Genomic DNA, 72,089 nt, shown 5'->3' with positions numbered 1-72,089 from the left:
GGCACCAAAACTGTTGAGAAATCAGTTTTACACCGGTTCTTTTTATTCCTCGAGCATCCAGAGATGGCACCGGACTCAGTAGTCATTTTCATAAAACTTTTATTCATCTTTATTCATCTTCATTTAAGCATGCACTTCTAGAAGGGAAGACGAGGCCGGTGTGTCCCTCTGCAAAAATCTTCACCCCTTTGTCTGTGAAACACATTTTTATAGAAGGACCCCATCAACCAACACCGAACAAAAACAAGCTCCAGCGAACCAAGTGAATTGTCCAAAACAAACACACAGGCTGGAGTTCAAGAACAAAACACAGTTCAGGGGGCCGACCGTGCACACGGCAGCGGCGGCGACGGGGAAACCGTTCAGGCGGCCGACCGCGCGGACAGCAACGTCGGGGACGGGGAAACAGTTCAGGCGGCCGACCGTGCGGACAGCAACGGCAGCGACGACACAAGTCTGGAGGCTGACCGTGCGGACAGCAACGGCGGCGACGACACAAGTCTGGAGGCCGGCCGCACGGAAAGTAGCGGCGGCGTTTGGGAGGTCGTCAATATCGGCGATGACACCCAACAAGCGGCCTGGCAGATGACCGCCGATGTCGAGGCGGCAGTTCGGGACCTGAAGGTGGTGTGGCCTTCGCAGCACCAGACGAGACGGCAGCAGAGGCCGGGCCAGACGAGGCGGATGCTGAAGCCGGGCCAGGTGAGGCAGAAGCGGATGCTGAAGCCGGGCCAGGCGACGCTGATGAAGCCGGGCCAGGCGACGACGATGAAGCCGGTCCAGGCGACGACGATGAAGCCGAGCCAGGCGACGAGGATGAAGCCGGTCCAGGCGAAGACGATGAAGCCGGTCCAGGCGAAGACGATGAAGCTGCAGGAGACGAGGATGATGAAGCTGCAGCAGACGAGGATGAAGCTGCTGTTGCAGCCAGCGAGGATGATGAGGCTGCAGCTGGCGGCTGGACGGGCTCCTCGGGCCCTCCAGCTGACGAGGCAGGAAGCTGGACGGGCTCCTCGGGCCCTCCAGCTGACGAGGCAGGAAGCTGGACGGGCTCCTCGGGCCCTCCGGCTGACGAGGCAGGAGGTTGGACGGGCTCCTCGGGCCCTCCAGCGGAGACAGGCGGCTGAATGGGCTCCTCGGGCCCTGCGGCTGACGAGGCAGGAGGCTGGACGGGCTCCTCGGGCCCTCCAGCGGAGACAGGCGGCTGAACGGGCCCCTCGGACCCTCCAGCGGAGACAGGAAAGTGCTGGCCGGGCTCTCCAGAACCCCCAGCGGAAATAGTCACTGAACCAGCGGGCACAGGGACCCCTGGCACACGCAGGGCTGAACCAGCAGGCACACTGGCCTCTGGAAAACACAGATCAGAGCCAGTAGGTGCACAGGCCTCTGGCAGGAACAGATCGGAACCAGCAGGCGCACGGGCCTCTGGCGAACACAAAGCAGACTGCGGCTGCACAGAGCATTGACTCAGCTCAGGCAGCGACAGCCGGATGCAGTCCTCAGCTGGCTTCAGCCAGCCTCCAGGGGTCCAGAGTCGGCTGGGGGCTGAAACCCAGCCTCTGGGGAGGCCCTGGAGTGCGTCACAGTCTCTGAACTGGCCAGCTGTTGAGGACTGATTACAACATTGTGTGGTGTGTCTCTCTGCTTGGAATGAACACATGAAAAATAGTTATTTTCGGGTTGGATGGACTCAACTTTTTGTACCGGAGGAGTTGGTGAAGATGATGGCTGAGCTGATAATAAGGCTGATGAGTCTCTTACCAACTGAGCTATTGACTGGGCTATGGACTGTAACATAGTGTCTACTAAGTCTGGCTGTGACTGTAACTGGGCTATGGGTAGTGAGGCTGAATGTGATGGAGGTGATGACTGAGCGACTAACTGAGCTAATGACTGCTGGGCAGCTAACCGAGCTACCGGCTGGGCAGCTGACTCAAAAAACACAGCCCCGGAATAAACAGTCACACGATCTGGCGAAACAGACAGAGTGTCTTTTCCATTCACCACAGCCGGCAACTCTGAAGTCCTAATATCCGGATGTGGGGTGACGCGCCAACGGCACCATCGTCGCTTCCTCCCGGGCAAAACCTCCGGCGGGCCGGGCAAAACCTCCAGCGGGCCGGGCAAAACCTTCACCGCCAGGCTGGGTTGGGAAGCGATAGCGGCTGGTGGGTGAAGGTGCAGTTCGTTGAGTATGAAATTCTGTGCGAGCGGGTGAAGAGAGTCCAGCAGCCAGGAGTGAGCAGAGATTAACTGCTGTAGCCTGGCTTCTACAGCGCGGTGAAACTCCTCTCCCTCACGTTCGAGCCACAGATTGACCAACCTTGAAACTGTCATGGTCTGGGTGGGTACCTGCAGGTCTCCAACAGCGGCCCCTCCTCCTTTAGGCGGAGTTCGGTTGCTCCTCCCTGGCTGACCACCTGTGAGCAATTATTCCAGCAGTATATCAGACCTGCGCTCTCAACCGTTCATCGCCTGAGTATCTGCTATCCCCATCTTAGTCAAGTGGAGCATCATAACTCTGTCCAGAATCCGTGTGATGACTTACTTGTTCTCCTTGTTCTCAGAGGTAGCACCTGGAGTGGAGGTCTTGTCTCCCTCACTCCCGCCTTCCTGGATCTGGGCCGCTTGCTGCTGATACGACGTGGCCTGCCTCCCCACGTCTCGACCGCTTCCGGGCCTTCCGCCCCACCTGTCCCCTCCACCTGGAACCAAGTAAGGCAACTCAATTCAACTGTGGAGGATCGTTGCTTGTCTGCTGAATCCCACTGACCGTGATCTCCTCTTATTCCAGTGCCCCGGCCCCTGCCTAGTCCTGTTTCCGCCTCCCCGCTGCCTCTGCTGTTCAGCCGTCTCCTAGAGGTGTCTAGGTCACCCTCCGTTATCTTAGATTATCCTACGCGCCACTAGTGTGGTGGCGTCGTTTTGTTTTTTGCTTGTGTTTGCCTGTGGGCGCAAAAAAATCCTTTGTTCCTTATCGTCTCGCTTCCGGGTTGGTTTCTGCACCTGTGTCCATCTCTGTTCCCTCGTGCTGCTGGGCCGTGACAGAAACACAGTCAATTAATTCCTCCCGAAACTCCTGGGAAGGTGCGGATGCTGCTGGGTCCATGTTTGGTCGGCTCGTACTGTCACGGCTGGCGGGTTGAGCCGTGTGGTGTGGAGGAAAAGGAGGACCCAAAATGCAGACAGCCGACGATATGAGTGAGGGTTTATTTACAGGTGACAGTGGCAGAACAGACAACGAATCATGAGACATAGTAACGGAAACCTAAACTGGGAAAACTAAAGAGCAACTAGAAATCCTCAAGACACGGGGTGAAAGGCAGAAAGACGCAGACTGACGGAGGATACCAAAAACGCAGAGATACACAGATGAACGCAGACGAGCCGACAACAAACACAGACCGACACCCACTATATATACACACATACACAAGGTAATCGGGTAATCGCACACAGGAGGGAAGAACAGCTGATCTGAATACACATGATGACTGGAGGACACAAGCTGAACACAATGACAACAGACACAGACCTTCAGAATAGAACAGGAAATCCAGAACACGAGCCTTCAAAGTAAAGCAGGAAACACACAGACTGATTTACAACACAACACGGGGACATGAACAGAGCACCAAGGACAGACACAGGTAGGGCTGAATATACACCAAACTTCAGGTTCAACCCTAAACTAGTACAAAATCAGAATAAACACAAGGCACAAAACTGAACTTCAAGGAAACACAAAACGCTGGGTCAAAATGACCCAGGACCATGACAGTTAGTGTGTTAAAAGCTTCAAGGCTGAAGGAAACAGAATGACTTGGGACATCTACATCTTTACATTGGCTGTTACTGGAAGTTCATTTTATTTAGGAATGTGTTCATTTGAGTTGGATGTTTTCATTGATCAGTATTAAGTGAACAAATGCATTTTAAAAAACAAAATCTCTCTCTTTCAAACAAACAGAAACAGAAACCCACACACTCTTTCACACAAACGCAAAAACACACAAACATAGAAAAACACATACTCAGAGATTAACTGTTGAATTTAAAAGCACCCTTATATGATATACCTGCATCCCAGAACTCTCCAGTGGCCAGGATCAGAAAGCAGCTCTCAGATGTGGCTACACTGCAATTTATCCTGTCTTCTCCTTAGAATCTGCATGGCTTGCCCTACAAACTGGAAAGGTCAGAGGTCCACATGCAAAAACAAACTTTCACACAAACACAAACATCCATCCATCCATCCATCCATCCATCCATCCATCCATCCATCCATCCATCCATCCATCTTCATCCGCTTTATCCGAGGCCGGGTCGCGGGGGCAGCAGCCTAAGCAGAGAGGCCCAGACCTCCCTCTCCCCAGCCACCTCCTCCAGCTTATCCGGGGGAACACCAAGGCGTTCCCAGGCCAGCCGAGAGATATAATCTCTCCAGCGTGTCCTGGGTCTGCCCCGGGGCCTCCTCCCGGTGGGACATGCCCGGAACACCTCACCCAGGAGGCCCCCAGGAGGCATCCTTGTCAGATGCCCGAACCACCTCAGCTGGCTCCTTTCGATGTGGAGCAGCAGCGGCTCTACTTTGAGCCCCTCCCAGATGGCCGAACTTCTCAACCTATCTCTAAGGGTGAGGCCAGCCACCCTTCGGAGGAAGCTCATTTCTGCCGCTTGTATCCGCGATCTCGTTCTTTCGGTCACTACCCACAGCTCGTGGTCATAGGTGAGGGTAGGGACGTAGATCGACCGGTAAATTGAGAGCTTCGCTTTTACACTCAGCTCCCTCTTCACCACGACGAACCGGTGCAGCGTCCGCATTACTGCAGCCCCAATCCGTCTGTCGATCTTCGGCTCCCTTCTCCCATCACTCGCGAACAAGACCCCGAGATACTTGAAGTCCTCCACTTGGGGCAGAAACTCATCCCCGACCCGGAGTGGGCACTCTACCCTTTTCCGGCTGAGAACCATGGCCTCAGATTTGGAGGTGCTGATCCTCATTCCCACTGCTTCACACTCGGTTGCGAACCGTTCCAGTGTGAGCTGGAGGCCCCCACCCGATGAAGCCAACAGAACCACATCTTCCGCAAAAATCAGAGATGAGATTCTGAGGCCACCAAAGTGAAATTATGAACAGAACCGGTGACAAAGGGCAGCCCTGGCGGAGCCCATCACCCACCGGGAACGAGTCCGACTTATTGCCAGCAATGCGAACCAAGCTCTTGCAACGGTTGTATAGGGATCGAATGGCCCGTAGCAATGGGCCAGACACCCCATACTCCATTGCAAGACCTCCCACAGGACACCCTGAGGGACACGGTCGAATGCCTTCTCCAAGTCCACAAAACACATGTAGACTGGTTGGGCAAAATCCCATGCACCCTCAAGTATCCTCGAGAGGATAAAGAGCTGGACCAGTGTTCCGCGACCAGGACGAAAACCGCATTGTTCCTCCTGTATCCGAGGTTCGACTAGCAGACGAACTCTCCTTTCCAGCACCCTGGCATAGACTTTCCCAGGGAGGCTGAGGAGTGTGATCCCCCTGTAGTTGGAACACACCCTCCGGTCCCCCCTCTTAAAGATGGGGACCACCACCCCGGTCTGCCAGTCCAGGGGTACTGCCCCTGATCTCCACGCAACATTGCAGAGGCGTGTCAACCAGGACAGCCCTACAACGTCCAGAGCCTTCAGGAACTCGGGGCGGACCTCATCAACACCAGGGGCTCTGCTACCAAGGAGCTGTTTAACTGCCTCAGTGACCTCGCCCCCAGAAATTGGTGGGTCATTCTCCTCATCCCCAGACTCTGCTTCCTCCTCGGAAGATGTGTCAGTGGGATTAAGGAGGTCCTCGAAGTATTCCTTCCACCGCCTGACAATTTTCTCAGTCGACGTCAGCAGCGCTCTGCCAGCACTATACACAGTGCAGGTAGAGCACTGATTTCCTCTCCTGAGACGTCTGACGGTTTGCCAGAATCTCTTTGAGGCAGTCCGAAAGTCTTTTTCCATGGCCTCTCCGAACTCCTCCCACACCCGAGTTTTTGCTTCAGCCACTGCCCGAGCCACATTCCACTTGGCCTGTCGATACCTGTCGGCTGCCTCCGGAGTCCCACAGGCTAACCAAGCCCGATAGGACTCCTTCAGCCTGGTGGCTCCCTTCACCTCTGGTGTCCACCATTTGGTTCGGGGATTACCACCACGACAGGCACCAACCACCTTGCGGCCGCAGCTCAATGCAGCAGCTTCGGCAATGGAGACGCTGAACATGGTCCATTCGGACTCAATGTCCCCAGCCTCCCTCGGAATGCTGTTGAAGCTCTGCCGGAGGTGTGCGTTGAAGACCTCGTGGACTGGGGCCTCTGCTAGACGTTCCCAGCACACCCTCACTACGCGTTTAGGTGCACCGGGTCTGTCCAGCGTCCTCCCCCGCCACCTGATCCAACTCACCACCAGGTGGTGATCAGTTGACGGCTCAGCCCCTCTCTTTACCCGACTGTCCAGAACATATGGTCGCAGGTCTGGTGATACGATTACAAAATTGATCATCGACCTACGGCGGAGAGCGTCCTGGTGCCACGTGCACTTATGGACACTCTTATGTTCGAACAAGTTGTTCGTTATGGCCAAACTATGATTTGCACATAAGTCCAATAACAAAACGCCGCTCGGGTTCAGATCAGGGAGGCCGTTCCTCCCAATCCCGCCCCTCCAGGTCTCGCTGTCGTTACCCACGTGAGCATTGAAGTCTCCCAGGATGTAACTGCTCCTGAAGGTTTTTCATGTTCGAAGTAGAATAAAGGGCCATGCTCCAACTGATGTTCAGCCAGTATTTTAATCTTCTTTTCACCAGCAAACACCGTGAAAAACTATGGTGAAATGATCAATGAAAAACACGGATATTACATCAGCAGAACAAAAATTACAACTCAAATAAAACATACACACAAAGTAAATGCACCAACATACCGTGTGCGCCTTTCTACTGAACATTCATGAGCAATTGTAGTCCATATTTTCTATATTTCCACCCTTTACACAGGCCAGCATTCTCTTTGTGGCTCGAGCCTCAGTCTCTGGTGACACGTGCTCTTAATTGAGCCTCACCCCAAAGCATGCGCACCACAAAGCGCCACACTCAGGCCCACCAGTAGGTGGCGACAACACAACATGAATCCAGATTAAACACCAAATTTTTCAACATTGCAATCACATAATAATTACATTTCAATGTGACAGCTACACAGGAGGACAACAGAGTCTCTAGGTGGAGCACCTTCCAGCCTGCAAGGAACTCAACTCCTAAAGATTAAAAGGCAATTTTTAAATTCAGAGGGCAAATAGACCATAACTGGGTTGTTCTTCTGACTAAAAATGCCATGGTCTTGGGTCCAGTGACCCAGTGTCCATTTTTATTTATTTTTTTTCTTCTTTTTTTTTTGAAGATTGACATTCCTTGGTTTTGTATGAGTTATAGTTGTTGTGTTTACGTTACTGTTCAGTCTCCTTTGGACTGTGTTTCTGGGTTAAAAGAATATTCTATGTTTAGGTTCTCTGAGTGGGTTATGTTAGGTCAATTGGTTCCTTGCTATTAGTGATTATGTTTTACTTCCCTCATTGTCTAGCTGTTTCTTGTGTTTTGTGAGTTTTGTCTGTTTCATTCCTCCACTCACAAGTGTTAAGGTTACTTGTCTTGAGTTCAGTCTCAGTGTTTTTGAGACCTGAATACTAAGTGCTTATACTGAGAACGTTTTTAGCATGATTTTACCTTACGTAGTGTATATCTTAATGCATTCTCAAAAATTCAGGTAAGTAAATCCCCAAAACTTGATTCTGTCCATCCGGATGTAGTGTTTTCAGTTGGAAAAACATTTCATCACTCATCCAAGTGACTTCTTCAGTCTCAACTGACTGCAGGTTTCCCCAACCTTATAAACAGTACATTTGCATAATGAATGAAACTAGGACCAATGAAGGAACAATGGGCTGGGAGGTCAGTCCCTTGAAACCATGATCTCATACAATGTTATCATTTGGCTGAACTGGCACCTCTGTCAACTGCTTTAAGGCCCCTAAAGACTGTCTGCACCGGAGATGCTAGCCATGAAGCTCATCTAAGCCTCTGTGGGACTGAGACCCAGGCCAGGTTGGATCCAGAGGCTGAGTTGGAGGACTCAGTTTGCTCTGGACTCCCTGAAGAGCCTCTTGCAGTTTCCATGGGGATCACTGGGCAGTTTGTGTAGCCTCTTCGAGTGTCTTCTGGGGGTTCAAGTGAACCACTCCAGCACTCCACAGCTTACAGTTTTTCTCAAATGCTAAAACACATTTCACAAACGTTTCCACCATGTTTCCCAATGTCTAAACACAACACCCTTCTCTAAAGCTACATAAACACAACCACACCTTCCTACTGCAAAACTCAAACTCCCACACCAAGAGAGCAGCTCGAAGCTGTCAAAACTGTAAACACTATACACAGCATTACACACTACAGCAAAACAATTGAAAACACAATGCACAATCTGTGAGAAGGTTCTTTGGTTCATAACTGCCAATGCATATTTTTATAAACTGTACAGTAACGGATCGTCATAGAACCCTGCAGAGGATTAGGAATTTAGATTTGTGAGTTTCACATGAAGACTATAAATCTATAAAAACATCCTGCATGTACGTACACTACTGTAACACAACTCAATGCAAAAACAGAATCTATCGCACACAACAGTACTCTCGGAAACATGATCAGGGTGTGAAGTCTTTTTTATTGTCTACACGGTCTTTTTACAGTATTACACACAGTCACTGTGCGGCATCATGTCGCCGAGCTGCATTGGGCCACATCACCTCATCCACATCACAGGCTATATTGTCCGTTGCTAGGCATTCCAGGGCGGGAAAGGCGCCCTGGAATGGCGAATCCATCCCTGGAAGGCCTCCACTGGGATGTCAGCACAGGCCAGCTCCATTGCCCGTACGAGGTTCTCTCTTGTGTATGGCTGTCTGTCATACACCTTCCATCTCCATGTGGCATTCTTTCAGCTCTAAAGAAAGACACATGTGTTGTCAATTGACCGATTTATATGTAAAACTACATGTAAGGTAACAGACCACTGTCACAGGCCTGTAGAACTGTAGTGTGACAAAGAAAGCAATAGCGTACTATACCTGTTGTGTTGTCTAAATGCCTTGATAATGGTGGCCACGGTGAACCTACTCAGGTTTGGATGTACTCTTCGTCCCGCTTCAGCCATTGTCATGCCATGGACAATGACATGATCAATTACTGTTGCTCGCATATCATCTGTTATGATGGTGCGAGGTTGTCTTCTTCTCCCACCTGGACCTTCTCCCCTCACTTGTTGGCCTCCTTCTCTTCCTCCTCTACTCCGAACTCCTCTTCTTCTTAGGCCTTCACCTCTTCCTCCTCTGATCTCAACCCCTCTTCCTCTTTGGCCTGCAGCTCTTCTCCTTCCGCACGCTCGTATGCCTTCATCCATTGCGATTGTTTGGCATCTTCACCAAACTATGCTTTTATAGGTGGGGTCACATCATTAGCAACAGGTGTCTTCGGTTTTGAGTCGTTGTGTGTAGTGACTGACGCCAGGTGTGTTCCCTGTGTTCAAAGATTGGTGACTGTGGCAAGCATTTTGCATCACATGGGCTTTCATTTGAGAATATGAGCAGAGTTGTTTTGCAACATGTGTTTTAGCAAGGAAAAATGTGTTTAGATTTATGAGTACAGAGGGTTGTGTTTTGTGAATTGTGTCTTCATGTGACATGTGTTTATGGTACTGGAATATGGTGGCTACATTTAGTAAATGTGTTTAGACTACTGGTCATTTGGGTTACAGGATTGGCTTTTGTGTTTTAACATTTGAGAAAAACTGTAACCCCCCCCGTTGGCCAGGAACCTCAGTGATGGCTCTTTGGCCAATGATGTTACGGCCTCTTCGCCTTCGTTCCTGGAGGTTGAAGCCAGCCTCATCCAGGAAGAGGTACTCATGGGGTCTGGCCATCGCGTCCAACTGCATTATCCTCTGTGAACATGGAAATGCGTACAGGTGTTTAGAACGGTCAATCAGGTAGCACAGTATTGTCCAGAAGTACTGTAGGCCACTAAGCAACACAGTATGTCCACTAACTGTACTGTGGACATGGATGTATACGTACTTGCACGTACTCGTAACGTTGTTCTATGTGTCGCGCAGAGTTGCGCTCAAAGGGAACCCTGTAGACCTGTTTCATCCTCATCTGTTGGCGCCAGAGAACACGGTCTATTGTGGACACGCTGACAGCATCAATGTTCTCAAAGTTGACATTATCTGCAATGACTTTGTCTCTGATCTCTCGGAGTCTAATGCAGTTGTTCTCATGGACCATATCTGCAATGAGGGTTTCTTGTGCCGCTGTGAATATGGCAACCCTCCCACCTCTATGTGGCATTCTTTCAGTTCTAAAGAAGGAAACATGTGTTGTCAATTGACCGATTTATATGTAAAACTACATGTAAAGTAACAGACCACTGTCACAGGCCTGTAGAACTGTAGTGTGACAAAGAAAGCAATAGCGTACTATACCTGTTGTGTTGTCTAAATGCCTTGATAATGGTGGCCACGGTGAACCTACTCAGGTTTGGATGTACTCTTCGTCCCGCTTCAGCCATTGTCATGCCATGGACAATGACATGATCAATTACTGTTGCTCGCATATCATCTGTTATGATGGTGCGAGGTTGTCTTCTTCTCCCACCTGGACCTTCTCCCCTCACTTGTTGGCCTCCTTCTCTTCCTCCTCTACTCCGAACTCCTCTTCTTCTTAGGCCTTCACCTCTTCCTCCTCTGATCTCAACCCCTCTTCCTCTTTGGCCTGCAGCTCTTCTCCTTCCGCACGCTCGAATGCCTTCATCCATTGTGATTGTTTGGCATCTTCACCAGACTATGCTTTTATAGGTGGGGTCACATCATTAGCAACACGTGTTTTCAATTTTGAGTTGTTGTGTGTAGTGACTGACGCCAGGTGTGTTCCCTGTGTTCACAGATTGGTGACTGTGGCAAGCATTTTGCATCACATGGGCTTTCATTTGAGAATATGAGCAGAGTTGTTTTGCCACATGTGTTTTAGCAAGGGAAAATGTGTTTAGATTTATGAGTACAGAGGGTTGTGTTTTGTGAATTGTGTCTTCATGTGACATGTGTTTATGGTACTGGAATATGGTGGCTACATTTTGTAAATGTGTTTAGACTACTGGTCATTTGGGTTACAGAATTGGCTTTTGTGTTTTAACATTTGAGAAAAACTGTAATGATTTAATCACTGAGCACAGCCTTGATTTTATGTTTTTAACTGAAACTTGGTTGGACCAAAGTAACAGTGGAGCTGTTCTCATCGAGACGACCCCTCCTAACTACAGTTTTATCAGTGAGGCCAGGGTGAGCAGGAGAGGAGGGGGGGGGTTGCTGTCTTATTTAATGAATCATTTCAATGTAAGCAGCTATCTCCTGGAAGTTTTCAGTCTTTTGAATATGTGGCTTTACAGCTGAAGGCCCCATCCAAAGTTGTGTTTCTTAATGTTTACAGGCCTCCCAAATACTGCACAGATTTTTTTAATGACCTCAGTGAACTGCTGTCTGTGATCTGTGTTGATTTCGACGGTGTAATTATTGTTGGGGATTTTAACATTCATGTGGACAACCCTCAGGACAAAGGGACTAAAGACCTGAGTAACATTCTGGGCAACTTTGGGCTGACTCAGCATGTAACAGAGGCCACACATAATAGAGGACACACTCTTGACCTACTGATCTCCAAAGGCCTGAGCATTTCAAAGGTTACTGTGTCTGATGTGGGCCTGTCTGATCATTACTGTGTTTTCTTTGAAAGTAAAATCTCAGCCCACACAAATATATCAACAACAGTGATCACAAAACGATGTATAACTGAACACAGTAGTGCAATTTTTAACCAGGTCTTCCCATTAACACCTGACCTGTCCAGAGGGTCAGTCAATGAGCTCGTCAATAGCTTCAATGCTAACATGTTAAATGTAATGGACACTATTGCTCCCATTAAGGTGAAGGTTATCTCTGGAAGGAAAAAGTCTCCATGGAGAAACTCCACACTGGTGAAAAATGAAAAAAGAGAGTGTAGGAAAGCTGAGCGCAGATGGAGAAAAACAAACCTCCAGGTTCATTATGACATTTATAAAGAGAAACTTCACAATTATAATTTACAACTGAGGAGTGCAAGGAGGTCCTACTTCTCTGACATCATCACTAAAAACAGCCATAATGCTCGGGTCTTATTTTCTACAGTTGACAGGCTAACAAACCCTCCTGTGTCAGTGGCAGCTGAACTTCATTCAACCATGGCCTGCAATGACTTTGCCAAATTCTTCACAGAAAAAATCCAAAAAATTAGACAAGCAATTGGTACATCAACAGCAGATCCAGGATATGTACTGTGTCCACCAAAAAACTGTTTAAACACCATGAAACAGTTTCAACCTATTAACAGCAAAGACCTGGAGGACATCTTAGGTCAACTGAACTCCTCCTCCTGCTGTTTAGATGTCCTGCCAACAAGTTTTTTCAAAAAGGTCTCAAAGACTTTAGAGTCAGACCTGTTACAGATCGTCAACTTTTCTTTATTATCAGGTGTGTTTCCAGAATCACTAAAAACTGCTGTAATCAAACCTATACTGAAAAAGGACAATCTTGACAAGACACAAATGAACAACTACAGGCCGATCTCAAATCTCCCCTTTTTAAGTAAGATCATTGAAAAAGCAGTTTCTCAACAGCTCAATTACTTCTTAAAACAGAATAATTGCTACGATGCCTTCCAGTCAGGTTTTAGACAGAACCACAGCACTGAAACCGCTCTGACCAAAGTGTTTAATGACATATGTCTGAATACAGACAGTGGAAAAATGTCAGTCTTAGTTTTACTGGATCTCAGTGCAGCATTTGATACAGTTGACCACAACATATTACTTAAACGACTGGAGAACTGGACAGGTCTTTCAGGAACTGTACTAAACTGGTTCAAAACATACTTAGAAAACAGGAAATACTTTGTATCAATAGGTAACTTCACATCTGAGCAGACAAGTATCACATGTGGAGTTCCCCAAGGTTCCATCTTGGGACCCCTTCTGTTTAACATTTACATGCTCCCACTGGCACAGATTATAAACAACAACAAAATAAACTATCACAGCTATGCAGATGACACACAAATATATATCACAATGTCACCAGGAGACCAAGGCCCTGTGCAGGCTCTTGGTAAATGCATTGAGGAAATCAATGACTGGTTGTGCCACAATTTTCTCCAGCTAAACAAAAACAAAACTGAGGTAATAGTCTTTGGCGCCAAAGAAAAACGATTACAGGTCACCAGAGAACTTCAATCTATACATCTAAAAACCACAAACCAGGCGAGAAATTTGGGTGTAGTGATGGATGCAGACCTAAACTTAGAAAAACACATTAAGACAATAACAAAGTCAGCTTACTATCACCTCAAGAATATTTCAAGGATAAAAGATCTGATGTCTCAACAGGACCTGGAAAAACTAGTCCATGCATTCATCTTTAGTAGGCTTGATTACTGTAACAGCATCTTTACAGGTCTACCTAAAAAATCAGTCAGACAACTACAGCTCATTCAGAACTCTGCTGCTCGAGTCCTCACTAAGACCAAAAAAGTGGACCACATCAGTCCAGCTCTGAGGTCTTTACACTGGCTGCCTGTCCGTCAGAGGATAGACTTTAAAGTTCTGATGCTGGTCTATAAAGCTCTGAATGGTTTAGGATCAAAATACATCAGTGACCTCCTGACCCAGTATGAACCTTCCAGATCCCTCAGGTCATCTGGATCCGGTATTTTATTAGTTCCCAGAGTCAGAACCAGACACGGAGAAGCTGCATTCAGCTTTTATGCTCCTTATATCTGGAACAAACTCCCAGAAAGCCTCAGATCAGCTGAAACACTCAGTTTATTTAAATCCAGGTTGAAGACTCACCTGTTCTCAGCTGCATTTGAATAAAGCACCAAATCCACACTTTTAAGCTTAAATTTCAAAACTTACATTTAACTACTGATTTTATCTACTGTTCTGATTTTATCTGTTTTGATTTTATATACTGTTTTGTTTGTTTGTCTGTTTGTTTGTTTGTTAATTAGTTAGTTAGTTTATTTGCTTGTTCTAATCAATTTTAAATCATGCTTTTTATTTGTTTTTTCTAATGTCTCTGTAAAGCACTTTGAATCACCTTGTTGTTGAATTGTGCTATACAAATAAACTTGCCTTGCCTTGCCTTGCCTTGCTGCACTGGGCCCCGGTCTGGATGGGCCTGGGCCCCCTTTCCCTGGCGGGTCGCGGAGTATGGGGGTGCCTACTGGGGTCAGCGGGGGAGCTGGCCCCTCCCCATCTCCAGCTGCCTCCCTCTTCCCGCTCCACCACAACCACCCATGCCGGGCCTTGGAGTAGGGGTATGTCACCAGGGTGCAGAGGAGGCTACCCCCCCTCTGTCCCCTTCTGGCTGCCTCTGCCTCAATTTTATCCCACAACTTAGACATTCACATTACTCACACCCTCATTACACATACATATAGGATCTTGGGGGTGGGCACGATACACGGAGTCCAAGTTACCATCAGGGTGTACACCTCACCTCTGGCGTCATTGCCCACCTCTCAATTTTAAATACACGTAGACATTGAGGGCTAGCAGGAGGGACTATGCGCTTACCTGCTGCTCTCTGGCAGGTAGCTCCTTGCCCTCCTGGGTTTTAAATGCACCTTAGAACACACATGCATCAACACTACAATGAGCGGGTGGAGGGAGGTTTGGAGTCTTCTCTCACCCCCTGTCAGGGACCAAGCAGTAAAGCATAAAGGACACAGGTGGTTTTAATTCAAAAAAGGGGTTTTATTGACCCAAAAATATGAAAACATATTTAACAAAGCCAAAACAGGCAGACCAATAAAAGAGGTCAACTCAATAGACTAAACTCAAGATAATAATTAACAAAACCTCAAACAAACATATGACAAACTGACCTCCTGAAATGACACACAGGGGGACTTAAATACTGGTTTAGCTAAACCAAATGACACACACGGGGGAAAACAAGATGGCTGCCATATAACCAACTAATACAAAACATTTAAACAAACATGAAACACCCCCCAGGCAATGAAGCATGTGGTGCAATCCAATTAGGCTGTCAGTAGTACTTCAGGTCTCCCAGCCCTTTGCCACACCTTTTGCCAGACAGGAGGAGACACCAACCCCCAGGTAACTCAAACAAAGAAAGATGTATTATATAACATAAAACAGAACTTTGACCTTGCAAAGTTCTGTGCACGCCATATAAACATTGGAAGGTGTGATAGAAAAATGAATACATTTAATAAAGAAACAATATTGAACAATAAGTAGAATATTTTAAAGTAGTGACTATAAATTAAACTAAAGTGAACAGCGGGTGGTGAGGTGTGGAGCTTACCATGTGTGGCATGCCATCACACCCCCATTCTCTGCGACCTGCTGGAGCGGGGGGGCTAGGAGGAGGAGTTGGCCGTCCGACTGCGGTCTGGAGTGTGGGGCCTCCCTGCTGCTGCGGAGTCGGGGCGGTCTGCCTCTCCTCACCGCAGGGAAAAGGGTAACACCACCTGGGTCTGGGTGCAGTTCCCCCCTCCAGGGGCAGGGGTACCTAGACCCGGTTCGTAGAGTACGCTTGGGGAGTGTGATCGTGTGTACAGCGTCTCTTTATGTCTGTCTCCACGTTGGTTGAGTGTGGAGTAAGTGCATATGAGAGCATGAGGGTGGGAATGGATGTTTGTATCTGTGTGTGCCTGTATGTCTGTGTCTATATGTCAGGTTGGGTATCAGACGCCACCCCTCTGGGGACATCTCAGGCCCTCCAAGGTTTGGAGGCCTATCTCCCCCCACCACCACTTCCCCTGCCAGTGGCGGACTCCCTCAGACATCGGTGCGTTGGTGGTTCTTTGTGTCTGGGGATGGGCGTCCAGGTACACACCGGCTCACTCATTGGCGGCCGCTTATCGGGGCCTGGAGCCTGGGGCTCGCTCGGGCCACTTCGGAGTAGAGATGGACCGATCCGATATTACGTATCGGTATCGGTCCGATACTGACCTAAATTACTGGATCGGATATCGGAGAAAAATAAAAAAATGTAATCCGATCCATTAAATTTCACGAAAGCACTTCACAAAACTTGCAACACGCCGTAACTCACCTCAGAACGTTAGCACGTCGGAGCAGTATGCATCACGTGATAGAGCGGCTGTGGCATGGGGAACCTGTCGGTGGTCTGGATAGCATTTTGGAGCTTCGCTAGCAACCCGGCATTTCATCTCCGACAAAGTTATCCCCGAGAGAAGTAAAGCAAGTCTGTAAGTCCATCTCTGAATGTTTGTAAAGCATTCCTGCGTTAAGCTTAACAAACGATATATGGAGCGACTGCCTCTTCTTGCTGCTACTTCAATCATGAAACTGATCAGCTGATCGGCTTTTCTGTCGCCAGTACGTCTCTCTTGTTTGCTTTTGGCCCACTTTGCACCAGAAAGAGGAAACCAGCGGCTGAACAACAGCAGCACGTTTAAGCTTGATAAGCTGTTGTTAGAATTTATTTAATATTACTTTTTACACCAGGATCGTTTCCTACGTACCTGACGCTGGTAACTGTGCAGGGGCGGATCTAGCAAAGTTTAGCCAGGGGGGCCGATAGGGCATTAACAGGGAAAAGGGGGCACAAAGACATACTTTTCTTTCTTATTCTCATTTAAAATGTCTAGCTTTTAATAAATAATTATCTGACACCCAAAGTTTTAATTTGATGTAAAATGAATAGAAGTCAATTACTGTATATAGTAACTATTAAGTCTAATATACCCTAGTAAGCTATAGTACTTTTTCCTTTGGGAAGGTACCATCTGTGCAGTCTGCAATTTTGTTGAAGAAAGATGTTGAATCTGTTTAATATTTCTTGAAAAATAATTGATTTCTGTGCATTTTTTTTCACACTGCATCAAATTAAGGTTGATTACGTCGATTAAGCATCATGAGGTCGAGCGTGAGGGGTGGTTCCCTATTTTTTTTTTATTTATTTTTGTTGTTGCTGGGAGTTGGAACCCTATTAGTTAGGTTGCTTAATATTTATGCTAAGTACTCTTTAAAATACCAGAATAGGGAGGATGATGTAGGTTTAAGTTTATTAGATTGATCAGTATTGCTGAACTATGAATTTTTTTTTTTTTGCATACAGGTATAACCAGTGTTGGGACTAACGCGTTATTAAGTAACGCGTTACAGTAACTACGTTATTATTGTGGTAACGAGCACGGTAACTAGTTATTATGCCAAAATCAGGAACGCGTTACTCGTTACTGGGATTTAGATAGGGTCGTTACTCGTTACTTCGTGTGGTGGCATCGCGGAGTTTCCACAGATTCAGTAACATTAGCAAGTGGTGGAGGCAGCAGGTGGATGAAGGAAAAGGGACGCAGAAGGAAAAGAGACCCGAGGCGGCCGCCGGTCCAAGTGTGAACTGAACTTCAGGTAAGAAGTTATGACCTGCAGTCTCTCTGGGTCAGATATAAACCAAGTTTAGGTGGAGTTTATTTTCGTTATTCTGACTTTTTCCGTACTGCGTGCTAGCTAGCATGACGGAGTTTCTATACAGCTGGGTGGTGCTATGAAGTTAATGATGTTGAACCTTATTTTGTTCATAAGTTATTAGAGTTGCCAACTGTCCCGTCTGGTATTCAGAGAAAATATTACGCGTTTCTTATTGAGGTGAAAAGGAACAGTTTGTCCCGTAATTCAGCTACAATGAAAAAGGCACAAAGCTGGAGTTATTCTGTGTCTTTGCTGCACAGCTGCCTCTTCTTCTCTTATTCTCCCCCCTCCCTCTCCTGTTTCTACTTCAATCATGAAACTGATCAATGATCAGCTGATCGGCTCTCTTGTTTGTTTATCGCTCACTTTGCGCCGAAAGAGGAAACCAGCGGATGTCGCGCTAAACAACAGCAGCACGTTTAAGCTTGATCAGCTGTTGTTAGAATTTATTTAATATTAATTTCTAGTATCAGCTGATGTTTGCTGGAGCCACAGCTGTAAAAAAAAAGCTGCTGGTCATGATATGGTTTGGTTATCTGGTGAGAGGGAAACATGAAGATGAAACCAGGAGATGTCCTTACTGGATCATCAGAGCTGAGCAGGTGATGGAGAAACAGGTTTACCTTTTAGGTGACATGAATGAGTTGAAGGGAAGTTATGAACTGTTTCTGAGAGACAAATAACCCCACAATCCTTTTTTAGGTAGCTGACAGCTGGTAACTGTGCAGGTGCGGATCTAGCAAAGTGTGGCCAAGGGGGCATGTAGGGCATTAACAGGGAATGGGGGGCACAAAGAAATACTTTACTTTCTTATTCTCATTTAAAATGTCTAGCTTTTAAAAAATAATTATCTGAATCTTACAACAAACAATTGATAGATTGATGCATATATACCATCAAAACAGTGTACATCACTGTCACAACAGTGTTTGTTTTCATTCAAAGGCTTTATGATTTTTCCTATAATGGTGGGCCAGTTTCTAGTCAAAATGCCCGGGCCAATTTTCTTTCCCAGTCCAGCCCTGTATGCAGCTCATCTGCAGTCTGGTGTTACCTACATCTTCCTATTCAGAAGGCAGAATTTCCGAGTTCTGAGTACAATCGAAAGCACCACGACTGCAGTTTTTGTGTTGGATGTAAAAGGCGCACATGACTCTGTGACGTAGGCTAGAATCATGGCAGCAGTCAATGACGGTCCAGGCGTGGGATTTCTCTCGTGGAAATATGCACGTTATCATATCCTTTCTATTGGTAGGTGGCACAGTGCACTTGTGGCAAGTAAGCAAGCTAGAAGACTGGCAAAGTTATGGAAGAAACACATTAACAAGAGAATTCTGAGTAAAACCAAAGTTACTTTCCCTAGTAACTAGTTACTTTGAAAGTAACGAGTAACTTGAAGTAACTGAGTTACTTTTGAGAGAGGTAACTAGTAATGTAACTAAGTTACTATTTTAAAGTAACTTACCCAACACTGGGTATAACAGAATAACTTTAGTGTAGTTGTTGTTTTAAACTTGAGTATGAACTTATACAAAATGCAGCAAGATATTTAAAAAACAGTTTTGTTGATTAAAAAACACTATATCGGATTCATATCGGTATCGGCAGATATCCAAATTTATGATATCGGTATCGGTATCGGACATAAAAAAGTGGTATCGTGTCATCTCTACTTCGGAGGTGGGGTGCCCCCGGCCTCTCGGCCTGGGGCTTGGTCACTAAGGCACAGCTGGCTGTCGGCGGAGCTCACGGGTGCGTCACTGCAACTCCCCCTGGCTTCTGCTCCGCGGCTGCTGAGTGAGCTCTCATCTGGGACTCTCCTCAGCTCTTTCTGGGACAGTGGCCCCTCTGTTAGTCTTCCTTGGTCTCTTGTGTTCTGGGGGCCTCACGTTAGCAAAGGTAGGAGAGCCAAGCACGAAAGACGGCACTGCAGGAAACAATTTTTCGGTGAAAGAAAATGAACAGAATAAATGTCCCGGTAAGTAATATTAAGTTTGTTGAGTTGAAGATACTTGAAGAATTATTGCAGCCGTGGAATATTTCAGACAGTAGACTACTGAGGGGAGCTAACATAAGAGTTATGAGTTATAAGATATAATCTAAGTCGTAACATTGCTGTATGGAGTTGCAGATTTGGTTGCAGGTTAACATAGCTGGACTGGCCATCGGGCATACCGGGCATATGCCCGGTGACTTATTATTATTTTTTTTTTGTAATGGCATGAACAATGAGAGGTGGTGGATTGGCCAGATGCAGGTCGATGTGTAAAAATAACTCAGTTGTTTGGTGGTGGCTATGGCGGGGCTTCCACAGAGGCCAGCAGGTGGATGAGGGAAGGGGAGGCAGGAGGAGAGCCCCGAGGCAGCCACCAGTCCGAGTGTCAGGTGAACTGAACTTCAGGTAAGAAGTTATGCAGCAAGATATTTAAAAAACAGTTTTGTTGATTAAAAAACACTATATCGGATAACTGTTTTTTAAATTTGTCAATTGTTTGTTAAAAATGTTCGTATTTTAATATTAAAAAATGTTTTTGCCCAAAACATATGTGCACTATATGTCAGTAAAAATACTATGCAAATATTGCTGTCCTTGAATGCTGAGTAAACACTGACAAAGCACTGATTGTATCTCTTGTACTTCATCAACGCAGTATCTAAAAACTTTGCACCGTAGTGGTTAAAATCTCATTCTAATAAGAGTTAAAAGCGCATTCGGTTATTAGGTTTATAGGGTTATTGAATTATGGTTAACAGTTGGTAGAATTTTTTTTAAACATTATCTGCCAATTACATCTGCCACCCTTCTCCAATTCTGTGCCCCTACCTGCCCCCCCCCCCCCCCCCCCCCCCCAACAAAAATTTTCTAGACACGCCACTGAATAGCCATGCTCTAGCAGATCATTACATGAAGGAACCTTTTTAAAAAAATAAGCGCGTCCATGCTCACAGGTGTACACACGGGTGCTCACACACACAAACTACACCCTTTTTGGCTCCTACCTCAAAGCACACTGTGTTCTGTTGATCTTATGTGCTGCACAATAATGTTTAATATTTAGTATTTACTGTCATATTCCCATATATCATTGTGATGTTGTTTATTCTATTACTCTTGTTCTCTTCTGCTTGTTTTCTTTTTTCTTTCTCAACAGGTGATCCAGCTGATCGATATATGCATTTTTTTTCTTTTTTTTTTCTTCTGCCCATTCTGTTGGTTTTTGTTTTTTGCCCTTCTCCCCCGTGCCTCTTCTCAGCTGTTTCTCTTTCCCTCTTTCTTTCTCCCCTTCTTTCCCCCAGTCAAGTCTGTCCCGTATTCAGCAAATGAAAATAAAATAAACAATAAAAGGTGAATCAAATGGACCATTATGGCAAGGCTGGGATGGTCAATTTGGTAAAGTAAATCCGTTGGGCATCTTTCCTTGCCTTTAGACAATAATTCTGATGGCAAAAGAGCCAAACGGGACAGGCAAAAAAAAAAAAAAAAAAAAAGCGAAGCTCTCAATTTACCGGTCGATCTACATCCCTACTGTTACACCCCGGCCTAGGCAACTGGCGTGCAACACAGGAAAAATAAAAATAAGGAAAAAAGAACAAACAAAAAAAAACTACTACAGTTCTCCACAAAAAAATCCCAAAACGAAAGTATTGACAACTATTTACATCAAAGCAAAATAGGACATTTATTTACATCAAAACACCAAACTATTTACAACCGGGGGTGAAGATTGCGACCATGACATACTGAAACACAAGGCTTAAATACATAGAAGGAGCAATCAGGGAATGGACCACAGGAGGGAAACACAGCTGGGGCAAATTAGACCTGACGAGAAAAAAAAGGGTGAACTGAACACACTGAGATACAACAGACCTTCAACATAAAGCAGGAAACACATAACAGTCACGCCAAAAACAAAACACTGACAACACCGAATCGTAACAGTTCCCCCCACCGAAAATTCAAACATTTAAAACATGTAACCCCAAAGAAAATGTTTAATTCATGCCCAGTGCATACGGCACCGGCTGCTGTTCTGCAGGCGACGCTGATGGCTGGACGGGCCCCTTGGATCCTCCAGGGGAAACGGAAGGCTGGAGAAGTCCCTCGGACCCCCCAGCGAAGGCGGATGAAGGCTGGAGCGGTCCCTCGGATCCCCCAGCGAAGATGAACAAAGGCTGGAGCGGTCCCTCGGACCCTCCAGCGAAGACAAATGAAGGCTGGAGCGGTCCATCGGACCCCCAAGCGAAGGCGGACGAAGGCTGGAGCGGTCCCTAGCACACTCCAGCGAAGGCGGACGAAGGCTGGAGCGGTCCCTCGGACCCCCCATCGAAGACAAACGAAGGCTGGAGCGGTCCCTCGGACCCCCCAGCGAAGGCGGACGAACGCTGGAGCGGTCCCTAGCACACTCCAGCGAAGGCGGACGAAGGCTGGAGCGGTCCCTCGGACCCCCCATCGAAGACAAACGAAGGCTGGAGCGGTCCCTCGGACCCCCCAGCGAAGGCGAACGAACGCTGGAGCGGTCCCTAGCACACTCCAGCGAAGGCGGAAGAAGGCTGGAGCGGTCCCTCGGACCCCCGAGCGAAGGCGGACGAAGGCTGGAGTGGTCACTCGGACACCCCAGCGAAGACAAACAAAGGCTGGAGCGGTCCCTCGGACGCCCCAGCGAAGGCAGACCAAGGCTGGAGCGGTCCCTCGGACCCCCCAGCGAAGGCGGACGAAGGCTGGAGCTGTCCCTCGCACCCTCCAGCGAAGGCGGACGAAGGCTGGAGCGGTCCATCGCACCCTCCAGCGAAGGCGGACGAAGGCTGGAGCGCTCCCTCGGACCCCCCAGCGAAGACAAACAAAGGCTGGAGCGGTCCCTAGCACCCTCCAGCGAAGGCGGACGAAGGCTGGAGCGGTCCCTCGGACCCCCCAGCGAAGGCGGACGAAGGCTGGAGCGGTCCCTCGGACCCAACAGCGATGGCGGACGAAGGATGGAGCGGTCCCTCGGACCCCCCAGCGAAGACAAACGAAGACTGGAGCGGTCCCTCGGACCCAACAGCGAAGGCGGACGAAGGCTGGAGCGGTCCCTCGGACCCAACAGCGATGGCGGACGAAGGATGGAGCGGTCCCTCGGACCCAACAGCGAAGACAAACGAAGACTGGAGCGGTCCCTCGGACCCCCCAGCGAAGGCGGACGAAGGCTGGAGCGGTCCCTCGGACCCAACAGCGATGGCGGACGAAGGATGGAGCGGTCCCTCGGACCCAACAGCGAAGACAAACGAAGACTGGAGCGGTCCCTCGGACCCCCCAGCGAAGGCGGACGAAGGCTGGAGCGGTCCCTCGGACCCAACAGCGATGGCGGACGAAGGATGGAGCGGTCCCTCGGACCCAACAGCGAAGGCGGACGAACGCTGGAGCGGTCCCTAGCACACTCCAGCGAAGGCGGACGAAGGCTGGAGCGGTCCCTCGCACCCCCCATCGAAGACAAACGAAGGCTGGAGCGGTCCCTCGGACCCCCCAGCGAAGGCGAACGAACGCTGGAGCGGTCCCTAGCACACTCCAGCGAAGGCGGAAGAAGGCTGGAGCGGTCCCTCGGACCCCCGAGCGAAGGCGGACGAAGGCTGGAGCGGTCACTCGGACACCCCAGCGAAGACAAACAAAGGCTGGAGCGGTCCCTCGGACGCCCCAGCGAAGGCAGACCAAGGCTGGAGCGGTCCCTCGGACCCCCCAGCGAAGGCGGACGAAGGCTGGAGCTGTCCCTCGCACCCTCCAGCGAAGGCGGACGAAGGCTGGAGCGGTCCATCGCACCCTCCAGCGAAGGCGGACGAAGGCTGGAGCGGTCCCTCGGACCCCCCAGCGAAGACAAACAAAGGCTGGAGCGGTCCCTAGCACCCTCCAGCGAAGGCGGACGAAGGCTGGAGCGGTCCCTCGGACCCCCCAGCGAAGGCGGACGAAGGCTGGAGCGGTCCCTCGGACCCAACAGCGATGGCGGACGAAGGATGGAGCGGTCCCTCGGACCCCCCAGCGAAGACAAACGAAGACTGGAGCGGTCCCTCGGACCCAACAGCGAAGGCGGACGAAGGCTGAAGCGGTCCCTCGGACCCAACAGCGAAGACAAACGAAGACTGGAGCGGTCCCTCGGACCCCCCAGCGAAGGCGGACGAAGGCTGGAGCGGTCCCTCGGACCCAACAGCGATGGCGGACGAAGGATGGAGCGGTCCCTCGGACCCAACAGCGAAGACAAACGAAGACTGGAGCGGTCCCTCGGACCCCCCAGCGAAGGCGGACGAAGGCTGGAGCGGTCCCTAGCACCCTCCAGCGAAGGCGGACGAAGGCTGGAGCGGTCCCTCGGACCCCCCAGCGAAGGCGGACGAAGGCTGGAGCGGTCCCTCGGACCCAACAGCGATGGCGGACGAAGGATGGAGCGGTCCCTCGGACCCCCCAGCGAAGACAAACGAAGACTGGAGCGGTCCCTCGGACCCAACAGCGAAGGCGGACGAAGGCTGGAGCGGTCCCTCGGACCCCCCAGCCAAGACAAACGAAGGCTGGAGCGGTCCCTAGCACCCTCCAGCGAAGGCGGACGAAGGCTGGAGCGGTCCCTCGCACCCCCCATCGAAGACAAACGAAGGCTGGAGCGGTCCCTCGGACCCCCCAGCGAAGGCGAACGAACGCTGGAGCGGTCCCTAGCACACTCCAGCGAAGGCGGAAGAAGGCTGGAGCGGTCCCTCGGACCCCCGAGCGAAGGCGGACGAAGGCTGGAGCGGTCACTCGGACACCCCAGCGAAGACAAACAAAGGCTGGAGCGGTCCCTCGGACGCCCCAGCGAAGGCAGACCAAGGCTGGAGCGGTCCCTCGGACCCCCCAGCGAAGGCGGACGAAGGCTGGAGCTGTCCCTCGCACCCTCCAGCGAAGGCGGACGAAGGCTGGAGCGGTCCATCGCACCCTCCAGCGAAGGCGGACGAAGGCTGGAGCGGTCCCTCGGACCCCCCAGCGAAGACAAACAAAGGCTGGAGCGGTCCCTAGCACCCTCCAGCGAAGGCGGACGAAGGCTGGAGCGGTCCCTCGGACCCAACAGCGATGGCGGACGAAGGATGGAGCGGTCCCTCGGACCCCCCAGCGAAGACAAACGAAGACTGGAGCGGTCCCTCGGACCCAACAGCGATGGCGGACGAAGGATGGAGCGGTCCCTCGGACCCAACAGCGAAGACAAACGAAGACTGGAGCGGTCCCTCGGACCCCCCAGCGAAGGCGGACGAAGGCTGGAGCGGTCCCTCGGACCCAACAGCGATGGCGGACGAAGGATGGAGCGGTCCCTCGGACCCAACAGCGAAGACAAACGAAGACTGGAGCGGTCCCTCGGACCCCCCAGCGAAGGCGGACGAAGGCTGGAGCGGTCCCTAGCACCCTCCAGCGAAGGCGGACGAAGGCTGGGGCGGTCCCTCGGACCCCCCAGCGAAGGCGGACGAAGGCTGGAGCGGTCCCTCGGACCCAACAGCGATGGCGGACGAAGGATGGAGCGGTCCCTCGGACCCCCCAGCGAAGACAAACGAAGACTGGAGCGGTCCCTCGGACCCAACAGCGAAGGCGGACGAAGGCTGGAGCGGTCCCTCGGACCCAACAGCGATGGCGGACGAAGGATGGAGCGGTCCCTCGGACCCCCCAGCGAAGACAAACGAAGACTGGAGCGGTCCCTCGGACCCCCCAGCGAAGGCGGACGAAGGCTGGAGCGGTCCCTCGGACCCAACAGCGATGGCGGACGAAGGATGGAGCGGTCCCTCGGACCCAACAGCGAAGACAAAGGAAGACTGGAGCGGTCCCTCGGACCCCCCAGCGAAGGCGGACGAAGGCTGGGGCGGTCCCTCGGACCCCCCAGCCAAGACAAACGAAGGCTGGAGCGGTCCCTAGCACCCTCCAGCGAAGGCGGACGAAGGCTGGAGCGGTCCCTCGGACCCCCGAGCGAAGGCGGACGAAGGCTGGAGCGGTCCCTCGGACCCCCCAACGAAGACAAACGAAGGCTGGAGTGGTCCCTCGGACCCCCCAGGGAAGGCGGACGAAGGTTGGAGCGGTCCCTCGGACCCCCCAGCAAAGACAAACGAAGGCTGGAGCGGTCCCTCGGACCCCCCAGCGAAGGCGGACGAACGCTGGAGCGGTCCCTAGCACACTCCAGCGAAGGCGGACGAAGGCTGGAGCAGTCCCTCGCACCCCCCATCGAAGACAAACGAAGGCTGGAGCGGTCCCTCGGACCCCCCAGCGAAGGCGAACGAACGCTGGAGCGGTCCCTAGCACACTCCAGCGAAGGCGGAAGACGGCTGGAGCGGTCCCTCGGACCCCCCAGCGAAGGCGGACGAAGGCTGGAGCGGTCCCTCGGACCCAACAGCGATGGCGGACGAAGGATGGAGCGGTCCCTCGGACCCCCCAGCGAAGACAAACGAAGACTGGAGCGGTCCCTCGGACCCAACAGCGAAGGCGGACGAAGGCTGGAGCGGTCCCTCGGACCCAACAGCGATGGCGGACGAAGGATGGAGCGGTCCCTCGGACCCCCCAGCGAAGACAAACGAAGACTGGAGCGGTCCCTCGGACCCCCCAGCGAAGGCGGACGAAGGCTGGAGCGGTCCCTCGGACCCAACAGCGATGGCGGACGAAGGATGGAGCGGTCCCTCGGACCCAACAGCGAAGACAAAGGAAGACTGGAGCGGTCCCTCGGACCCCCCAGCGAAGGCGGACGAAGGCTGGAGCGGTCCCTCGGACCCCCCAGCGAAGGCGGACGAAGGCTGGGGCGGTCCCTCGGACCCCCCAGCCAAGACAAACGAAGGCTGGAGCGGTCCCTAGCACCCTCCAGCGAAGGCGGACGAAGGCTGGAGCGGTCCCTCGGACCCCCGAGCGAAGGCGGACGAAGGCTGGAGCGGTCCCTCGGACCCCCCAACGAAGACAAACGAAGGCTGGAGTGGTCCCTCGGACCCCCCAGGGAAGGCGGACGAAGGTTGGAGCGGTCCCTCGGACCCCCCAGCAAAGACAAACGAAGGCTGGAGCGGTCCCTCGGACCCCCCAGCGAAGGCGGACGAACGCTGGAGCGGTCCCTAGCACACTCCAGCGAAGGCGGACGAAGGCTGGAGCAGTCCCTCGCACCCCCCATCGAAGACAAACGAAGGCTGGAGCGGTCCCTCGGACCCCCCAGCGAAGGCGAACGAACGCTGGAGCGGTCCCTAGCACACTCCAGCGAAGGCGGAAGACGGCTGGAGCGGTCCCTCGGACCCCCGAGCGAAGGCGGACGAAGGCTGGAGCGGTCACTCGGACACCCCAGCGAAGACAAACAAAGGCTGGAGCGGTCCCTCGGACGCCCCAGCGAAGGCAGACCAAGGCTGGAGCGGTCCCTCGGACCCCCCAGCGAAGGCGGACGAAGGCTGGAGCTGTCCCTCGCACCCTCCAGCGAAGGCGGACGAAGGCTGGAGCGGTCCATCGCACCCTCCAGCGAAGGCGGACGAAGGCTGGAGCGCTCCCTCGGACCCCCCAGCGAAGACAAACAAAGGCTGGAGCGGTCCCTAGCACCCTCCAGCGAAGGCGGACGAAGGCTGGAGCGGTCCCTCGGACCCCCCAGCGAAGGCGGACGAAGGCTGGAGCGGTCCCTCGGACCCAACAGCGATGGCGGACGAAGGATGGAGCGGTCCCTCGGACCCCCCAGCGAAGACAAACGAAGACTGGAGCGGTCCCTCGGACCCAACAGCGATGGCGGACGAAGGATGGAGCGGTCCCTCGGACCCAACAGCGAAGACAAACGAAGACTGGAGCGGTCCCTCGGACCCCCCAGCGAAGGCGGACGAAGGCTGGAGCGGTCCCTCGGACCCAACAGCGATGGCGGACGAAGGATGGAGCGGTCCCTCGGACCCAACAGCGAAGACAAACGAAGACTGGAGCGGTCCCTCGGACCCCCCAGCGAAGGCGGACGAAGGCTGGAGCGGTCCCTAGCACCCTCCAGCGAAGGCGGACGAAGGCTGGAGCGGTCCCTCGGACCCCCCAGCGAAGGCGGACGAAGGCTGGAGCGGTCCCTCGGACCCAACAGCGATGGCGGACGAAGGATGGAGCGGTCCCTAGCACCCTCCAGCGAAGGCGGACGAAGGCTGGAGCGGTCCCTCGGACCCCCGAGCGAAGGCGGACGAAGGCTGGAGCGGTCCCTCGGACCCCCCAGCAAAGACAAACGAAGGCTGGAGCGGTCCCTCGGACCCCCCAGCGAAGGCGGACGAACGCTGGAGCGGTCCCTAGCACACTCCAGCGAAGGCGGACGAAGGCTGGAGCAGTCCCTCGCACCCCCCATCGAAGACAAACGAAGGCTGGGGCGGTCCCTCGGACCCCCCAGCCAAGACAAACGAAGGCTGGAGCGGTCCCTAGCACCCTCCAGCGAAGACAAAGGAAGACTGGAGCGGTCCCTCGGACCCCCCAGCGAAGGCGGACGAAGGCTGGAGCGGTCCCTCGGACCCCCCAGCGAAGGCGGACGAAGGCTGGGGCGGTCCCTCGGACCCCCCAGCCAAGACAAACGAAGGCTGGAGCGGTCCCTAGCACCCTCCAGCGAAGGCGGACGAAGGCTGGAGCGGTCCCTCGGACCCCCGAGCGAAGGCGGACGAAGGCTGGAGCGGTCCCTCGGACCCCCCAACGAAGACAAACGAAGGCTGGAGTGGTCCCTCGGACCCCCCAGGGAAGGCGGACGAAGGTTGGAGCGGTCCCTCGGACCCCCCAGCAAAGACAAACGAAGGCTGGAGCGGTCCCTCGGACCCCCCAGCGAAGGCGGACGAACGCTGGAGCGGTCCCTAGCACACTCCAGCGAAGGCGGACGAAGGCTGGAGCAGTCCCTCGCACCCCCCATCGAAGACAAACGAAGGCTGGAGCGGTCCCTCGGACCCCCCAGCGAAGGCGAACGAACGCTGGAGCGGTCCCTAGCACACTCCAGCGAAGGCGGAAGACGGCTGGAGCGGTCCCTCGGACCCCCGAGCGAAGGCGGACGAAGGCTGGAGCGGTCACTCGGACACCCCAGCGAAGACAAACAAAGGCTGGAGCGGTCCCTCGGACGCCCCAGCGAAGGCAGACCAAGGCTGGAGCGGTCCCTCGGACCCCCCAGCGAAGGCGGACGAAGGCTGGAGCTGTCCCTCGCACCCTCCAGCGAAGGCGGACGAAGGCTGGAGCGGTCCATCGCACCCTCCAGCGAAGGCGGACGAAGGCTGGAGCGCTCCCTCGGACCCCCCAGCGAAGACAAACAAAGGCTGGAGCGGTCCCTAGCACCCTCCAGCGAAGGCGGACGAAGGCTGGAGCGGTCCCTCGGACCCCCCAGCGAAGGCGGACGAAGGCTGGAGCGGTCCCTCGGACCCAACAGCGATGGCGGACGAAGGATGGAGCGGTCCCTCGGACCCCCCAGCGAAGACAAACGAAGACTGGAGCGGTCCCTCGGACCCAACAGCGATGGCGGACGAAGGATGGAGCGGTCCCTCGGACCCAACAGCGAAGACAAACGAAGACTGGAGCGGTCCCTCGGACCCCCCAGCGAAGGCGGACGAAGGCTGGAGCGGTCCCTCGGACCCAACAGCGATGGCGGACGAAGGATGGAGCGGTCCCTCGGACCCAACAGCGAAGACAAACGAAGACTGGAGCGGTCCCTCGGACCCCCCAGCGAAGGCGGACGAAGGCTGGAGCGGTCCCTAGCACCCTCCAGCGAAGGCGGACGAAGGCTGGAGCGGTCCCTCGGACCCCCCAGCGAAGGCGGACGAAGGCTGGAGCGGTCCCTCGGACCCAACAGCGATGGCGGACGAAGGATGGAGCGGTCCCTAGCACCCTCCAGCGAAGGCGGACGAAGGCTGGAGCGGTCCCTCGGACCCCCGAGCGAAGGCGGACGAAGGCTGGAGCGGTCCCTCGGACCCCCCAACGAAGACAAACGAAGGCTGGAGTGGTCCCTCGGACCCCCCAGGGAAGGCGGACGAAGGTTGGAGCGGTCCCTCGGACCCCCCAGCAAAGACAAACGAAGGCTGGAGCGGTCCCTCGGACCCCCCAGCGAAGGCGGACGAACGCTGGAGCGGTCCCTAGCACACTCCAGCGAAGGCGGACGAAGGCTGGAGCGGTCCCTCGCACCCCCCATCGAAGACAAACGAAGGCTGGAGCGGTCCCTCGGACCCCCCAGCGAAGGCGAACGAACGCTGGAGCGGTCCCTAGCACACTCCAGCGAAGGCGGAAGAAGGCTGGAGCGGTCCCTCGGACCCCCGAGCGAAGGCGGACGAAGGCTGGAGCGGTCACTCGGACACCCCAGCGAAGACAAACAAAGGCTGGAGCGGTCCCTCGGACGCCCCAGCGAAGGCAGACCAAGGCTGGAGCGGTCCCTCGGACCCCCCAGCGAAGGCGGACGAAGGCTGGAGCTGTCCCTCGCACCCTCCAGCGAAGGCGGACGAAGGCTGGAGCGGTCCATCGCACCCTCCAGCGAAGGCGGACGAAGGCTGGAGCGGTCCCTCGGACCCCCCAGCGAAGACAAACAAAGGCTGGAGCGGTCCCTAGCACCCTCCAGCGAAGGCGGACGAAGGCTGGAGCGGTCCCTCGGACCCCCCAGCGAAGGCGGACGAAGGCTGGAGCGGTCCCTCGGACCCAACAGCGATGGCGGACGAAGGATGTAGCGGTCCCTCGGACCCCCCAGCGAAGACAAACGAAGACTGGAGCGGTCCCTCGGACCCAACAGCGATGGCGGACGAAGGATGGAGCGGTCCCTCGGACCCAACAGCGAAGACAAACGAAGACTGGAGCGGTCCCTCGGACCCCCCAGCGAAGGCGGACGAAGGCTGGAGCGGTCCCTCGGACCCAACAGCGATGGCGGACGAAGGATGGAGCGGTCCCTCGGACCCAACAGCGAAGACAAACGAAGACTGGAGCGGTCCCTCGGACCCCCCAGCGAAGGCGGACGAAGGCTGGGGCGGTCCCTCGGACCCCCCAGCCAAGACAAACGAAGGCTGGAGCGGTCCCTCGCACCCCCCAGCGAAGGCGGACGAAGGCTGGAGCGGTCCCTCGCACCCTCCAGCGAAGGCGGACAAAGGCTGGAGCGGTCCCTCGGACCCCCCAGCGAAGACAAACGAAGGCTGGAGCGGTCCCTAGCACCCTCCAGCGAAGGCGGACGAAGGCTGGAGCGGTCCCTCGCACCCCCCAGCGAAGGCGGACGAGGGCTGGAGCGGTCCCTCGCACCCTCCAGCGAAGGCCCTCGGACCCCCCAGCGAAGGCGGACGAAGGCTGGAGCGGTCCCTCGGACCCCCCAGCAAAGACAAACGAAGGCTGGAGCGGTCCCTCGGACCCCCCAGCGAAGGCGGACGAAGGCTGGAGCGGTCCCTCGGACCCCCCAGCGAAGACAAACGAAGGCTGGAGCGGTCCCTAGCACCCTCCAGCGAAGGCGGACGAAGGCTGGAGCGGTCCCTCACACCCCCCAGCGAAGACGAACGAACGCTGGAGCGGTCCCTCGGACCCCCCAGCGAAGGCGAGCGAAGGCTGGAGCGGTCCCTCGGACCCCCCAGCGAAGGCGGACGAAGGCTGGTGCGGTCCCTCGCACCCTCCAGCGAAGACCCTCGGACCCCCCAGCGAAGGAGGACGAAGGCTGGAGCGGTACCTCGGACCCCCCAGCGAAGGCGAACGAAGGCTGGAGCGGTCCCTCGGACCCCCCAGCGAAGGCGGACGAAGGCTGGAGCGGTCCCTCGCACCCTCCAGCGAAGGCCCTCGGACCCCCCAGCGAAGGAGGACGAAGGCTGGAGCGGTCCCTCGGACCCTCCATCGAAGGCGGACGAAGGCTGGAGCGGTCCCTCGGACCCCCCAGCGAAGACAAACAAAGGCTGGAGCTGTCCCTCGGACCCCCCAGCGAAGGCGGACGAAGGCTGGAGCGGTCCCTCGGACCCCCCAGCGAAGACAAACAAAGGCTGGAGCGGTCCCTCGGACCCTCCATCGAAGGCGGACGAAGGCTGGAGCTGTCCCTCGGACCCCCCAGCGAAGACAAACAAAGGCTGGAGCGGTCCCTCGGAAACTCCAGCGAAGGCGGACGAAGGCTGGAGCGGTCCCTCGGAAACTCCAGCGAAGGCGGACGAAGGCTGGAGCGAAAGAACGAGATCGCGTATACAAGCGGCAAAAATGAGCTTCCTCCGAAGGGTGGCTGGCCTCTCCCTTAGAGATAGGGTGAGAGGTTCGGGGCTCAGAGTAGAGCAGCTGCTGCTCCACATCGAAAGGAGCCAGCTGAGGTGGTTCGGGCATCTGACAAGGATGCCCCCTAGTCGCCTCCTGGGTGAGGTGTTCCAGGCATGTCCCACTGGGAGGAGGCCCCAGGACAGACCCAGGACACGCTGGAGAGATTATATCTCTCGGCTGGCCTGGGAACGCCTTGGTGTTCCCCCGGAGAAGCTGGAGGAGGTGGCTGGGGAGATGGAGGTGTGGGCCTCTTTGCTTAGGCTGCTGCCCCCGCGACACGGCCTCGGATAAAGCGGATGAAGATGGATGGATGGATGGATGTTTGTTTGTGTGTGTGTGTGTGTGTGTGTTCCTTTCAGCAATCATATGACACACCTGGGTGGGGGATCTGGAGAGCCCCTGGGGTCTGAGTACCACTTGCTAACAATCATGATCTAAAAACATTTTGCTGTAAAAAAGGATCTAATGGTGTCAATGTGGTTGTTTCCTAAAAAGTTGTGGGTTTACGATTGTCATCACTGTGGGACTCAGTAGTTAGTGAAGTAAGAGTAATATTCTAACCTTTTGGGTCATTAATGGAAAAATGGGTCACTAAGAGTCATATCTGGTATTGGTGAGCAAAGCTGGGCTCATATCTGGATATTGGGTGAGCAAAAAGCTGGGCTCATATCTGGATATTGGGTGAGCAAAGCTGGGCTAAAGCTGGGCTTTACAGACTCATATCTGGATGTTGGGTGAGCAAAGCTGGGCTATACAGACTTACTGGAATGTTGGTCCCAATACACACTCATTGAATTCAAGACTGCGGAAGGAGTGCTGGGCTTTGCATGCCCTAACTCAATATAACCATTATAAAAAGCCCAATATATCCATATCAGTCTCTGAGCTCAAACAGCTGCAAAACCTGTTTTCCCAGCACGGGGACCTTGAGTTCTATAATATAAGGCCATAAACATGTGTATCCGAGTCTTCTATCAAAAGTTACAGCTATTTCTATGAAGTTGTACAAAAACGCTTTCTTTCGCCAAGACAGTGCGTTTCTCACTGTTACATGCATTTGAATGGGGAACTCGACCGAAACAAAGTATAGGTTTTCATTATGTGAATAACTTGAAAATCTTAGCTCAAACAGCTGCAAAACCTGTTTTCCCAGCACGGGGACCTTGAGTTCTATAATATAAGGCCATAAACATGTTTGTCTGAGTCTTCTATCAAAAGTTACAGCTATTTCTATGAAGTTGTACAAAAACGCTTTCTTTCGCCAAGACAGTGCGTTTCTCACTGTTACATGCATTTGAATGGGGAACTCGACCAAAACAAAGTATAGGTTTTCATTATGTGAATAACTTGGAAATCTTAGCTCAAACAGCTGCAAAACCTGTTTTCCCAGCACGGGAACCTTGAGTTCTATAAGATAAAGCCATAAACATGTGTATCCGAGTCTTCTATCAAAAGTTACAGCTATTTCTATGAAGTTGTACAAAAACGCTTTCTTTCGCCAAGACAGTGCGTTTCTCACTGTTACATGCATTTGAATGGGGAACTCGACCGAAACAAAGTATAGGTTTTCATTATGTGAATAACTTGGAAATCTTAGCTCAAACAGCTGCAAAACCTGTTTTCCCAGCACGGGGACCTTGAGTTCTATAATATAAGGCCATAAACATGTTTGTCTGAGTCTTCTATCAAAAGTTACAGCTATTTCTATGAAGTTGTACAAAAACGCTTTCTTTCGCCAAGACAGTGCGTTTCTCACTGTTACATGCATTTGAATGGGGAACTCGACCGAAACAAAGTATAGGTTTTCATTATGTGAATAACTTGGAAATCTTAGCTCAAACAGCTGCAAAACCTGTTTTCCCAGCACGGGAACCTTGAGTTCTATAAGATAAAGCCATAAACATGTGTATCCGAGTCTTCTATCAAAAGTTACAGCTATTTCTATGAAGTTGTACAAAAACGCTTTCTTTCGCCAAGACAGTGCGTTTCTCACTGTTACATGCATTTGAATGGGGAACTCGACCGAAACAAAGTATAGGTTTTCATTATGTGAATAACTTGAAAATCTTAGCTCAAACAGCTGCAAAACCTGTTTTCCCAGCACGGGGACCTTGAGTTCTATAATATAAGGCCATAAACATGTTTGTCTGAGTCTTCTATCAAAAGTTACAGCTATTTCTATGAAGTTGTACAAAAACGCTTTCTTTCGCCAAGACAGTGCGTTTCTCACTGTTACATGCATTTGAATGGGGAACTCGACCGAAACAAAGTATAGGTTTTCATTATGTGAATAACTTGAAAATCTTAGCTCAAACAGCTGCAAAACCTGTTTTCCCAGCACGGGGACCTTGAGTTCTATAATATAAGGCCATAAACATGTTTGTCTGAGTCTTCTATCAAAAGTTACAGCTATTTCTATGAAGTTGTACAAAAACGCTTTCTTTCGCCAAGACAGTGCGTTTCTCACTGTTACATGCATTTGAATGGGGAACTCGACCGAAACAAAGTATAGGTTTTCATTATGTGAATAACTTGGAAATCTTAGCTCAAACAGCTGCAAAACCTGTTTTCCCAGCACGGGAACCTTGAGTTCTATAAGATAAAGCCATAAACATGTGTATCCGAGTCTTCTATCAAAAGTTACAGCTATTTCTATGAAGTTGTACAAAAACGCTTTCTTTCGCCAAGACAGTGCGTTTCTCACTGTTACATGCATTTGAATGGGGAACTCGACCGAAACAAAGTATAGGTTTTCATTATGTGAATAACTTGGAAATCTTAGCTCAAACAGCTGCAAAACCTGTTTTCCCAGCACGGGAACCTTGAGTTCTATAAGATAAAGCCATAAACATGTGTATCCGAGTCTTCTATCAAAAGTTACAGCTATTTCTATGAAGTTGTACAAAAACGCTTTCTTTCGCCAAGACAGTGCGGTTCTCACTGTTACATGCATTTGAATGGGGAACTCGACCGAAACAAAGTATAGGTTTTCATTATGTGAATAACTTGGAAATCTTAGCTCAAACAGCTGCAAAACCTGTTTTCCCAGCACGGGAACCTTGAGTTCTATAAGATAAAGCCATAAACATGTGTATCCGAGTCTTCTATCAAAAGTTACAGCTATTTCTATGAAGTTGTACAAAAACGCTTTCTTTCGCCAAGACAGTGCGTTTCTCACTGTTACATGCATTTGAATGGGGAACTCGACCGAAACAAAGTATAGGTTTTCATTATGTGAATAACTTGGAAATCTTAGCTCAAACAGCTGCAAAACCTGTTTTCCCAGCACGGGAACCTTGAGTTCTATAAGATAAAGCCATAAACATGTGTATCCGAGTCTTCTATCAAAAGTTACAGCTATTTCTATGAAGTTGTACAAAAACGCTTTCTTTCGCCAAGACAGTGCGTTTCTCACTGTTACATGCATTTGAATGGGGAACTCGACCGAAACAAAGTATAGGTTTTCATTATGTGAATAACTTGGAAATCTTAGCTCAAACAGCTGCAAAACCTGTTTTCCCAGCACGGGGACCTTGAGTTCTATAATATAAGGCCATAAACATGTTTGTCTGAGTCTTCTATCAAAAGTTACAGCTATTTCTATGAAGTTGTACAAAAACGCTTTCTTTCGCCAAGACAGTGCGTTTCTCACTGTTACATGCATTTGAATGGGGAACTCGACCAAAACAAAGTATAGGTTTTCATTATGTGAATAACTTGGAAATCTTAGCTCAAACAGCTGCAAAACCTGTTTTCCCAGCACGGGAACCTTGAGTTCTATAAGATAAAGCCATAAACATGTGTATCCGAGTCTTCTATCAAAAGTTACAGCTATTTCTATGAAGTTGTACAAAAACGCTTTCTTTCGCCAAGACAGTGCGGTTCTCACTGTTACATGCATTTGAATGGGGAACTCGACCGAAACAAAGTATAGGTTTTCATTATGTGAATAACTTGGAAATCTTAGCTCAAACAGCTGCAAAACCTGTTTTCCCAGCACGGGAACCTTGAGTTCTATAAGATAAAGCCATAAACATGTGTATCCGAGTCTTCTATCAAAAGTTACAGCTATTTCTATGAAGTTGTACAAAAACGCTTTCTTTCGCCAAGACAGTGCGTTTCTCACTGTTACATGCATTTGAATGGGGAACTCGACCGAAACAAAGTATAGGTTTTCATTATGTGAATAACTTGGAAATCTTAGCTCAAACAGCTGCAAAACCTGTTTTCCCAGCACGGGGACCTTGAGTTCTATAATATAAGGCCATAAACATGTTTGTCTGAGTCTTCTATCAAAAGTTACAGCTATTTCTATGAAGTTGTACAAAAACGCTTTCTTTCGCCAAGACAGTGCGTTTCTCACTGTTACATGCATTTGAATGGGGAACTCGACCGAAACAAAGTATAGGTTTTCATTATGTGAATAACTTGAAAATCTTAGCTCAAACAGCTGCAAAACCTGTTTTCCCAGCACGGGGACCTTGAGTTCTATAATATAAGGCCATAAACATGTTTGTCTGAGTCTTCTATCAAAAGTTACAGCTATTTCTATGAAGTTGTACAAAAACGCTTTCTTTCGCCAAGACAGTGCGTTTCTCACTGTTACATGCATTTGAATGGGGAACTCGACCAAAACAAAGTATAGGTTTTCATTATGTGAATAACTTGGAAATCTTAGCTCAAACAGCTGCAAAACCTGTTTTCCCAGCACGGGAACCTTGAGTTCTATAAGATAAAGCCATAAACATGTGTATCCGAGTCTTCTATCAAAAGTTACAGCTATTTCTATGAAGTTGTACAAAAACGCTTTCTTTCGCCAAGACAGTGCGTTTCTCACTGTTACATGCATTTGAATGGGGAACTCGACCGAAACAAAGTATAGGTTTTCATTATGTGAATAACTTGGAAATCTTAGCTCAAACAGCTGCAAAACCTGTTTTCCCAGCACGGGGACCTTGAGTTCTATAATATAAGGCCATAAACATGTTTGTCTGAGTCTTCTATCAAAAGTTACAGCTATTTCTATGAAGTTGTACAAAAACGCTTTCTTTCGCCAAGACAGTGCGTTTCTCACTGTTACATGCATTTGAATGGGGAACTCGACCGAAACAAAGTATAGGTTTTCATTATGTGAATAACTTGGAAATCTTAGCTCAAACAGCTGCAAAACCTGTTTTCCCAGCACGGGAACCTTGAGTTCTATAAGATAAAGCCATAAACATGTGTATCCGAGTCTTCTATCAAAAGTTACAGCTATTTCTATGAAGTTGTACAAAAACGCTTTCTTTCGCCAAGACAGTGCGTTTCTCACTGTTACATGCATTTGAATGGGGAACTCGACCGAAACAAAGTATAGGTTTTCATTATGTGAATAACTTGAAAATCTTAGCTCAAACAGCTGCAAAACCTGTTTTCCCAGCACGGGGACCTTGAGTTCTATAATATAAGGCCATAAACATGTTTGTCTGAGTCTTCTATCAAAAGTTACAGCTATTTCTATGAAGTTGTACAAAAACGCTTTCTTTCGCCAAGACAGTGCGTTTCTCACTGTTACATGCATTTGAATGGGGAACTCGACCGAAACAAAGTATAGGTTTTCATTATGTGAATAACTTGAAAATCTTAGCTCAAACAGCTGCAAAACCTGTTTTCCCAGCACGGGGACCTTGAGTTCTATAATATAAGGCCATAAACATGTTTGTCTGAGTCTTCTATCAAAAGTTACAGCTATTTCTATGAAGTTGTACAAAAACGCTTTCTTTCGCCAAGACAGTGCGTTTCTCACTGTTACATGCATTTGAATGGGGAACTCGACCAAAACAAAGTATAGGTTTTCATTATGTGAATAACTTGGAAATCTTAGCTCAAACAGCTGCAAAACCTGTTTTCCCAGCACGGGAACCTTGAGTTCTATAAGATAAAGCCATAAACATGTGTATCCGAGTCTTCTATCAAAAGTTACAGCTATTTCTATGAAGTTGTACAAAAACGCTTTCTTTCGCCAAGACAGTGCGTTTCTCACTGTTACATGCATTTGAATGGGGAACTCGACCGAAACAAAGTATAGGTTTTCATTATGTGAATAACTTGGAAATCTTAGCTCAAACAGCTGCAAAACCTGTTTTCCCAGCACGGGGACCTTGAGTTCTATAATATAAGGCCATAAACATGTTTGTCTGAGTCTTCTATCAAAAGTTACAGCTATTTCTATGAAGTTGTACAAAAACGCTTTCTTTCGCCAAGACAGTGCGTTTCTCACTGTTACATGCATTTGAATGGGGAACTCGACCGAAACAAAGTATAGGTTTTCATTATGTGAATAACTTGGAAATCTTAGCTCAAACAGCTGCAAAACCTGTTTTCCCAGCACGGGAACCTTGAGTTCTATAAGATAAAGCCATAAACATGTGTATCCGAGTCTTCTATCAAAAGTTACAGCTATTTCTATGAAGTTGTACAAAAACGCTTTCTTTCGCCAAGACAGTGCGTTTCTCACTGTTACATGCATTTGAATGGGGAACTCGACCGAAACAAAGTATAGGTTTTCATTATGTGAATAACTTGAAAATCTTAGCTCAAACAGCTGCAAAACCTGTTTTCCCAGCACGGGGACCTTGAGTTCTATAATATAAGGCCATAAACATGTTTGTCTGAGTCTTCTATCAAAAGTTACAGCTATTTCTATGAAGTTGTACAAAAACGCTTTCTTTCGCCAAGACAGTGCGTTTCTCACTGTTACATGCATTTGAATGGGGAACTCGACCGAAACAAAGTATAGGTTTTCATTATGTGAATAACTTGAAAATCTTAGCTCAAACAGCTGCAAAACCTGTTTTCCCAGCACGGGGACCTTGAGTTCTATAATATAAGGCCATAAACATGTTTGTCTGAGTCTTCTATCAAAAGTTACAGCTATTTCTATGAAGTTGTACAAAAACGCTTTCTTTCGCCAAGACAGTGCGTTTCTCACTGTTACATGCATTTGAATGGGGAACTCGACCGAAACAAAGTATAGGTTTTCATTATGTGAATAACTTGAAAATCTTAGCTCAAACAGCTGCAAAACCTGTTTTCCCAGCACGGGGACCTTGAGTTCTATAATATAAGGCCATAAACATGTTTGTCTGAGTCTTCTATCAAAAGTTACAGCTATTTCTATGAAGTTGTACAAAAACGCTTTCTTTCGCCAAGACAGTGCGTTTCTCACTGTTACATGCATTTGAATGGGGAACTCGACCGAAACAAAGTATAGGTTTTCATTATGTGAATAACTTGAAAATCTTAGCTCAAACAGCTGCAAAACCTGTTTTCCCAGCACGGGGACCTTGAGTTCTATAATATAAGGCCATAAACATGTTTGTCTGAGTCTTCTATCAAAAGTTACAGCTATTTCTATGAAGTTGTACAAAAACGCTTTCTTTCGCCAAGACAGTGCGTTTCTCACTGTTACATGCATTTGAATGGGGAACTCGACCGAAACAAAGTATAGGTTTTCATTATGTGAATAACTTGGAAATCTTAGCTCAAACAGCTGCAAAACCTGTTTTCCCAGCACGGGAACTTTGAGTTCTATAAGATAAAGCCATAAACATGTGTATCCGAGTCTTCTATCAAAAGTTACAGCTATTTCTATGAAGTTGTACAAAAACGCTTTCTTTCGCCAAGACAGTGCGTTTCTCACTGTTACATGCATTTGAATGGGGAACTCGACCGAAACAAAGTATAGGTTTTCATTATGTGAATAACTTGGAAATCTTAGCTCAAACAGCTGCAAAACCTGTTTTCCCAGCACGGGGACCTTGAGTTCTATAAGATAAAGCCATAAACATGTGTATCCGAGTCTTCTATCAAAAGTTACAGCTATTTCTATGAAGTTGTACAAAAACGCTTTCTTTCGCCAAGACAGTGCGTTTCTCACTGTTACATGCATTTGAATGGGGAACTCGACCGAAACAAAGTATAGGTTTTCATTATGTGAATAACTTGGAAATCTTAGCTCAAACAGCTGCAAAACCTGTTTTCCCAGCACGGGAACCTTGAGTTCTATAAGATAAAGCCATAAACATGTGTATCCGAGTCTTCTATCAAAAGTTACAGCTATTTCTATGAAGTTGTACAAAAACGCTTTCTTTCGCCAAGACAGTGCGTTTCTCACTGTTACATGCATTTGAATGGGGAACTCGACCGAAACAAAGTATAGGTTTTCATTATGTGAATAACTTGGAAATCTTAGCTCAAACAGCTGCAAAACCTGTTTTCCCAGCACGGGAACCTTGAGTTCTATAAGATAAAGCCATAAACATGTGTATCCGAGTCTTCTATCAAAAGTTACAGCTATTTCTATGAAGTTGTACAAAAACGCTTTCTTTCGCCAAGACAGTGCGTTTCTCACTGTTACATGCATTTGAATGGGGAACTCGACCGAAACAAAGTATAGGTTTTCATTATGTGAATAACTTGGAAATCTTAGCTCAAACAGCTGCAAAACCTGTTTTCCCAGCACGGGGACCTTGAGTTCTATAATATAAGGCCATAAACATGTGTATCCGAGTCTTCTATCAAAAGTTACAGCTATTTCTATGAAGTTGTACAAAAACGCTTTCTTTCGCCAAGACAGTGCGTTTCTCACTGTTACATGCATTTGAATGGGGAACTCGACCGAAACAAAGTATAGGTTTTCATTATGTGAATAACTTGGAAATCTTAGCTCAAACAGCTGCAAAACCTGTTTTCCCAGCACGGGGACCTTGAGTTCTATAATATAAGGCCATAAACATGTTTGTCTGAGTCTTCTATCAAAAGTTACAGCTATTTCTATGAAGTTGTACAAAAACGCTTTCTTTCGCCAAGACAGTGCGTTTCTCACTGTTACATGCATTTGAATGGGGAACTCGACCGAAACAAAGTATAGGTTTTCATTATGTGAATAACTTGGAAATCTTAGCTCAAACAGCTGCAAAACCTGTTTTCCCAGCACGGGAACCTTGAGTTCTATAAGATAAAGCCATAAACATGTGTATCCGAGTCTTCTATCAAAAGTTACAGCTATTTCTATGAAGTTGTACAAAAACGCTTTCTTTCGCCAAGACAGTGCGTTTCTCACTGTTACATGCATTTGAATGGGGAACTCGACCGAAACAAAGTATAGGTTTTCATTATGTGAATAACTTGAAAATCTTAGCTCAAACAGCTGCAAAACCTGTTTTCCCAGCACGGGGACCTTGAGTTCTATAATATAAGGCCATAAACATGTTTGTCTGAGTCTTCTATCAAAAGTTACAGCTATTTCTATGAAGTTGTACAAAAACGCTTTCTTTCGCCAAGACAGTGCGTTTCTCACTGTTACATGCATTTGAATGGGGAACTCGACCGAAACAAAGTATAGGTTTTCATTATGTGAATAACTTGGAAATCTTAGCTCAAACAGCTGCAAAACCTGTTTTCCCAGCACGGGAACCTTGAGTTCTATAAGATAAAGCCATAAACATGTGTATCCGAGTCTTCTATCAAAAGTTACAGCTATTTCTATGAAGTTGTACAAAAACGCTTTCTTTCGCCAAGACAGTGCGTTTCTCACTGTTACATGCATTTGAATGGGGAACTCGACCGAAACAAAGTATAGGTTTTCATTATGTGAATAACTTGGAAATCTTAGCTCAAACAGCTGCAAAACCTGTTTTCCCAGCACGGGGACCTTGAGTTCTATAATATAAGGCCATAAACATGTTTGTCTGAGTCTTCTATCAAAAGTTACAGCTATTTCTATGAAGTTGTACAAAAACGCTTTCTTTCGCCAAGACAGTGCGTTTCTCACTGTTACATGCATTTGAATGGGGAACTCGACCGAAACAAAGTATAGGTTTTCATTATGTGAATAACTTGGAAATCTTAGCTCAAACAGCTGCAAAACCTGTTTTCCCAGCACGGGAACCTTGAGTTCTATAAGATAAAGCCATAAACATGTGTATCCGAGTCTTCTATCAAAAGTTACAGCTATTTCTATGAAGTTGTACAAAAACGCTTTCTTTCGCCAAGACAGTGCGTTTCTCACTGTTACATGCATTTGAATGGGGAACTCGACCGAAACAAAGTATAGGTTTTCATTATGTGAATAACTTGGAAATCTTAGCTCAAACAGCTGCAAAACCTGTTTTCCCAGCACGGGAACCTTGAGTTCTATAAGATAAAGCCATAAACATGTGTATCCGAGTCTTCTATCAAAAGTTACAGCTATTTCTATGAAGTTGTACAAAAACGCTTTCTTTCGCCAAGACAGTGCGTTTCTCACTGTTACATGCATTTGAATGGGGAACTCGACCGAAACAAAGTATAGGTTTTCATTATGTGAATAACTTGGAAATCTTAGCTCAAACAGCTGCAAAACCTGTTTTCCCAGCACTGGGACCTTGAGTTCTATAATATAAGGCCATAAACATGTTTGTCTGAGTCTTCTATCAAAAGTTACAGCTATTTCTATGAAGTTGTACAAAAACGCTTTCTTTCGCCAAGACAGTGCGTTTCTCACTGTTACATGCATTTGAATGGGGAACTCGACCGAAACAAAGTATAGGTTTTCATTATGTGAATAACTTGGAAATCTTAGCTCAAACAGCTGCAAAACCTGTTTTCCCAGCACGGGAACCTTGAGTTCTATAAGATAAAGCCATAAACATGTGTATCCGAGTCTTCTATCAAAAGTTACAGCTATTTCTATGAAGTTGTACAAAAACGCTTTCTTTCGCCAAGACAGTGCGGTTCTCACTGTTACATGCATTTGAATGGGGAACTCGACCGAAACAAAGTATAGGTTTTCATTATGTGAATAACTTGGAAATCTTAGCTCAAACAGCTGCAAAACCTGTTTTCCCAGCACGGGAACCTTGAGTTCTATAAGATAAAGCCATAAACATGTGTATCCGAGTCTTCTATCAAAAGTTACAGCTATTTCTATGAAGTTGTACAAAAACGCTTTCTTTCGCCAAGACAGTGCGTTTCTCACTGTTACATGCATTTGAATGGGGAACTCGACCGAAACAAAGTATAGGTTTTCATTATGTGAATAACTTGGAAATCTTAGCTCAAACAGCTGCAAAACCTGTTTTCCCAGCACGGGGACCTTGAGTTCTATAATATAAGGCCATAAACATGTGTATCCGAGTCTTCTATCAAAAGTTACAGCTATTTCTATGAAGTTGTACAAAAACGCTTTCTTTCGCCAAGACAGTGCGTTTCTCACTGTTACATGCATTTGAATGGGGAACTCGACCGAAACAAAGTATAGGTTTTCATTATGTGAATAACTTGGAAATCTTAGCTCAAACAGCTGCAAAACCTGTTTTCCCAGCACGGGAACCTTGAGTTCTATAATATAAGGCCATAAACATGTTTGTCTGAGTCTTCTATCAAAAGTTACAGCTATTTCTATGAAGTTGTACAAAAACGCTTTCTTTCGCCAAGACAGTGCGTTTCTCACTGTTACATGCATTTGAATGGGGAACTCGACCGAAACAAAGTATAGGTTTTCATTATGTGAATAACTTGAAAATCTTAGCTCAAACAGCTGCAAAACCTGTTTTCCCAGCACGGGGACCTTGAGTTCTATAATATAAGGCCATAAACATGTTTGTCTGAGTCTTCTATCAAAAGTTACAGCTATTTCTATGAAGTTGTACAAAAACGCTTTCTTTCGCCAAGACAGTGCGTTTCTCACTGTTACATGCATTTGAATGGGGAACTCGACCGAAACAAAGTATAGGTTTTCATTATGTGAATAACTTGGAAATCTTAGCTCAAACAGCTGCAAAACCTGTTTTCCCAGCACGGGAACCTTGAGTTCTATAAGATAAAGCCATAAACATGTGTATCCGAGTCTTCTATCAAAAGTTACAGCTATTTCTATGAAGTTGTACAAAAACGCTTTCTTTCGCCAAGACAGTGCGTTTCTCACTGTTACATGCATTTGAATGGGGAACTCGACCGAAACAAAGTATAGGTTTTCATTATGTGAATAACTTGGAAATCTTAGCTCAAACAGCTGCAAAACCTGTTTTCCCAGCACGGGGACCTTGAGTTCTATAATATAAGGCCATAAACATGTGTATCCGAGTCTTCTATCAAAAGTTACAGCTATTTCTATGAAGTTGTACAAAAACGCTTTCTTTCGCCAAGACAGTGCATTTCTCACTGTTACATGCATTTGAATGGGGAACTCGACCGAAACAAAGTATAGGTTTTCATTATGTGAATAACTTGGAAATCTTAGCTCAAACAGCTGCAAAACCTGTTTTCCCAGCACGGGAACCTTGAGTTCTATAAGATAAAGCCATAAACATGTGTATCCGAGTCTTCTATCAAAAGTTACAGCTATTTCTATGAAGTTGTACAAAAACGCTTTCTTTCGCCAAGACAGTGCGTTTCTCACTGTTACATGCATTTGAATGGGGAACTCGACCGAAACAAAGTATAGGTTTTCATTATGTGAATAACTTGAAAATCTTAGCTCAAACAGCTGCAAAACCTGTTTTCCCAGCACGGGAACCTTGAGTTCTATAATATAAGGCCATAAACATGTTTGTCTGAGTCTTCTATCAAAAGTTACAGCTATTTCTATGAAGTTGTACAAAAACGCTTTCTTTCGCCAAGACAGTGCGTTTCTCACTGTTACATGCATTTGAATGGGGAACTCGACCGAAACAAAGTATAGGTTTTCATTATGTGAATAACTTGAAAATCTTAGCTCAAACAGCTGCAAAACCTGTTTTCCCAGCACGGGGACCTTGAGTTCTATAATATAAGGCCATAAACATGTTTGTCTGAGTCTTCTATCAAAAGTTACAGCTATTTCTATGAAGTTGTACAAAAACGCTTTCTTTCGCCAAGACAGTGCGTTTCTCACTGTTACATGCATTTGAATGGGGAACTCGACCGAAACAAAGTATAGGTTTTCATTATGTGAATAACTTGGAAATCTTAGCTCAAACAGCTGCAAAACCTGTTTTCCCAGCACGGGAACCTTGAGTTCTATAAGATAAAGCCATAAACATGTGTATCCGAGTCTTCTATCAAAAGTTACAGCTATTTCTATGAAGTTGTACAAAAACGCTTTCTTTCGCCAAGACAGTGCGTTTCTCACTGTTACATGCATTTGAATGGGGAACTCGACCGAAACAAAGTATAGGTTTTCATTATGTGAATAACTTGGAAATCTTAGCTCAAACAGCTGCAAAACCTGTTTTCCCAGCACGGGAACCTTGAGTTCTATAAGATAAAGCCATAAACATGTGTATCCGAGTCTTCTATCAAAAGTTACAGCTATTTCTATGAAGTTGTACAAAAACGCTTTCTTTCGCCAAGACAGTGCGTTTCTCACTGTTACATGCATTTGAATGGGGAACTCGACCGAAACAAAGTATAGGTTTTCATTATGTGAATAACTTGGAAATCTTAGCTCAAACAGCTGCAAAACCTGTTTTCCCAGCACGGGGACCTTGAGTTCTATAATATAAGGCCATAAACATGTTTGTCTGAGTCTTCTATCAAAAGTTACAGCTATTTCTATGAAGTTGTACAAAAACGATTTCTTTCGCCAAGACAGTGCGTTTCTCACTGTTACATGCATTTGAATGGGGAACTCGACCGAAACAAAGTATAGGTTTTCATTATGTGAATAACTTGGAAATCTTAGCTCAAACAGCTGCAAAACCTGTTTTCCCAGCACGGGAACCTTGAGTTCTATAAGATAAAGCCATAAACATGTGTATCCGAGTCTTCTATCAAAAGTTACAGCTATTTCTATGAAGTTGTACAAAAACGCTTTCTTTCGCCAAGACAGTGCGGTTCTCACTGTTACATGCATTTGAATGGGGAACTCGACCGAAACAAAGTATAGGTTTTCATTATGTGAATAACTTGGAAATCTTAGCTCAAACAGCTGCAAAACCTGTTTTCCCAGCACGGGAACCTTGAGTTCTATAAGATAAAGCCATAAACATGTGTATCCGAGTCTTCTATCAAAAGTTACAGCTATTTCTATGAAGTTGTACAAAAACGCTTTCTTTCGCCAAGACAGTGCGTTTCTCACTGTTACATGCATTTGAATGGGGAACTCGACCGAAACAAAGTATAGGTTTTCATTATGTGAATAACTTGGAAATCTTAGCTCAAACAGCTGCAAAACCTGTTTTCCCAGCACGGGGACCTTGAGTTCTATAATATAAGGCCATAAACATGTTTGTCTGAGTCTTCTATCAAAAGTTACAGCTATTTCTATGAAGTTGTACAAAAACGCTTTCTTTCGCCAAGACAGTGCGTTTCTCACTGTTACATGCATTTGAATGGGGAACTCGACCAAAACAAAGTATAGGTTTTCATTATGTGAATAACTTGGAAATCTTAGCTCAAACAGCTGCAAAACCTGTTTTCCCAGCACGGGAACCTTGAGTTCTATAAGATAAAGCCATAAACATGTGTATCCGAGTCTTCTATCAAAAGTTACAGCTATTTCTATGAAGTTGTACAAAAACGCTTTCTTTCGCCAAGACAGTGCGTTTCTCACTGTTACATGCATTTGAATGGGGAACTCGACCGAAACAAAGTATAGGTTTTCATTATGTGAATAACTTGGAAATCTTAGCTCAAACAGCTGCAAAACCTGTTTTCCCAGCACGGGGACCTTGAGTTCTATAATATAAGGCCATAAACATGTTTGTCTGAGTCTTCTATCAAAAGTTACAGCTATTTCTATGAAGTTGTACAAAAACGCTTTCTTTCGCCAAGACAGTGCGTTTCTCACTGTTACATGCATTTGAATGGGGAACTCGACCGAAACAAAGTATAGGTTTTCATTATGTGAATAACTTGGAAATCTTAGCTCAAACAGCTGCAAAACCTGTTTTCCCAGCACGGGAACCTTGAGTTCTATAAGATAAAGCCATAAACATGTGTATCCGAGTCTTCTATCAAAAGTTACAGCTATTTCTATGAAGTTGTACAAAAACGCTTTCTTTCGCCAAGACAGTGCGTTTCTCACTGTTACATGCATTTGAATGGGGAACTCGACCGAAACAAAGTATAGGTTTTCATTATGTGAATAACTTGGAAATCTTAGCTCAAACAGCTGCAAAACCTGTTTTCCCAGCACGGGAACCTTGAGTTCTATAAGATAAAGCCATAAACATGTGTATCCGAGTCTTCTATCAAAAGTTACAGCTATTTCTATGAAGTTGTACAAAAACGCTTTCTTTCGCCAAGACAGTGCGTTTCTCACTGTTACATGCATTTGAATGGGGAACTCGACCGAAACAAAGTATAGGTTTTCATTATGTGAATAACTTGGAAATCTTAGCTCAAACAGCTGCAAAACCTGTTTTCCCAGCACGGGAACCTTGAGTTCTATAAGATAAAGCCATAAACATGTGTATCCGAGTCTTCTATCAAAAGTTACAGCTATTTCTATGAAGTTGTACAAAAACGCTTTCTTTCGCCAAGACAGTGCGTTTCTCACTGTTACATGCATTTGAATGGGGAACTCGACCGAAACAAAGTATAGGTTTTCATTATGTGAATAACTTGGAAATCTTAGCTCAAACAGCTGCAAAACCTGTTTTCCCAGCACGGGGACCTTGAGTTCTATAATATAAGGCCATAAACATGTTTGTCTGAGTCTTCTATCAAAAGTTACAGCTATTTCTATGAAGTTGTACAAAAACGCTTTCTTTCGCCAAGACAGTGCGTTTCTCACTGTTACATGCATTTGAATGGGGAACTCGACCGAAACAAAGTATAGGTTTTCATTATGTGAATAACTTGGAAATCTTAGCTCAAACAGCTGCAAAACCTGTTTTCCCAGCACGGGAACCTTGAGTTCTATAAGATAAAGCCATAAACATGTGTATCCGAGTCTTCTATCAAAAGTTACAGCTATTTCTATGAAGTTGTACAAAAACGCTTTCTTTCGCCAAGACAGTGCGTTTCTCACTGTTACATGCATTTGAATGGGGAACTCGACCGAAACAAAGTATAGGTTTTCATTATGTGAATAACTTGGAAATCTTAGCTCAAACAGCTGCAAAACCTGTTTTCCCAGCACGGGGACCTTGAGTTCTATAAGATAAAGCCATAAACATGTGTATCCGAGTCTTCTATCAAAAGTTACAGCTATTTCTATGAAGTTGTACAAAAACGCTTTCTTTCGCCAAGACAGTGCGTTTCTCACTGTTACATGCATTTGAATGGGGAACTCGACCGAAACAAAGTATAGGTTTTCATTATGTGAATAACTTGGAAATCTTAGCTCAAACAGCTGCAAAACCTGTTTTCCCAGCACGGGAACCTTGAGTTCTATAAGATAAAGCCATAAACATGTGTATCCGAGTCTTCTATCAAAAGTTACAGCTATTTCTATGAAGTTGTACAAAAACGCTTTCTTTCGCCAAGACAGTGCGTTTCTCACTGTTACATGCATTTGAATGGGGAACTCGACCGAAACAAAGTATAGGTTTTCATTATGTGAATAACTTGGAAATCTTAGCTCAAACAGCTGCAAAACCTGTTTTCCCAGCACTGGGACCTTGAGTTCTATAATATAAGGCCATAAACATGTTTGTCTGAGTCTTCTATCAAAAGTTACAGCTATTTCTATGAAGTTGTACAAAAACGCTTTCTTTCGCCAAGACAGTGCGTTTCTCACTGTTACATGCATTTGAATGGGGAACTCGACCGAAACAAAGTATAGGTTTTCATTATGTGAATAACTTGGAAATCTTAGCTCAAACAGCTGCAAAACCTGTTTTCCCAGCACGGGAACCTTGAGTTCTATAAGATAAAGCCATAAACATGTGTATCCGAGTCTTCTATCAAAAGTTACAGCTATTTCTATGAAGTTGTACAAAAACGCTTTCTTTCGCCAAGACAGTGCGGTTCTCACTGTTACATGCATTTGAATGGGGAACTCGACCGAAACAAAGTATAGGTTTTCATTATGTGAATAACTTGGAAATCTTAGCTCAAACAGCTGCAAAACCTGTTTTCCCAGCACGGGAACCTTGAGTTCTATAAGATAAAGCCATAAACATGTGTATCCGAGTCTTCTATCAAAAGTTACAGCTATTTCTATGAAGTTGTACAAAAACGCTTTCTTTCGCCAAGACAGTGCGTTTCTCACTGTTACATGCATTTGAATGGGGAACTCGACCGAAACAAAGTATAGGTTTTCATTATGTGAATAACTTGGAAATCTTAGCTCAAACAGCTGCAAAACCTGTTTTCCCAGCACGGGGACCTTGAGTTCTATAATATAAGGCCATAAACATGTGTATCCGAGTCTTCTATCAAAAGTTACAGCTATTTCTATGAAGTTGTACAAAAACGCTTTCTTTCGCCAAGACAGTGCGTTTCTCACTGTTACATGCATTTGAATGGGGAACTCGACCGAAACAAAGTATAGGTTTTCATTATGTGAATAACTTGGAAATCTTAGCTCAAACAGCTGCAAAACCTGTTTTCCCAGCACGGGAACCTTGAGTTCTATAATATAAGGCCATAAACATGTTTGTCTGAGTCTTCTATCAAAAGTTACAGCTATTTCTATGAAGTTGTACAAAAACGCTTTCTTTCGCCAAGACAGTGCGTTTCTCACTGTTACATGCATTTGAATGGGGAACTCGACCGAAACAAAGTATAGGTTTTCATTATGTGAATAACTTGGAAATCTTAGCTCAAACAGCTGCAAAACCTGTTTTCCCAGCATGGGAACCTTGAGTTCTATAAGATAAAGCCATAAACATGTGTATCCGAGTCTTCTATCAAAAGTTACAGCTATTTCTATGAAGTTGTACAAAAACGCTTTCTTTCGCCAAGACAGTGCGTTTCTCACTGTTACATGCATTTGAATGGGGAACTCGACCGAAACAAAGTATAGGTTTTCATTATGTGAATAACTTGGAAATCTTAGCTCAAACAGCTGCAAAACCTGTTTTCCCAGCACGGGAACCTTGAGTTCTATAAGATAAAGCCATAAACATGTGTATCCGAGTCTTCTATCAAAAGTTACAGCTATTTCTATGAAGTTGTACAAAAACGCTTTCTTTCGCCAAGACAGTGCGTTTCTCACTGTTACATGCATTTGAATGGGGAACTCGACCGAAACAAAGTATAGGTTTTCATTATGTGAATAACTTGGAAATCTTAGCTCAAACAGCTGCAAAACCTGTTTTCCCAGCACGGGGACCTTGAGTTCTATAATATAAGGCCATAAACATGTTTGTCTGAGTCTTCTATCAAAAGTTACAGCTATTTCTATGAAGTTGTACAAAAACGCTTTCTTTCGCCAAGACAGTGCGTTTCTCACTGTTACATGCATTTGAATGGGGAACTCGACCGAAACAAAGTATAGGTTTTCATTATGTGAATAACTTGGAAATCTTAGCTCAAACAGCTGCAAAACCTGTTTTCCCAGCACGGGAACCTTGAGTTCTATAAGATAAAGCCATAAACATGTGTATCCGAGTCTTCTATCAAAAGTTACAGCTATTTCTATGAAGTTGTACAAAAACGCTTTCTTTCGCCAAGACAGTGCGTTTCTCACTGTTACATGCATTTGAATGGGGAACTCGACCGAAACAAAGTATAGGTTTTCATTATGTGAATAACTTGAAAATCTTAGCTCAAACAGCTGCAAAACCTGTTTTCCCAGCACGGGGACCTTGAGTTCTATAATATAAGGCCATAAACATGTTTGTCTGAGTCTTCTATCAAAAGTTACAGCTATTTCTATGAAGTTGTACAAAAACGCTTTCTTTCGCCAAGACAGTGCGTTTCTCACTGTTACATGCATTTGAATGGGGAACTCGACCGAAACAAAGTATAGGTTTTCATTATGTGAATAACTTGGAAATCTTAGCTCAAACAGCTGCAAAACCTGTTTTCCCAGCACGGGAACCTTGAGTTCTATAAGATAAAGCCATAAACATGTGTATCCGAGTCTTCTATCAAAAGTTACAGCTATTTCTATGAAGTTGTACAAAAACGCTTTCTTTCGCCAAGACAGTGCGTTTCTCACTGTTACATGCATTTGAATGGGGAACTCGACCGAAACAAAGTATAGGTTTTCATTATGTGAATAACTTGAAAATCTTAGCTCAAACAGCTGCAAAACCTGTTTTCCCAGCACGGGGACCTTGAGTTCTATAATATAAGGCCATAAACATGTTTGTCTGAGTCTTCTATCAAAAGTTACAGCTATTTCTATGAAGTTGTACAAAAACGCTTTCTTTCGCCAAGACAGTGCGTTTCTCACTGTTACATGCATTTGAATGGGGAACTCGACCGAAACAAAGTATAGGTTTTCATTATGTGAATAACTTGAAAATCTTAGCTCAAACAGCTGCAAAACCTGTTTTCCCAGCACGGGGACCTTGAGTTCTATAATATAAGGCCATAAACATGTTTGTCTGAGTCTTCTATCAAAAGTTACAGCTATTTCTATGAAGTTGTACAAAAACGCTTTCTTTCGCCAAGACAGTGCGTTTCTCACTGTTACATGCATTTGAATGGGGAACTCGACCGAAACAAAGTATAGGTTTTCATTATGTGAATAACTTGGAAATCTTAGCTCAAACAGCTGCAAAACCTGTTTTCCCAGCACGGGAACCTTGAGTTCTATAAGATAAAGCCATAAACATGTGTATCCGAGTCTTCTATCAAAAGTTACAGCTATTTCTATGAAGTTGTACAAAAACGCTTTCTTTCGCCAAGACAGTGCGTTTCTCACTGTTACATGCATTTGAATGGGGAACTCGACCGAAACAAAGTATAGGTTTTCATTATGTGAATAACTTGAAAATCTTAGCTCAAACAGCTGCAAAACCTGTTTTCCCAGCACGGGGACCTTGAGTTCTATAATATAAGGCCATAAACATGTTTGTCTGAGTCTTCTATCAAAAGTTACAGCTATTTCTATGAAGTTGTACAAAAACGCTTTCTTTCGCCAAGACAGTGCGTTTCTCACTGTTACATGCATTTGAATGGGGAACTCGACCGAAACAAAGTATAGGTTTTCATTATGTGAATAACTTGGAAATCTTAGCTCAAACAGCTGCAAAACCTGTTTTCCCAGCACGGGAACCTTGAGTTCTATAAGATAAAGCCATAAACATGTGTATCCGAGTCTTCTATCAAAAGTTACAGCTATTTCTATGAAGTTGTACAAAAACGCTTTCTTTCGCCAAGACAGTGCGTTTCTCACTGTTACATGCATTTGAATGGGGAACTCGACCGAAACAAAGTATAGGTTTTCATTATGTGAATAACTTGGAAATCTTAGCTCAAACAGCTGCAAAACCTGTTTTCCCAGCACGGGGACCTTGAGTTCTATAATATAAGGCCATAAACATGTGTATCCGAGTCTTCTATCAAAAGTTACAGCTATTTCTATGAAGTTGTACAAAAACGCTTTCTTTCGCCAAGACAGTGCGTTTCTCACTGTTACATGCATTTGAATGGGGAACTCGACCGAAACAAAGTATAGGTTTTCATTATGTGAATAACTTGGAAATCTTAGCTCAAACAGCTGCAAAACCTGTTTTCCCAGCACGGGGACCTTGAGTTCTATAATATAAGGCCATAAACATGTTTGTCTGAGTCTTCTATCAAAAGTTACAGCTATTTCTATGAAGTTGTACAAAAACGCTTTCTTTCGCCAAGACAGTGCATTTCTCACTGTTACATGCATTTGAATGGGGAACTCGACCGAAACAAAGTATAGGTTTTCATTATGTGAATAACTTGGAAATCTTAGCTCAAACAGCTGCAAAACCTGTTTTCCCAGCACGGGAACCTTGAGTTCTATAAGATAAAGCCATAAACATGTGTATCCGAGTCTTCTATCAAAAGTTACAGCTATTTCTATGAAGTTGTACAAAAACGCTTTCTTTCGCCAAGACAGTGCGTTTCTCACTGTTACATGCATTTGAATGGGGAACTCGACCGAAACAAAGTATAGGTTTTCATTATGTGAATAACTTGAAAATCTTAGCTCAAACAGCTGCAAAACCTGTTTTCCCAGCACGGGAACCTTGAGTTCTATAATATAAGGCCATAAACATGTTTGTCTGAGTCTTCTATCAAAAGTTACAGCTATTTCTATGAAGTTGTACAAAAACGCTTTCTTTCGCCAAGACAGTGCGTTTCTCACTGTTACATGCATTTGAATGGGGAACTCGACCGAAACAAAGTATAGGTTTTCATTATGTGAATAACTTGAAAATCTTAGCTCAAACAGCTGCAAAACCTGTTTTCCCAGCACGGGGACCTTGAGTTCTATAATATAAGGCCATAAACATGTTTGTCTGAGTCTTCTATCAAAAGTTACAGCTATTTCTATGAAGTTGTACAAAAACGCTTTCTTTCGCCAAGACAGTGCGTTTCTCACTGTTACATGCATTTGAATGGGGAACTCGACCGAAACAAAGTATAGGTTTTCATTATGTGAATAACTTGGAAATCTTAGCTCAAACAGCTGCAAAACCTGTTTTCCCAGCACGGGAACCTTGAGTTCTATAAGATAAAGCCATAAACATGTGTATCCGAGTCTTCTATCAAAAGTTACAGCTATTTCTATGAAGTTGTACAAAAACGCTTTCTTTCGCCAAGACAGTGCGTTTCTCACTGTTACATGCATTTGAATGGGGAACTCGACCGAAACAAAGTATAGGTTTTCATTATGTGAATAACTTGAAAATCTTAGCTCAAACAGCTGCAAAACCTGTTTTCCCAGCACGGGGACCTTGAGTTCTATAATATAAGGCCATAAACATGTTTGTCTGAGTCTTCTATCAAAAGTTACAGCTATTTCTATGAAGTTGTACAAAAACGCTTTCTTTCGCCAAGACAGTGCGTTTCTCACTGTTACATGCATTTGAATGGGGAACTCGACCGAAACAAAGTATAGGTTTTCATTATGTGAATAACTTGAAAATCTTAGCTCAAACAGCTGCAAAACCTGTTTTCCCAGCACGGGGACCTTGAGTTCTATAATATAAGGCCATAAACATGTTTGTCTGAGTCTTCTATCAAAAGTTACAGCTATTTCTATGAAGTTGTACAAAAACGCTTTCTTTCGCCAAGACAGTGCGTTTCTCACTGTTACATGCATTTGAATGGGGAACTCGACCGAAACAAAGTATAGGTTTTCATTATGTGAATAACTTGGAAATCTTAGCTCAAACAGCTGCAAAACCTGTTTTCCCAGCACGGGGACCTTGAGTTCTATAAGATAAAGCCATAAACATGTGTATCCGAGTCTTCTATCAAAAGTTACAGCTATTTCTATGAAGTTGTACAAAAACGCTTTCTTTCGCCAAGACAGTGCGTTTCTCACTGTTACATGCATTTGAATGGGGAACTCGACCGAAACAAAGTATAGGTTTTCATTATGTGAATAACTTGGAAATCTTAGCTCAAACAGCTGCAAAACCTGTTTTCCCAGCACGGGAACCTTGAGTTCTATAAGATAAAGCCATAAACATGTGTATCCGAGTCTTCTATCAAAAGTTACAGCTATTTCTATGAAGTTGTACAAAAACGCTTTCTTTCGCCAAGACAGTGCGTTTCTCACTGTTACATGCATTTGAATGGGGAACTCGACCGAAACACAGTATAGGTTTTCATTATGTGAATAACTTGGAAATCTTAGCTCAAACAGCTGCAAAACCTGTTTTCCCAGCACGGGAACCTTGAGTTCTATAAGATAAAGCCATAAACATGTGTATCCGAGTCTTCTATCAAAAGTTACAGCTATTTCTATGAAGTTGTACAAAAACGCTTTCTTTCGCCAAGACAGTGCGTTTCTCACTGTTACATGCATTTGAATGGGGAACTCGACCGAAACAAAGTATAGGTTTTCATTATGTGAATAACTTGGAAATCTTAGCTCAAACAGCTGCAAAACCTGTTTTCCCAGCACGGGGACCTTGAGTTCTATAATATAAGGCCATAAACATGTGTATCCGAGTCTTCTATCAAAAGTTACAGCTATTTCTATGAAGTTGTACAAAAACGCTTTCTTTCGCCAAGACAGTGCGTTTCTCACTGTTACATGCATTTGAATGGGGAACTCGACCGAAACAAAGTATAGGTTTTCATTATGTGAATAACTTGGAAATCTTAGCTCAAACAGCTGCAAAACCTGTTTTCCCAGCACGGGGACCTTGAGTTCTATAATATAAGGCCATAAACATGTTTGTCTGAGTCTTCTATCAAAAGTTACAGCTATTTCTATGAAGTTGTACAAAAACGCTTTCTTTCGCCAAGACAGTGCATTTCTCACTGTTACATGCATTTGAATGGGGAACTCGACCGAAACAAAGTATAGATTTTCATTATGTGAATAACTTGGAAATCTTAGCTCAAACAGCTGCAAAACCTGTTTTCCCAGCACGGGAACCTTGAGTTCTATAAGATAAAGCCATAAACATGTGTATCCGAGTCTTCTATCAAAAGTTACAGCTATTTCTATGAAGTTGTACAAAAACGCTTTCTTTCGCCAAGACAGTGCGTTTCTCACTGTTACATGCATTTGAATGGGGAACTCGACCGAAACAAAGTATAGGTTTTCATTATGTGAATAACTTGAAAATCTTAGCTCAAACAGCTGCAAAACCTGTTTTCCCAGCACGGGGACCTTGAGTTCTATAATATAAGGCCATAAACATGTTTGTCTGAGTCTTCTATCAAAAGTTACAGCTATTTCTATGAAGTTGTACAAAAACGCTTTCTTTCGCCAAGACAGTGCGTTTCTCACTGTTACATGCATTTGAATGGGGAACTCGACCGAAACAAAGTATAGGTTTTCATTATGTGAATAACTTGAAAATCTTAGCTCAAACAGCTGCAAAACCTGTTTTCCCAGCACGGGGACCTTGAGTTCTATAATATAAGGCCATAAACATGTTTGTCTGAGTCTTCTATCAAAAGTTACAGCTATTTCTATGAAGTTGTACAAAAACGCTTTCTTTCGCCAAGACAGTGCGTTTCTCACTGTTACATGCATTTGAATGGGGAACTCGACCGAAACAAAGTATAGGTTTTCATTATGTGAATAACTTGGAAATCTTAGCTCAAACAGCTGCAAAACCTGTTTTCCCAGCACGGGAACCTTGAGTTCTATAAGATAAAGCCATAAACATGTGTATCCGAGTCTTCTATCAAAAGTTACAGCTATTTCTATGAAGTTGTACAAAAACGCTTTCTTTCGCCAAGACAGTGCGTTTCTCACTGTTACATGCATTTGAATGGGGAACTCGACCGAAACAAAGTATAGGTTTTCATTATGTGAATAACTTGAAAATCTTAGCTCAAACAGCTGCAAAACCTGTTTTCCCAGCACGGGGACCTTGAGTTCTATAATATAAGGCCATAAACATGTTTGTCTGAGTCTTCTATCAAAAGTTACAGCTATTTCTATGAAGTTGTACAAAAACGCTTTCTTTCGCCAAGACAGTGCGTTTCTCACTGTTACATGCATTTGAATGGGGAACTCGACCGAAACAAAGTATAGGTTTTCATTATGTGAATAACTTGGAAATCTTAGCTCAAACAGCTGCAAAACCTGTTTTCCCAGCACGGGAACCTTGAGTTCTATAAGATAAAGCCATAAACATGTGTATCCGAGTCTTCTATCAAAAGTTACAGCTATTTCTATGAAGTTGTACAAAAACGCTTTCTTTCGCCAAGACAGTGCGTTTCTCACTGTTACATGCATTTGAATGGGGAACTCGACCGAAACACAGTATAGGTTTTCATTATGTGAATAACTTGGAAATCTTAGCTCAAACAGCTGCAAAACCTGTTTTCCCAGCACGGGAACCTTGAGTTCTATAAGATAAAGCCATAAACATGTGTATCCGAGTCTTCTATCAAAAGTTACAGCTATTTCTATGAAGTTGTACAAAAACGCTTTCTTTCGCCAAGACAGTGCGTTTCTCACTGTTACATGCATTTGAATGGGGAACTCGACCGAAACAAAGTATAGGTTTTCATTATGTGAATAACTTGGAAATCTTAGCTCAAACAGCTGCAAAACCTGTTTTCCCAGCACGGGGACCTTGAGTTCTATAATATAAGGCCATAAACATGTGTATCCGAGTCTTCTATCAAAAGTTACAGCTATTTCTATGAAGTTGTACAAAAACGCTTTCTTTCGCCAAGACAGTGCGTTTCTCACTGTTACATGCATTTGAATGGGGAACTCGACCGAAACAAAGTATAGGTTTTCATTATGTGAATAACTTGGAAATCTTAGCTCAAACAGCTGCAAAACCTGTTTTCCCAGCACGGGGACCTTGAGTTCTATAATATAAGGCCATAAACATGTTTGTCTGAGTCTTCTATCAAAAGTTACAGCTATTTCTATGAAGTTGTACAAAAACGCTTTCTTTCGCCAAGACAGTGCATTTCTCACTGTTACATGCATTTGAATGGGGAACTCGACCGAAACAAAGTATAGGTTTTCATTATGTGAATAACTTGGAAATCTTAGCTCAAACAGCTGCAAAACCTGTTTTCCCAGCACGGGAACCTTGAGTTCTATAAGATAAAGCCATAAACATGTGTATCCGAGTCTTCTATCAAAAGTTACAGCTATTTCTATGAAGTTGTACAAAAACGCTTTCTTTCGCCAAGACAGTGCGTTTCTCACTGTTACATGCATTTGAATGGGGAACTCGACCGAAACAAAGTATAGGTTTTCATTATGTGAATAACTTGAAAATCTTAGCTCAAACAGCTGCAAAACCTGTTTTCCCAGCACGGGGACCTTGAGTTCTATAATATAAGGCCATAAACATGTTTGTCTGAGTCTTCTATCAAAAGTTACAGCTATTTCTATGAAGTTGTACAAAAACGCTTTCTTTCGCCAAGACAGTGCGTTTCTCACTGTTACATGCATTTGAATGGGGAACTCGACCGAAACAAAGTATAGGTTTTCATTATGTGAATAACTTGAAAATCTTAGCTCAAACAGCTGCAAAACCTGTTTTCCCAGCACGGGGACCTTGAGTTCTATAATATAAGGCCATAAACATGTTTGTCTGAGTCTTCTATCAAAAGTTACAGCTATTTCTATGAAGTTGTACAAAAACGCTTTCTTTCGCCAAGACAGTGCGTTTCTCATTGTTACATGCATTTGAATGGGGAACTCGACCGAAACAAAGTATAGGTTTTCATTATGTGAATAACTTGGAAATCTTAGCTCAAACAGCTGCAAAACCTGTTTTCCCAGCACGGGGACCTTGAGTTCTATAATATAAGGCCATAAACATGTTTGTCTGAGTCTTCTATCAAAAGTTACAGCTATTTCTATGAAGTTGTACAAAAACGCTTTCTTTCGCCAAGACAGTGCGTTTCTCACTGTTACATGCATTTGAATGGGGAACTCGACCGAAACAAAGTATAGGTTTTCATTATGTGAATAACTTGAAAATCTTAGCTCAAACAGCTGCAAAACCTGTTTTCCCAGCACGGGGACCTTGAGTTCTATAATATAAGGCCATAAACATGTTTGTCTGAGTCTTCTATCAAAAGTTACAGCTATTTCTATGAAGTTGTACAAAAACGCTTTCTTTCGCCAAGACAGTGCGTTTCTCATTGTTACATGCATTTGAATGGGGAACTCGACCGAAACAAAGTATAGGTTTTCATTATGTGAATAACTTGGAAATCTTAGCTCAAACAGCTGCAAAACCTGTTTTCCCAGCACGGGAACCTTGAGTTCTATAAGATAAAGCCATAAACATGTGTATCCGAGTCTTCTATCAAAAGTTACAGCTATTTCTATGAAGTTGTACAAAAACGCTTTCTTTCGCCAAGACAGTGCGTTTCTCACTGTTACATGCATTTGAATGGGGAACTCGACCGAAACAAAGTATAGGTTTTCATTATGTGAATAACTTGAAAATCTTAGCTCAAACAGCTGCAAAACCTGTTTTCCCAGCACGGGGACCTTGAGTTCTATAATATAAGGCCATAAACATGTTTGTCTGAGTCTTCTATCAAAAGTTACAGCTATTTCTATGAAGTTGTACAAAAACGCTTTCTTTCGCCAAGACAGTGCGTTTCTCACTGTTACATGCATTTGAATGGGGAACTCGACCGAAACAAAGTATAGGTTTTCATTATGTGAATAACTTGAAAATCTTAGCTCAAACAGCTGCAAAACCTGTTTTCCCAGCACGGGGACCTTGAGTTCTATAATATAAGGCCATAAACATGTTTGTCTGAGTCTTCTATCAAAAGTTACAGCTATTTCTATGAAGTTGTACAAAAACGCTTTCTTTCGCCAAGACAGTGCGTTTCTCACTGTTACATGCATTTGAATGGGGAACTCGACCGAAACAAAGTATAGGTTTTCATTATGTGAATAACTTGGAAATCTTAGCTCAAACAGCTGCAAAACCTGTTTTCCCAGCACGGGAACTTTGAGTTCTATAAGATAAAGCCATAAACATGTGTATCCGAGTCTTCTATCAAAAGTTACAGCTATTTCTATGAAGTTGTACAAAAACGCTTTCTTTCGCCAAGACAGTGCGTTTCTCACTGTTACATGCATTTGAATGGGGAACTCGACCGAAACAAAGTATAGGTTTTCATTATGTGAATAACTTGGAAATCTTAGCTCAAACAGCTGCAAAACCTGTTTTCCCAGCACGGGGACCTTGAGTTCTATAAGATAAAGCCATAAACATGTGTATCCGAGTCTTCTATCAAAAGTTACAGCTATTTCTATGAAGTTGTACAAAAACGCTTTCTTTCGCCAAGACAGTGCGTTTCTCACTGTTACATGCATTTGAATGGGGAACTCGACCGAAACAAAGTATAGGTTTTCATTATGTGAATAACTTGGAAATCTTAGCTCAAACAGCTGCAAAACCTGTTTTCCCAGCACGGGAACCTTGAGTTCTATAAGATAAAGCCATAAACATGTGTATCCGAGTCTTCTATCAAAAGTTACAGCTATTTCTATGAAGTTGTACAAAAACGCTTTCTTTCGCCAAGACAGTGCGTTTCTCACTGTTACATGCATTTGAATGGGGAACTCGACCGAAACAAAGTATAGGTTTTCATTATGTGAATAACTTGGAAATCTTAGCTCAAACAGCTGCAAAACCTGTTTTCCCAGCACGGGGACCTTGAGTTCTATAATATAAGGCCATAAACATGTGTATCCGAGTCTTCTATCAAAAGTTACAGCTATTTCTATGAAGTTGTACAAAAACGCTTTCTTTCGCCAAGACAGTGCGTTTCTCACTGTTACATGCATTTGAATGGGGAACTCGACCGAAACAAAGTATAGGTTTTCATTATGTGAATAACTTGGAAATCTTAGCTCAAACAGCTGCAAAACCTGTTTTCCCAGCACGGGGACCTTGAGTTCTATAATATAAGGCCATAAACATGTTTGTCTGAGTCTTCTATCAAAAGTTACAGCTATTTCTATGAAGTTGTACAAAAACGCTTTCTTTCGCCAAGACAGTGCGTTTCTCACTGTTACATGCATTTGAATGGGGAACTCGACCGAAACAAAGTATAGGTTTTCATTATGTGAATAACTTGGAAATCTTAGCTCAAACAGCTGCAAAACCTGTTTTCCCAGCACGGGAACCTTGAGTTCTATAAGATAAAGCCATAAACATGTGTATCCGAGTCTTCTATCAAAAGTTACAGCTATTTCTATGAAGTTGTACAAAAACGCTTTCTTTCGCCAAGACAGTGCGTTTCTCACTGTTACATGCATTTGAATGGGGAACTCGACCGAAACAAAGTATAGGTTTTCATTATGTGAATAACTTGGAAATCTTAGCTCAAACAGCTGCAAAACCTGTTTTCCCAGCACGGGGACCTTGAGTTCTATAATATAAGGCCATAAACATGTGTATCCGAGTCTTCTATCAAAAGTTACAGCTATTTCTATGAAGTTGTACAAAAACGCTTTCTTTCGCCAAGACAGTGCGTTTCTCACTGTTACATGCATTTGAATGGGGAACTCGACCGAAACAAAGTATAGGTTTTCATTATGTGAATAACTTGGAAATCTTAGCTCAAACAGCTGCAAAACCTGTTTTCCCAGCACGGGGACCTTGAGTTCTATAATATAAGGCCATAAACATGTTTGTCTGAGTCTTCTATCAAAAGTTACAGCTATTTCTATGAAGTTGTACAAAAACGCTTTCTTTCGCCAAGACAGTGCGTTTCTCACTGTTACATGCATTTGAATGGGGAACTCGACCGAAACAAAGTATAGGTTTTCATTATGTGAATAACTTGGAAATCTTAGCTCAAACAGCTGCAAAACCTGTTTTCCCAGCACGGGAACCTTGAGTTCTATAAGATAAAGCCATAAACATGTGTATCCGAGTCTTCTATCAAAAGTTACAGCTATTTCTATGAAGTTGTACAAAAACGCTTTCTTTCGCCAAGACAGTGCGTTTCTCACTGTTACATGCATTTGAATGGGGAACTCGACCGAAACAAAGTATAGGTTTTCATTATGTGAATAACTTGAAAATCTTAGCTCAAACAGCTGCAAAACCTGTTTTCCCAGCACGGGGACCTTGAGTTCTATAATATAAGGCCATAAACATGTTTGTCTGAGTCTTCTATCAAAAGTTACAGCTATTTCTATGAAGTTGTACAAAAACGCTTTCTTTCGCCAAGACAGTGCGTTTCTCACTGTTACATGCATTTGAATGGGGAACTCGACCGAAACAAAGTATAGGTTTTCATTATGTGAATAACTTGAAAATCTTAGCTCAAACAGCTGCAAAACCTGTTTTCCCAGCACGGGGACCTTGAGTTCTATAATATAAGGCCATAAACATGTTTGTCTGAGTCTTCTATCAAAAGTTACAGCTATTTCTATGAAGTTGTACAAAAACGCTTTCTTTCGCCAAGACAGTGCGTTTCTCACTGTTACATGCATTTGAATGGGGAACTCGACCGAAACAAAGTATAGGTTTTCATTATGTGAATAACTTGGAAATCTTAGCTCAAACAGCTGCAAAACCTGTTTTCCCAGCACGGGAACTTTGAGTTCTATAAGATAAAGCCATAAACATGTGTATCCGAGTCTTCTATCAAAAGTTACAGCTATTTCTATGAAGTTGTACAAAAACGCTTTCTTTCGCCAAGACAGTGCGTTTCTCACTGTTACATGCATTTGAATGGGGAACTCGACCGAAACAAAGTATAGGTTTTCATTATGTGAATAACTTGGAAATCTTAGCTCAAACAGCTGCAAAACCTGTTTTCCCAGCACGGGGACCTTGAGTTCTATAAGATAAAGCCATAAACATGTGTATCCGAGTCTTCTATCAAAAGTTACAGCTATTTCTATGAAGTTGTACAAAAACGCTTTCTTTCGCCAAGACAGTGCGTTTCTCACTGTTACATGCATTTGAATGGGGAACTCGACCGAAACAAAGTATAGGTTTTCATTATGTGAATAACTTGGAAATCTTAGCTCAAACAGCTGCAAAACCTGTTTTCCCAGCACGGGAACCTTGAGTTCTATAAGATAAAGCCATAAACATGTGTATCCGAGTCTTCTATCAAAAGTTACAGCTATTTCTATGAAGTTGTACAAAAACGCTTTCTTTCGCCAAGACAGTGCGTTTCTCACTGTTACATGCATTTGAATGGGGAACTCGACCGAAACAAAGTATAGGTTTTCATTATGTGAATAACTTGGAAATCTTAGCTCAAACAGCTGCAAAACCTGTTTTCCCAGCACGGGGACCTTGAGTTCTATAATATAAGGCCATAAACATGTGTATCCGAGTCTTCTATCAAAAGTTACAGCTATTTCTATGAAGTTGTACAAAAACGCTTTCTTTCGCCAAGACAGTGCGTTTCTCACTGTTACATGCATTTGAATGGGGAACTCGACCGAAACAAAGTATAGGTTTTCATTATGTGAATAACTTGGAAATCTTAGCTCAAACAGCTGCAAAACCTGTTTTCCCAGCACGGGGACCTTGAGTTCTATAATATAAGGCCATAAACATGTTTGTCTGAGTCTTCTATCAAAAGTTACAGCTATTTCTATGAAGTTGTACAAAAACGCTTTCTTTCGCCAAGACAGTGCGTTTCTCACTGTTACATGCATTTGAATGGGGAACTCGACCGAAACAAAGTATAGGTTTTCATTATGTGAATAACTTGGAAATCTTAGCTCAAACAGCTGCAAAACCTGTTTTCCCAGCACGGGAACCTTGAGTTCTATAAGATAAAGCCATAAACATGTGTATCCGAGTCTTCTATCAAAAGTTACAGCTATTTCTATGAAGTTGTACAAAAACGCTTTCTTTCGCCAAGACAGTGCGTTTCTCACTGTTACATGCATTTGAATGGGGAACTCGACCGAAACAAAGTATAGGTTTTCATTATGTGAATAACTTGGAAATCTTAGCTCAAACAGCTGCAAAACCTGTTTTCCCAGCACGGGGACCTTGAGTTCTATAATATAAGGCCATAAACATGTGTATCCGAGTCTTCTATCAAAAGTTACAGCTATTTCTATGAAGTTGTACAAAAACGCTTTCTTTCGCCAAGACAGTGCGTTTCTCACTGTTACATGCATTTGAATGGGGAACTCGACCGAAACAAAGTATAGGTTTTCATTATGTGAATAACTTGGAAATCTTAGCTCAAACAGCTGCAAAACCTGTTTTCCCAGCACGGGGACCTTGAGTTCTATAATATAAGGCCATAAACATGTTTGTCTGAGTCTTCTATCAAAAGTTACAGCTATTTCTATGAAGTTGTACAAAAACGCTTTCTTTCGCCAAGACAGTGCATTTCTCACTGTTACATGCATTTGAATGGGGAACTCGACCGAAACAAAGTATAGGTTTTCATTATGTGAATAACTTGGAAATCTTAGCTCAAACAGCTGCAAAACCTGTTTTCCCAGCACGGGAACCTTGAGTTCTATAAGATAAAGCCATAAACATGTGTATCCGAGTCTTCTATCAAAAGTTACAGCTATTTCTATGAAGTTGTACAAAAACGCTTTCTTTCGCCAAGACAGTGCGTTTCTCACTGTTACATGCATTTGAATGGGGAACTCGACCGAAACAAAGTATAGGTTTTCATTATGTGAATAACTTGGAAATCTTAGCTCAAACAGCTGCAAAACCTGTTTTCCCAGCACGGGGACCTTGAGTTCTATAATATAAGGCCATAAACATGTGTATCCGAGTCTTCTATCAAAAGTTACAGCTATTTCTATGAAGTTGTACAAAAACGCTTTCTTTCGCCAAGACAGTGCGTTTCTCACTGTTACATGCATTTGAATGGGGAACTCGACCGAAACAAAGTATAGGTTTTCATTATGTGAATAACTTGAAAATCTTAGCTCAAACAGCTGCAAAACCTGTTTTCCCAGCACGGGGACCTTGAGTTCTATAATATAAGGCCATAAACATGTTTGTCTGAGTCTTCTATCAAAAGTTACAGCTATTTCTATGAAGTTGTACAAAAACGCTTTCTTTCGCCAAGACAGTGCGTTTCTCACTGTTACATGCATTTGAATGGGGAACTCGACCGAAACAAAGTATAGGTTTTCATTATGTGAATAACTTGGAAATCTTAGCTCAAACAGCTGCAAAACCTGTTTTCCCAGCACGGGAACCTTGAGTTCTATAAGATAAAGCCATAAACATGTGTATCCGAGTCTTCTATCAAAAGTTACAGCTATTTCTATGAAGTTGTACAAAAACGCTTTCTTTCGCCAAGACAGTGCGTTTCTCACTGTTACATGCATTTGAATGGGGAACTCGACCGAAACAAAGTATAGGTTTTCATTATGTGAATAACTTGAAAATCTTAGCTCAAACAGCTGCAAAACCTGTTTTCCCAGCACGGGGACCTTGAGTTCTATAATATAAGGCCATAAACATGTTTGTCTGAGTCTTCTATCAAAAGTTACAGCTATTTCTATGAAGTTGTACAAAAACGCTTTCTTTCGCCAAGACAGTGCGTTTCTCACTGTTACATGCATTTGAATGGGGAACTCGACCGAAACAAAGTATAGGTTTTCATTATGTGAATAACTTGGAAATCTTAGCTCAAACAGCTGCAAAACCTGTTTTCCCAGCACGGGGACCTTGAGTTCTATAATATAAGGCCATAAACATGTTTGTCTGAGTCTTCTATCAAAAGTTACAGCTATTTCTATGAAGTTGTACAAAAACGCTTTCTTTCGCCAAGACAGTGCGTTTCTCACTGTTACATGCATTTGAATGGGGAACTCGACCGAAACAAAGTATAGGTTTTCATTATGTGAATAACTTGGAAATCTTAGCTCAAACAGCTGCAAAACCTGTTTTCCCAGCACGGGAACCTTGAGTTCTATAAGATAAAGCCATAAACATGTGTATCCGAGTCTTCTATCAAAAGTTACAGCTATTTCTATGAAGTTGTACAAAAACGCTTTCTTTCGCCAAGACAGTGCGTTTCTCACTGTTACATGCATTTGAATGGGGAACTCGACCGAAACAAAGTATAGGTTTTCATTATGTGAATAACTTGGAAATCTTAGCTCAAACAGCTGCAAAACCTGTTTTCCCAGCACGGGGACCTTGAGTTCTATAAGATAAAGCCATAAACATGTGTATCCGAGTCTTCTATCAAAAGTTACAGCTATTTCTATGAAGTTGTACAAAAACGCTTTCTTTCGCCAAGACAGTGCGTTTCTCACTGTTACATGCATTTGAATGGGGAACTCGACCGAAACAAAGTATAGGTTTTCATTATGTGAATAACTTGGAAATCTTAGCTCAAACAGCTGCAAAACCTGTTTTCCCAGCACGGGAACCTTGAGTTCTATAAGATAAAGCCATAAACATGTGTATCCGAGTCTTCTATCAAAAGTTACAGCTATTTCTATGAAGTTGTACAAAAACGCTTTCTTTCGCCAAGACAGTGCGTTTCTCACTGTTACATGCATTTGAATGGGGAACTCGACCGAAACAAAGTATAGGTTTTCATTATGTGAATAACTTGGAAATCTTAGCTCAAACAGCTGCAAAACCTGTTTTCCCAGCACGGGAACCTTGAGTTCTATAAGATAAAGCCATAAACATGTGTATCCGAGTCTTCTATCAAAAGTTACAGCTATTTCTATGAAGTTGTACAAAAACGCTTTCTTTCGCCAAGACAGTGCGTTTCTCACTGTTACATGCATTTGAATGGGGAACTCGACCGAAACAAAGTATAGGTTTTCATTATGTGAATAACTTGGAAATCTTAGCTCAAACAGCTGCAAAACCTGTTTTCCCAGCACGGGGACCTTGAGTTCTATAAGATAAAGCCATAAACATGTGTATCCGAGTCTTCTATCAAAAGTTACAGCTATTTCTATGAAGTTGTACAAAAACGCTTTCTTTCGCCAAGACAGTGCATTTCTCACTGTTACATGCATTTGAATGGGGAACTCGACCGAAACAAAGTATAGGTTTTCATTATGTGAATAACTTGGAAATCTTAGCTCAAACAGCTGCAAAACCTGTTTTCCCAGCACGGGAACCTTGAGTTCTATAAGATAAAGCCATAAACATGTGTATCCGAGTCTTCTATCAAAAGTTACAGCTATTTCTATGAAGTTGTACAAAAACGCTTTCTTTCGCCAAGACAGTGCGTTTCTCACTGTTACATGCATTTGAATGGGGAACTCGACCGAAACAAAGTATAGGTTTTCATTATGTGAATAACTTGAAAATCTTAGCTCAAACAGCTGCAAAACCTGTTTTCCCAGCACGGGGACCTTGAGTTCTATAATATAAGGCCATAAACATGTTTGTCTGAGTCTTCTATCAAAAGTTACAGCTATTTCTATGAAGTTGTACAAAAACGCTTTCTTTCGCCAAGACAGTGCGTTTCTCACTGTTACATGCATTTGAATGGGGAACTCGACCGAAACAAAGTATAGGTTTTCATTATGTGAATAACTTGAAAATCTTAGCTCAAACAGCTGCAAAACCTGTTTTCCCAGCACGGGGACCTTGAGTTCTATAATATAAGGCCATAAACATGTTTGTCTGAGTCTTCTATCAAAAGTTACAGCTATTTCTATGAAGTTGTACAAAAACGCTTTCTTTCGCCAAGACAGTGCGTTTCTCACTGTTACATGCATTTGAATGGGGAACTCGACCGAAACAAAGTATAGGTTTTCATTATGTGAATAACTTGGAAATCTTAGCTCAAACAGCTGCAAAACCTGTTTTCCCAGCACGGGAACCTTGAGTTCTATAAGATAAAGCCATAAACATGTGTATCCGAGTCTTCTATCAAAAGTTACAGCTATTTCTATGAAGTTGTACAAAAACGCTTTCTTTCGCCAAGACAGTGCGTTTCTCACTGTTACATGCATTTGAATGGGGAACTCGACCGAAACAAAGTATAGGTTTTCATTATGTGAATAACTTGAAAATCTTAGCTCAAACAGCTGCAAAACCTGTTTTCCCAGCACGGGGACCTTGAGTTCTATAATATAAGGCCATAAACATGTTTGTCTGAGTCTTCTATCAAAAGTTACAGCTATTTCTATGAAGTTGTACAAAAACGCTTTCTTTCGCCAAGACAGTGCGTTTCTCACTGTTACATGCATTTGAATGGGGAACTCGACCGAAACAAAGTATAGGTTTTCATTATGTGAATAACTTGAAAATCTTAGCTCAAACAGCTGCAAAACCTGTTTTCCCAGCACGGGGACCTTGAGTTCTATAATATAAGGCCATAAACATGTTTGTCTGAGTCTTCTATCAAAAGTTACAGCTATTTCTATGAAGTTGTACAAAAACGCTTTCTTTCGCCAAGACAGTGCGTTTCTCACTGTTACATGCATTTGAATGGGGAACTCGACCGAAACAAAGTATAGGTTTTCATTATGTGAATAACTTGGAAATCTTAGCTCAAACAGCTGCAAAACCTGTTTTCCCAGCACGGGAACTTTGAGTTCTATAAGATAAAGCCATAAACATGTGTATCCGAGTCTTCTATCAAAAGTTACAGCTATTTCTATGAAGTTGTACAAAAACGCTTTCTTTCGCCAAGACAGTGCGTTTCTCACTGTTACATGCATTTGAATGGGGAACTCGACCGAAACAAAGTATAGGTTTTCATTATGTGAATAACTTGGAAATCTTAGCTCAAACAGCTGCAAAACCTGTTTTCCCAGCACGGGGACCTTGAGTTCTATAAGATAAAGCCATAAACATGTGTATCCGAGTCTTCTATCAAAAGTTACAGCTATTTCTATGAAGTTGTACAAAAACGCTTTCTTTCGCCAAGACAGTGCGTTTCTCACTGTTACATGCATTTGAATGGGGAACTCGACCGAAACAAAGTATAGGTTTTCATTATGTGAATAACTTGGAAATCTTAGCTCAAACAGCTGCAAAACCTGTTTTCCCAGCACGGGAACCTTGAGTTCTATAAGATAAAGCCATAAACATGTGTATCCGAGTCTTCTATCAAAAGTTACAGCTATTTCTATGAAGTTGTACAAAAACGCTTTCTTTCGCCAAGACAGTGCGTTTCTCACTGTTACATGCATTTGAATGGGGAACTCGACCGAAACAAAGTATAGGTTTTCATTATGTGAATAACTTGGAAATCTTAGCTCAAACAGCTGCAAAACCTGTTTTCCCAGCACGGGAACCTTGAGTTCTATAAGATAAAGCCATAAACATGTGTATCCGAGTCTTCTATCAAAAGTTACAGCTATTTCTATGAAGTTGTACAAAAACGCTTTCTTTCGCCAAGACAGTGCGTTTCTCACTGTTACATGCATTTGAATGGGGAACTCGACCGAAACAAAGTATAGGTTTTCATTATGTGAATAACTTGGAAATCTTAGCTCAAACAGCTGCAAAACCTGTTTTCCCAGCACGGGGACCTTGAGTTCTATAAGATAAAGCCATAAACATGTGTATCCGAGTCTTCTATCAAAAGTTACAGCTATTTCTATGAAGTTGTACAAAAACGCTTTCTTTCGCCAAGACAGTGCGTTTCTCACTGTTACATGCATTTGAATGGGGAACTCGACCGAAACAAAGTATAGGTTTTCATTATGTGAATAACTTGAAAATCTTAGCTCAAACAGCTGCAAAACCTGTTTTCCCAGCACGGGGACCTTGAGTTCTATAATATAAGGCCATAAACATGTTTGTCTGAGTCTTCTATCAAAAGTTACAGCTATTTCTATGAAGTTGTACAAAAACGCTTTCTTTCGCCAAGACAGTGCGTTTCTCACTGTTACATGCATTTGAATGGGGAACTCGACCGAAACAAAGTATAGGTTTTCATTATGTGAATAACTTGAAAATCTTAGCTCAAACAGCTGCAAAAACCTGTTTTCCCAGCACGGGGACCTTGAGTTCTATAATATAAGGCCATAAACATGTTTGTCTGAGTCTTCTATCAAAAGTTACAGCTATTTCTATGAAGTTGTACAAAAACGCTTTCTTTCGCCAAGACAGTGCGTTTCTCACTGTTACATGCATTTGAATGGGGAACTCGACCAAAACAAAGTATAGGTTTTCATTATGTGAATAACTTGGAAATCTTAGCTCAAACAGCTGCAAAACCTGTTTTCCCAGCACGGGAAACCTTGAGTTCTATAAGATAAAGCCATAAACATGTGTATCCGAGTCTTCTATCAAAAGTTACAGCTATTTCTATGAAGTTGTACAAAAACGCTTTCTTTCGCCAAGACAGTGCGTTTCTCACTGTTACATGCATTTGAATGGGGAACTCGACCGAAACAAAGTATAGGTTTTCATTATGTGAATAACTTGGAAATCTTAGCTCAAACAGCTGCAAAACCTGTTTTCCCAGCACGGGGACCTTGAGTTCTATAATATAAGGCCATAAACATGTGTATCCGAGTCTTCTATCAAAAGTTACAGCTATTTCTATGAAGTTGTACAAAAAACGCTTTCTTTCGCCAAGACAGTGCGTTTCTCACTGTTACATGCATTTGAATGGGGAACTCGACCGAAACAAAGTATAGGTTTTCATTATGTGAATAACTTGGAAATCTTAGCTCAAACAGCTGCAAAACCTGTTTTCCCAGCACGGGGACCTTGAGTTCTATAATATAAGGCCATAAACATGTGTATCCGAGTCTTCTATCAAAAGTTACAGCTATTCTATGAAGTTGTACAAAAACGCTTTCTTTCGCCAAGACAGTGCGTTTCTCACTGTTACATGCATTTGAATGGGGAACTCGACCGAAACAAAGTATAGGTTTTCATTATGTGAATAACTTGGAAAATCTTAGCTCAAACAGCTGCAAAACCTGTTTTCCCAGCACGGGAACCTTGAGTTCTATAAGATAAAGCCATAAACATGTGTATCCGAGTCTTCTATCAAAAGTTACAGCTATTTCTATGAAGTTGTACAAAAACGCTTTCTTTCGCCAAGACAGTGCGTTTCTCACTGTTACATGCATTGAATGGGAACTCGACCGAAACAAAGTATAGGTTTTCATTATGTGAATAACTTGGAAATCTTAGCTCAAACAGCTGCAAAACCTGTTTTCCCAGCACGGGGACCTTGAGTTCTAATAATATAAGCCATAAACATGTGTATCCGAGTCTTCTATCAAAAGTTACAGCTATTTCTATGAAGTTGTACAAAAAACGCTTTCTTTCGCCAAGACAGTGCGTTTCTCACTGTTACATGCATTTGAATGGGGAACTCGACCGAAACAAAGTATAGGTTTTCATTATGTGAATAACTTGAAATCTTAGCTCAAACAGCTGCAAACCTGTTTTCCCAGCACGGGGACCTTGAGTTCTATAATATAAGGCCATAAACATGTTTGTCTGAGTCTTCTATCAAAAGTTACAGCTATTTCTATGAAGTTGTACAAAAACGCTTTCTTTCGCCAAGACAGTGCGTTTCTCACTGTTTACATGCATTTGAATTGGGAACTCGACCGAAACAAAGTATAGGTTTTCATTATGTGAATAACTTGAAATCTTAGCTCAAACAGCTGCAAAACCTGTTTTCCCAGCACGGGGACCTTGAGTTCTATAATATAGGCCATAAACATGTTTGTCTGAGTCTTCTATCAAAAGTTACAGCTATTTCTATGAAGTTGTACAAAAACGCTTTCCTTTCGCCAAGACAGTGCGTTTCTCACTGTTACATGCATTTGAATGGGGAACTCGACCAAAAACAAAGTATAGGTTTTCATTATGTGAATAACTTGGAAATCTTAGCTCAAACAGCTGCAAACCTGTTTTCCCAGCACGGGAACCTTGAGTTCTATAAGATAAAGCCATAAACATGTGTATCCGAGTCTTCTATCAAAAGTTACAGCTATTTCTATGAAGTTGTACAAAACGCTTTCTTTCGCCAAGACAGTGCGTTTCTCACTGTTACATGCATTTGAATGGGGAACTCGACCGAAACAAAGTATAGGGTTTTCATTATGTGAATAACTTGGAAACTCTAGCTCAAACAGCTGCAAAACCTGTTTTTCCCAGCACGGGGACCTTGAGTTCTATAATATAAGGCCATAAACATGTGTATCCGAGTCTTCTATCAAAAGTACAGCTATTTCTATGAAGTTGTACAAAAACGCTTTCTTTCGCCAAGACAGTGCGTTTCTCCACTGTTACATGCATTTGAATGGGAACTCGACCGAAACACAGTATAGGTTTTCATTATTGTGAATAACTTGGAAATCTTAGCTCAAACAGCTGCAAAAACCTGTTTTCCCAGCACGGGGACCTTGAGTTCTATAATATAAGGCCCATAAACATGTGTATCCGAGTCTTCTATTCAAAAAGTTACAGCTATTTCTATGTACAAAAACGCTTTCTTTCGCCAAGACAGTGCGTTTCTCACTGTTACATGCATTTGAATGGGGAACTCGACCGAAACAAAGTATAGGTTTTCATTATGTGAATAACTTGGAAATCTTAGCTCAAACAGCTGCAAAACCTGTTTTCCCAGCACGGGGACCTTGAGTTCTATAATATAAGGCCATAAACATGTGTATCCGAGTCTTCTATCAAAAGTTACAGCTATTTCTATGAAGTTGTACAAAAACGCTTTCTTTCGCCAAGACAGTGCGTTTCTCACTGTTACATGCATTTGAATGGGGAACTCGACCGAAACAAAGTATAGGTTTTCATTATGTGAATAACTTGGAAATCTTAGCTCAAACAGCTGCAAAACCTGTTTTCCCAGCACGGGGACCTTGAGTTC

The sequence above is a fragment of the Diplotaxodon limnothrissa genome, unplaced genomic scaffold (genome assembly GCF_057381915.1).
Source record: "Diplotaxodon limnothrissa isolate DT_005_m unplaced genomic scaffold, D_limnothrissa_male_GT1.1 unmapped_scaffold_7, whole genome shotgun sequence".
Classification (NCBI taxonomy): Eukaryota; Metazoa; Chordata; class Actinopteri; order Cichliformes; family Cichlidae; genus Diplotaxodon; species Diplotaxodon limnothrissa.
This window is presented reverse-complemented; position numbering follows the sequence as displayed.